The sequence below is a fragment of the Podarcis bocagei genome, assembly GCF_964188305.1.
Source record: "Podarcis bocagei genome assembly, chromosome: 1".
Lineage (NCBI taxonomy): Eukaryota > Metazoa > Chordata > Lepidosauria > Squamata > Lacertidae > Podarcis > Podarcis bocagei.
Window position 1 is genome coordinate 66,043,048 of NC_138125.1, and position 72,089 is coordinate 66,115,136.

The 72,089-nt window shown below is 42.1% G+C and overlaps 1 protein-coding gene across 1 annotated transcript; it reads right to left on the bottom strand.

Annotated features, from left to right (window-relative positions):
- Positions 1-18,540: 18,540 nt before the first annotated feature.
- Positions 18,541-28,387, bottom strand: KCNA4 (potassium voltage-gated channel subfamily A member 4). Its single transcript, XM_081207006.1, has one exon. It carries the CDS (start codon positions 27,896-27,898, stop codon positions 25,913-25,915), a length of 1,986 nt encoding a protein of 661 aa, XP_081063132.1. The 5' UTR covers positions 27,899-28,387; the 3' UTR covers positions 18,541-25,912.
- Between the last annotated feature and the right edge of the window lie 43,702 nt (positions 28,388-72,089).

The following is a 72,089-nucleotide window of genomic DNA, read 5'->3' on the forward strand; positions in this document are numbered from 1 at the left end:
TACAAACCACAAGAAGTCAAGGCATCAAGCCAGAATATGAATAAATAATCATAATAAATAATTTGAAAGCCTGTTATGAGCTGTATGGATTTTACTTTTCCATTCCTTGTTGCCTTGAATTGAAGCAGTATTTGTAGCCCTCCTCATGCATTACTCACCGTTAAAGGGCAAAGCACCTTGAAAGTGGCTGTGAGGTTTTAACATTAGTTTCTCTCCCCCCCCCCAATGTTGCCCAGTTCCTCCCAGCCCCTTCTAAATGCTGCCCATGTGTTGGGGAAATGTCTGAAGGGAAGAATCCAGGCTGTGCTTATTAAGTTGGCCTCACTCTTCCAACAGAGGGAGTAGGATTAGCATCTCACACAATGCCTGAATGGGGCTTGCTTATGTGTTTTGAAACAGTAATAATTAAACACTCAAACAAGCATAGGCCCAACACCAGCCTTTACTCAGATTGTATGCCTTATGCATGAGAAATCTAAAAAGGGAATAAAATCCCAATGTTAATAGCATTCAGATTTGTAATTAAGTCACATGGGGTTGTTGTTGAATAAGTCCTTGAACAAGAATTCTCTCAGTGCTGGACCATCTGGCTCATACTTTGCCCAACAATGCAAGGAGAAATGGCTTGAAAATGAGGTAAACACCGTCCTAAAGTCTTTCCATAGGCATCTCAAAAAAGCAGGAAGGAATTTGGCACCAGCGAAGTGAAGCAGACAATTTTTTCCCAAAACAGACAATTTTCTGGAACTTTCTCCAATGCTTTATTTTTCTGTTCTTTTTGTTAGTATGTTACTATTTATTAGTAACATTGAATAGATGCCAACTGCAGATGCAGTATGAGGCAAGGTTAGTGTTTACCTTTGTTAACTAAATAAAAGTAAAATAAGCATACTAAATTAGATCTTTGTCTAGAGCATCATATATATATATATATATCCCAGTGCGAATTAATTTGCATGGAACTTTTTCCTCCTTGGTAAATTTTCCAGAAAAATGTTCCAAATCAGTTCCCTCTCAACACTCTCCCCCCCCCAAAAAAAACCCCCACACATCACTGCCTGGCACATGGGGTTAATTACCAACAAACATTAGAAAACCAATTTCTCATGAAGGGTTCTTACGTTTTCCAAAAAAAGAAACTGGCAGCAGCAGCTTTTGTAATTAGGTGACAGAATTTTGCAAACCTATCAGATCATATTTACCATACAAAGCTATCATGGGACATCAAGCAATAATTAGGCATTTATTAGGTAGTGACACCATGAGACTTACTTCCTAGTAAGCATGCATGGGATTGTGTTGCCTGTCAATGATCCCAACCCAAATAACCACAGCTACAGTGGAAGGATGAATATGCATGTGGCTCCTCCAGTGGAATCATTTCATAGGAATTATTTAAAAAGTTTGCAAATGCTACTGGCATTTTCGAAGCTTGCCTGTCCGCCTGGATATGTATTCATGCAAAGCAGATGCTCTACCACTGAGCTGTGGCCTTCCTCCCTCAAAATACAAAGTAGCCTAGAAGGCAAAAGGAACCAAGGGCTGTTTCCATCAATGCAAAAGCAGGGTTCTGATTATGCACTGGGATCTTCCCTTCCTCTCCCTGAACACCCCAAAAATCTGCCCCAGTCCTGGTTTTTAGGGTGTGGGGGAACTGAGGAGGAAGAGTTCCCTTTGTGCAGGCAGAGGTCTGCTGTGCAGGAGGAACAGCAACACTGGATAAAAAAACCCAGCGCTGCAAAGCTTCCCAACCCAGGCAGCGTAAATAAAATCTACTAGCATATAAAATGCAATATATACCATCGAAACCTCAAAGCTGACATTGCTGCATGTGGTTTGGAAAGGGTAATTGCCACGTTTATTCAATTAAATGAAGCATCCACAGTGAAGCAATTAATATTATTAATTCATATTTCTGGGATCTCATGCAATCTGCTGCTCTTACTGAGGTTCTGCCCACATAACTGGCTTCTTTGCACGGCAGCTGCAAGAAGAAATCGTGTTTAGCACAAAACACGCATCAATATTTGTAGAATTAAACAAATGTCAAGAGAGTAAGATTCTTGGTGGGTCCTTTCCCCCCAAATTCTACAAAAGATTGCGACAAAACCCTGGGGAGGCAGAAATGTCACAATGCTACCAATATCCAGTAACTTTAGAAGCGTGCAATTAGGCACAGAAATTCCCTGTGAGCTGCAGGATATGTGTTCCTTCGTCTTGCTTTGCCAGGAGCAAGCATTAAATGCAGGTAAAAGCCGTTTTGTATAGAAACTTTCCCTTGAGCAAGAAAATGTAGCACTGACCCACTTGCCAAAGGCTTGGCTCATTTTAACAGAATGTTGTGTTTGCCATACGAACAGTCCTTTCCATGACTAAAATTACCTCCAAAAGAGAACACTTCCACGCAGCAAAGACTCATGAAACCAGAAATCTTTGTATTTTCCTCTGGTGATGCAGACCACTTATACTGTACGTGCTAATTGCAGACACCTACATTAGCTTACCAAATAGAACATGCCAGATAGCTCATTTCTTCAGCCTACAATGGAGCTACTGCCTATAGCCCCCACTTCTTTTATCAGACAAAAGGAGGGATGGCTCCCCATGACCCTGAAAATGTGCACTGGTGATATTGCTGGGAAAGCAATGAGACAGTTGCATAAAACTGTATCTGCAAAGAAACCTTCCCTTTTCAAGGTTTGTGCACAGCTCCACAGGCATGGAGACTTACAGCACACCCACAATGCACAGGGCCACCTCAATGGCAGGACCGATGGCCTCAGCAACTTCTGAAGCTGTGACGTGACAGATGTTAAGTGGCAATTGATCTTGTGTGCCACCATCAAGTTCTAGCCAAAGAAAATAAATACAGGGAAACTAACAAGTTCAGAAAGGCAGACTCTTCACAATACTAACCTGGGGTTGTAAATATGATGGTGGTGGTGGTGATGGTGGTGGTGGTGGTGATGGTGGTAGTAATAATAATAATAATAATAATAATAATAATAATAATAAATTTTATTTATACCCCCATCCTCCCCGGCCAAAACCGGACTCAGAGTGGCTAACATCAAATATATAACATATTAACATAAAGTCAGGGAAGCGGGTGGTGCTGTGGGTAAAACCTCAGCGCCTAGGACTTGCCGATCGCATGGTCGGCGGTTTGAAACCCACAGATTAGGATTGAGGACCTTAAATGCTCACCAGCCTGACTGTTTGTACAGTTCTTATATGAGACTGTGAGAAACGTTGGGGGCCAGTTTCATACAAGTTCTTATAAGGAGAGAAGGGGAGTCAGACTGGACCCTGACCAAAGGCCTGGTGGAACAACTCTGTCTTGCAGGCCCTGCAGAAAGATGTCAGATCCCGCAGGGCCCTGGCCCTTGGCTCTGGTCGAGGCCAGTCTAATCTCCTTGAGGCCCAGGACCCCCAATATGTTATTATTTGTGGGCTGTAAGGTCCTCCAGGGACGCGGGTGGCGCTGTGGGTAAAACCTCAGCGCCTAGGACTTGCCGATTGCATGGTCGGCGGTTCGAATCCCCGCGGCGGGGTGAGCTCCCGTTGTTTGGTCCCAGCTCCTGCCCACCTAGCAGTTCGAAAGCACTCTTAAGTGCAAGTAGATAAATAGGTACTGCTTTATAGCGGGAAGGTAAACGGCGTTTCCGTGTGCTGCGCTGGTGCCGGCTCGCCAGAGCAGCTTCGTCACGCTGGCCACGTGACCCGGAAGTGTCTTCGGACAGCGCTGGCCCCCGGCCTCTTAAGTGAGATGGGCGCACAACCCTAGAGTCGGACACGACTGGCCCATACGGGCAGGGGTACCTTTACCTTTACCTTAAGGTCCTCCATGGGGCAAACCACTATTAATGTTTATTAAAAAAAACATTTTGGTTAGTCTTGCTTCACAGTCTGAGCAAGAAGGAGGCATCAGTCCTGGTTCTCCTACACACTGTGACAAGGTCACCTTAGCATCTGTTTCACTGTCTCCACTGCCACTTGTCAGCAGCTCAGTCTGATAAGATCTATTCAGGTCCCTTAACCTTCCATATCCATGTGTCTTTCTGTCCTAGGCCTATTTGAGGGCCTAGAACGAAAGAGTAGCATGTTGTGGCACTAGATGGACCACACAGCTTTTTAACACTTCCCTCTGTTAAAAGCTCTGTGCAATTCGAAAACCAAAACATCAAGCAACCACTGTGCCAGAAGCTGCCTCCAGACATATTAGTTTTCTATTTGCAATGAGTTTTTCAGGGAGTTGTTTTTGGTGTTTTGCATATGAAACATTCTGATACAACATCCTTCCTGTAGATGGAAGTGGTCAATCCTACCACATCAGCATTCTATCTTATCTATTTGATAGTGTTGTGAGTTTTTGTATGATTCAAGAGTCTTTTATAATCCCCTAGATCCAGCGAGGGCTAAAATCTAATGGAGGATTGTTGAACTTGCCAGGCCAGCTAATTTGTAACGGCCCTAAGTATGGGGTCATAACTATAACAAAGGAAGTGGCCTTGTGCCAGAGAACAAATGAGGAGGGGGCTTCCCTCATCTGGTTGGTAGTGAGAAAGACAATGGCTAGAGTAGAGTTGTGTGAGAGAGTTGGTCTGGAAACAGGCTGAAACTAGAAAGATGCTTGATTTCTGCTTGAATCCAAGGCTGTGACAATGGGAAAAGCAAGACCTCTTAGGGTTTTAATGCTGTGAGCCCATCCATCTAAGACTCAGGTTGTACATATGTGTAAATAAACCATGTATCATAAAAACACCACAGTCTCTGCTGTCCCTCATTCCAAGAAAATAGGACCCTGGGTGATTTCCTGGGACCCCTGGAATCTCACACAGCTCAGAGATTGTGGTGGCATGCCACAATATATTTATACTAAATTGGGGGAGGGGGACCAATAGTTCAAAAACAATTTAAATACAAGACACTAAAACTGAGGGTGAGGGTGGCTAAACCCCAGTTCAGGGGCCTGGCCTACCCCCCACAAACAAATTTTTCTGGCCCCCAAAGACCCCCACTTGTTTTGCTGAGAGCAGCAAAAAGGGAAAGCAATATAGTCGTACCTTAGATCCCAAACACCTTGGTACTCAGACGTTTTGGCTCCCAAACACCGCAAACCCGGAAGTGAGTATTCTGGTTTGCAAACGTTCTTTGGAACCCCAACGTCCAATGGGGCTTCCGATTGGCTGCAAAAGCTTCCTGCAGCCAATCAGAAGCTGCACTTTGGATTCCGTTCGACTTCTGAGATACAACTGTATAAAGAAAAACATAATGCCAGGATGGGCAAGGCCCAGAGCCCTGATGAGGAAAAGCAAAGTGACCTTCTCCAGTCATCACTTCAATCATTTGATGAGTGAAGAAGTGATGATATCGCATCTTCTCGGCTGATTGGCATAGACAAGCTGAAGGTATGGAGACTTTGTGACTTAACATGTTTTATTAGTCCCATTCATCCTTGGAAAATCTTGAACTGCTTGCCAGGGGCCAAAAGTTAGTGTAGCCACCCCAGATTCTGGCACACAAGGCCACACAGGCCACTGGCATGCATCCCCTTAGGAGGGGTGGCCGAATGTGAATGCAGCCCTCAAGCAAAAGAAAAAGGTCCAGCCACCCCATTCTTTCACTCTCTCTCTCTCTCTCTCTCTCTCTCTCATACCCACACAGAGAGAGACACGGGATGCTGGCAGGCACAAAGTGTGTTTTTCTAAGGGAAAAAGCAGCTCAGATAGCTGTGACTGCTAAAAGATATTGTAGAGAATACCTCCTGCTGGCTGCAAACAGCTGCAAAGAGATCTAATCCACACTCTACTGAGCTCTACCCAGAACACAGGAAAACTCACTGCATGGGTGCTAATAGCCAGCATTCTGTCTGCCTACCTTTTCTGCTGTTCGCAACCAGAGATGTAAGGACTTGGTTTGCAGAGTTTGTGATTAGAGGAAAAGCCACAACGATCTATGATCAAAGGTCAACTTAAGTGGACACCATTCTGGCTGCAGGTCAGATGTGGCTACAAAGCTTGCAAAAGCAGAAGAGGCCTGAGGGTGCGAACAGCTTACATTTTTACTAATTCCTAAAAGCTACCCAAATTGCTAAAGCAGGTCACATCTTTCACACTCGCACAAATGCTTATCAAGGAGAACAAGGGAGTCTCAAAGCAGAGGAATGGTACACAGTTTAGTGAACATCATGACTTCAACCTTGACTCTGGAATTTAGTGGAAGAAACCATACTAGTAAGACTAAATAAATGTATCTTCTCTGAGACCACAGCACATTTTAGCCTACAGTGTCACCACTCGCTCCATTCAAATCTGTGGTCTTCCCAATTATATATACAGTATTCCTCTTGCTAAAATCCTCCTCCCCTTGCTCAGTTTTGTGCCTCAACTGAAAATCCCTTCAGTTCAGGGATGTGGTTTTTTTGTGGGGGCACAAATCTAGTTTCACAGCAGGTGCAGTAAGAAAGCTCTCAAGTTACCAAAAAAATTAACTTGCTGATGGATAAACAGATGATAGATAGAGAAGTCTAAAAGGTATAAAGGTATAATCAGAGGGTAATATCTTAGGAACAGTTTGGTTTTCATAATAGCACAATGCATTAGATGATGATGATGATGATGATGATGATGATGATGATGATGATATTTATACCTCGCCCACTCTGAACGGCATTGTCTCAGATATAGGGGTTCTTTGTTTTCTTCTGTTAAATAATTTTAGCCAGCATATTTTCAGGCCCAGTTCAAGGTGCTCACATTAGTGTTTAAAGTGCTAAACAACTTATGCCTCAAATATCTGAGACAGCCTCCTTCCCTACAGACCTTCCCAGGTGCTAAGATCAGCAGAGGAGCCCCTCTTGGTAGTTCCACCACCCTCAGAACTTTAGTGGGCGGTGGCTTCTCTGCGGTAGTCCCTAAGTTGTGGAATTCCCTTCTCGCAGAGCTGCATCCAGTGCTTTATGTGATTTTTATCATAAGCCAAAGATGCTCCTCTTTGCCTTTGACACCTGAGATATGTATTTTAGGACCCATCCTGTTTTATTGTAATCTGTTTTAGCTTTTTTAATATTGCATTTTTAAATTGCTACAACCTGCCTGGGATCTTATGGTAAAGGACAGGTAAGCAATCTACTAAACAACAACAATTTCTGCTAAGTAAAGTATGGAATATCACAAAAAGAGAGCTGGTTCTCTATATTTTATCTCTTATTTAACACCATGGAAATTGGTGTCATTAAAAAAGAGTTCCAGCATAATCCTTCCTTAACTCCCAGGTGTGTAAAACATAGCGGCAATAGCAGGCAGGTTGCCATTTGGCCTGATCTTGTGCAGCTACAGAAATCAAACCCAAGGTGTTCTCGACTGCCATTCACAAAATACCTGGCAGAAATTCCTAGCTAACAGATGTTGCATAGAGCTGAGCAATGCAACAGCCACAACCCTCTGCGATGTGTCTGAACTAGGCAATGGCATCTGCAAAAACAAGCTGCAAGCTGCGGACAGTATCAACAAGCTATACTCCTTTGCTGTATTGCATCCTTTGACTCTTAAATAGGACTGCAGGCATGTGTTTTTGAGCACCAATGCATCATGCAGTGTCGCATTAATGACAAGCAAACCCGTGAGCTGAGCCACCTCCTTGGTGAAAAGAAGTCTGAGTTCTTTATGTTATAAAAGATCAGCCCTTCGAAACGTAAAGTCCCAGGCTGTCACATTTCATGGAGTTCAGAAGAACAAGAGAACAATGTACACTTGAAAAGATGGAGGGGAAAGTTCTGATCCATGCCTTTGCTGACAGCCCCCTGGCCCAACCTGCTACTATGACAGACGCTAACACTTCCCCTCAAAATTCTCCATCTGCTTTCACGTTTTGGCTATTAGATTTGACATGGTCACACTTGCTAATATATGAGGCCTTAGGTTAAACACGTAGGGCAGGCCTCTTAACTTAAGTATTTAGGACTAAACTAAGTCAATGACGCAGTCAGAGAATGTGAGAGACCACTTCTGAAATTAAGTTGTCCCTAAAACCAATGAATTTTCTAAAACAAAATCATTTCCCCTCTAGAAGAAGAAGAAGAGTTTGGATTTGATATCACTACCCGAAGGAGTCTCAAAGCAGCTAACATTCTCCTTTTCCCTTCCTCCCCCCCCCCCCAACAAACACTCTGGGAGGTGAGTGGGGCTGAGAGACTTCAGAGAAGTGTGACTGGCCCAAGGTCACCCAGCAGCTGCATGTGGAGGAGTGGAGACGCGAACCCGGTTCCCCAGATTATGAGACTACCGTTATTAACCACCACACCACACTGGCTCTATAGGATAAATGTCACCTAGACAAAAGAACAAAAAAAATAATCTTCCAATGGAAACAGCTCCACATTTCCAAATCCCAATCATTGACAGAGGGCCAAACAAGATATGATAGCCACAGGCCTGAAGGTCAGAACCATAACTCAGCCAAATCCCTATAAAAGAAGAGGGGGCTGACAGCCCAGTCCAAACTCCAGATACACCAGAATGAGAGAGTTTGGATTTAATTTATCTTAGCCCTTCCCAGCTAAGCTAAGACTATGCCAGCCTAAATCCTTCATCCCAACTGAGACAGGGATGTGCTGCCATAACTTGTGTCAGTGTAATTTAAGCTGTGGTGTGACAGGGACAGGATAAGGGAAGGACCAACTTGGGACTATTTCAAACTTCCTTCACCTCAGTCTCATGACCTAGCAACCTGAGGAAGTTACACTGACTTTCTGTAGTTTGGGTCGCTGTGCTTAAGTGCATTCTGGGTAGGAAAGGCATTATCTATGCTTTGCCCTTGAGGTGGCCACCACACAACTGTCTTTCTTGTGGGGAATAAATGGAGGCAGGGAGAAGTGGTCACGGGGGTGAGGGAGCAAGAGCAGTTGAAGACTATCACTAATGTATTATAAATCCCCCATACATGGCACAGGAAACTCTCACCATCAGGTTGGTCACACTGCACTCAAGGCTAGCCTGGCCTTCAAATACACAGCTCAGCAACAACCTTCAAAAGCTATAGTTAATATATAGCAATTGCCATACAAATTCCTGGCTCATAAAAATTATCTTTGCACCACATGTTACTTTCTCACAACACTAATTCACACATTTTCAAAGAATAGCCTTGTTAATTGCTAGCATTCAAAAAACGGCACTTTGCAGACCATGGAGATTTATATTTATAAGAGTGACACTGCATTTCTCCCTGCAGCCTCTACTCGTTCTGTGTTTTGCATGCAAATAACAGCTGAATTAATGAGCAAATCAAATGCTAATTCAGCTGATTGTCTTTCCTCTCCTTCCCTCCCCTCCCCCCAGCACACTTGAGGTGGGCTGTTTGCCTTTTTATTTTTTAATTTGCTGCATGTATGCTTACATTCATTCATCCACTTAATTTATTTTTTAAAAAGCTCAATTAGGTTTCAAACAGTTGAAAAACTATTCTGGGGAAGGGGCAGATGGTTTCAAGCCCAGCAAATCTGTGCCTAGCCTGCTGTGCTGCCAACATTCAGAACTGGTTTCCCTGAGCCTGGTCTCGGAGAAAAGATGGTACATTTAGACTAAACACAGTGAGTGGATGCCAATTATGCGCATTCCCGTTTTCTGTAAGGCAACTACTGTGAGGAAAAAAATATCTGGAGGTAAACTACTATGGCAATCAATGAGATTATCTCTGAGTAAATATAATTAGGGTTGAGGTGCATAATGGATTTATTTCATAAGTAACAGCCTACTTCAATGGATGAATGAAGACGACTGGGAAAGTAGTGAATATATATATCCATATGGTCTGCAAATACAGTGCATGATCAACTACTGTAACCCAGCAGGGAGAGAACTGAACCTTGAGCAATTTGGTGGGATGTTCAAGATATTGTTCCTAATCACCTCTCTTCTTCCAGCCTTTTGTCATTCATTGTTTGCAAGATTTCCAAGTACAAATTGTAGCATTTGTGAATCATGATCTTAATCTCTAAGCAACAGAAACCTGTTTTGCCTTGTGGCATATCATTACAGTGTTCCAAACAAACTGCAACAAATCATGAAGAACTTTCATGACTACACAATCCTTGACACAAGCAGGCTTATCCAAAGATAAATGGGTACCACCAGGGGAACAAAGAAAGGCTCAAATAAAATATTATCCAGGAGCCACTGGCTGCAATCCCACCATACATTTAAAGCACTATGAAACTACTTTAAACAGTCATTGGCTTTCTTGCCCCCTGTAAAACATAGCTTGTTAAACGTGCTGAGAGTTGTTGGGATACCCCTGTTTCCCTCACAGAGCTACAATTTGCCAAATCAATTCCTCTTCGCAGGGAATTATAGATCTCTGAGAGGAATAGGGGTCACCCAGCACCCTTAACAAATGACATCTCCCAGAATTGTTTGGAAGAATTTGTTTAAAGTGGAATCACAGCACAAATGTATATTGTGAATGTCACCCTATAGACTCCCCAAAGCTTCATTCATAGAAAATATCAATGCAGTTTTTAAACATTAATCAAGGATAGACTTAACCTCATACATGTGAAAATTTTCATCAGAACTTTGGACAGGTACACAGAAATTTCAAAGCACTGCTAAGGAAGGCTCTGTCTAGCATTCCACAGTATTGGAATGTAGCAATAGTTTCAAAAGCATGTGGTATTCCACTTACACGTCCATAGGTGAAGGTCTGAATGGGGTTTCAGCTTAGAAACCCACTTCAGATCTTCATGTGGTCTGAAGCGAGACCTTACAGGACACAGGTGTCGGGGCTGGTGCAAATATCCCTGTACATAGAATCATAGAACCATAGAGTTAGAAGAGACCACAAGGGCCATCGAGTCCAACCCCCTGCCAAGCAGGAAACACCATCAGAGCACTCCTGACATATGGTTGTCAAGCCTCTGCTTAAATACCTCCAAAAAAGGAGACTCCACCACACTCCTTGGCAGCAAATTCCACTGTCAAACAGCTCTTACTGTCAGGAAGTTCTTCCTAATGTTTAGGTGGAATCTTCTTTCTTGTAGTTTGGATCCATTGCTCCATGTCTGCTTCTCTGGAGCAGCAGAAAACAACCTATCTCCCTCCTCTATATGACATCCTTTTATATATTTGAACATGGCTATCATATCACCCCTTAACCTCCTCTTCTCCAGGCTAAACATGCCCAGCTCCCTTAGCCGTTCCTCATAAGGCATCGTTTCCAGGCCTTTGACCATTTTGGTTGCCCTCCTCTGGACACGTTCCAGTTTGTCAGTGTCCTTCTTGAACTGTGGTGCCCAGAACTGGACACAGTACTCCAGGTGAGGTCTGACCAGAGCAGAATACAGTGGCACTATTACTTCCCTTGATCTAGATGCTATACTCCTATTGATGAGGCCCAGAATTGCATTGGCTTTTTTAGCTGCCGCGTCACACTGTTGGCTCATGCCAAGTTTGTGGTCAACCAAGACTCCTAGATCCTTTTCACATGTACTGCTCTCAAGCCAGGTGTCACCCATCTTGTATTTGTGCCTCTCATTGCATAATACGTGAATAGGGCTAACACATACAAGGCCAAGCAGTTCTCAGCTGGCCCAAGATGAAAGTTATTTAAGCCAGGCGTTAGAGAACAATGGGCACATTATACAGTGTTGGCATGCATTTTGTTCCCTTGTTTCCATTTGGGCCGTCTAGTCAACACTGTTAAATCCCATTATTTGAACATTAGGACAAAAGCCAAAGTTGCCAAGTAAGTTCCAAGAATGCTGAAAACTCAGACATGAGGCCAAGAACTGGAGTGCCTTCTTCAAGGTCTCTGAATCTGGCACCAAGGCCCAAAGACTATTTCTGTAGCCTTAAGGTTTTCAATCAGCAAGCATGGCTAATGGATATTACTGTAGTTCAGTAATATATTGCAGGCTGGCTCAGTTGGTTAGAGCATGGTGCTGACAACACCAAGGTCACGGGTTGAGCCTCATATGGGTACATATTTCTGCATTGCAGGAAGTTGGACTAGATGACCCATGGGGTCCCTTCCATCTCTAGGATTCTATCATTCAATCAAAGGTTCCCTCCACCTATGTAAGCTTCTGCAGTTAAAACGGCTTGGAGATTTCTGGTTTCGTTTTCTTTCTTTCTTTCTTTCTTTCTTTCTTTCTTTCTTTCTTTCTTTCTTTCTTCCAATAAGTTTTATTATTTTTTTCCAAATATCTTAAACACAATACAGCTTAACAATATTATTTTCCTTTTAATCTATATCTTATCCGAGTTAACTTCCCTCCACCCATCTTCTGGCTTCTCTGCATTGCTCTTACTTAAGCGTGATTACTATATATACATTCTACAAATGTCTATAATTCCTTAATAAATTTTTGTATTATACTTTAGACATGCATACCTTATTATATCACAGCATTACATATTGTGGTCTAACCAAATGTTTACAATAAACGTTATGAGTTTTATTTCAGTCCTGTGAGTGTCTTTCTTTACCGGTTTCGTTTTCTTATCTTACATTTTTTTCAACATATTTGCTCAGTTGTTTATTTTGGGGGAAAACAAATGCAGCACAGCTGCGTTTGATATTAATTGGACCTACAAAATGCTATAGTGTTAGCCACACCACAGGAAAAACAACCAAGAGTCCTGTGGCATCTCAAAGGCCAATCATTGTTCTATTTGTGTTATAAGCTTTTGTGGAGCACTTTTTCAATGCATTCCCATAGGCATCTGGTTGGCCACTGTGAGAACAGGATATTGGACTAGATGGGCCACTGGCCTGATCCAGCAGGCCCTTCTGAAGCATTCTTGTGTTCTTAGGATGAAGATCAACATAAAATGCTCACCTTCTGATGGGTGGCATTCTTTCACTTCCAATGTTCATTCATTCATTGGGCCTGGCATTCAATATTCTACAATGATCCTATGAATTTAAAAGATTAAGAGTGGGATTCATCGAAAGACTTCCATTTGCACCACAGGGCTTCCCCGCCTCTCCCTGCACACACCCCAGTGCACCCCAAAATTGCTCTGGGGTGTGTGGGTGAAACTCTGGAACAGCACATGGTAGGAAGAGGGGGGGCGTCATTCAGTCTGGCAACCTGGAATGCTGGCACAGACGGAACGTTCATCACAGCGCATTGTTGAAATCCACCCTAAGGCTGCAAGCTAGAGCGCTGCGATTAGGAGAAATAAAATCTGATTCTGCCATTTCTGCTCAGAGAACCAAAGCCCAAGATCCTAGCTATGTGCACAATCAGCAGTGCGGTCTGCCTTCCATGTTTTGATTTTCCGCAGGAAAGCCTCCTTTGACTGAGGTGACTGCATGGGGGAAATAGCTGTTCCACATACAGAAACTGTTTGTACATGCAGAAGAGGAATGCCGTGTCCCAGCCTTAAATCGTGAATGGCCTCTATTTAGTTGCAATTTTTGTGGCTTTTAGTCTTTAGTGGCCTCTGAGCCATATATCATAATAATGCCTAGAAACAGCTAATGGAAGTAAATGGATGCAGAATTAAATCTTAAATTGCTCCATAATACCTAAACCATACAACTTGAAATGAGACAGAAGGATTATTGCTATAATAATATTTGTCAGAAGCATCATATTTTCTTATTTGGGACATAATAAAATATGGCACACACTCCTTAAATAGGCTATCAGCCATCTTTTTCTGCATCAGTCCAGGTTATCCTGTACATTTTCTGACTATAGAGATGTGCAGTTCATATGTCATGAATGCAAAAAGAACAAATAGATTATACTTTCAGCTCATTTCAACCCTTAGCTATAAAATATGCAAAATTCAGCCTTCTTATGCAGAACAGATACAGTAATCTCAGAGAAGGCCCAGAACTTCTGCTGCAAAATTCTTATAATCTTAAACTCCTTTGCTTTTCAGTATGGAGCAAAATGTCACAGCACCATTCAGGATGAAGACCATAAAAAGCATAAAATGAAGCCCTGGTTCACTGAACTCACTAGAAACTCAGATCTCATTTCTAGAGCTTATTATTTAATCTGCAGCTACACATCTCTGAACCACGCTACCCTTCTGGAACCTTTCCTTCTGACAAGAATATCCTTTCTTTGACCAGCAAAATGAAAAGTACCTTGGTTCAAATCACTTGTCCTTTGTGGGTATCTTTAATGCATGCTTCTCTATATTGGTGGAGAACTGCCACTGGTTGACATTCTGATTTCATTAGAAGCTGTATTAACATGAAGAAAACAACAAATGGAGGGGATTAAACTTCATGCATGCTGGTCCTGCTATATCCCAAGGAAGAATCCCTCTGGCACCTATGGTAAATGCACACACAGCATCTTTCAAACGGGCTTCACAGCTGCCATTTTGATAATCTGAACATGCTACACTGCTTTCATAGAGATGTCACAGTTTATTGGTTTTTTGCTTATCACAGCAGGTAACTGCCTAACAATTGGAGGCACAACACAAAGTGATACGCATCTCACTTTTGACATTGGTGTAACTCTATGAATGCACTTACACTCTCACTTTTACATGCTCGCTCCCATATAGCTTTAATTTGAGGTGATGTTTCAGAACAGTGGCGTTTTCAGAATCCTTACCAATATGAATCATAATAAAACAGTTTCTTCCTCACATTCTGCAGTGTGGAATCTCAGCCTCTTGGAAGCTAATGAGGAGCTTGGCAGTTCAATCCACTTTCTTCCTCTTGGATCCAGAGAAACTGTGGCCAAAGAAAGGGCGACTTCTCATACTGGTTTTATCCAATGCAATGAATGCAAGGACTTCCACCTGCATAGTGAGACTCCCTCTCCCTCTCCTCTTCCCGCCTGCTCCCACACCTTCCCAAAATCTGCTCTGGAGGGTAGGGGGGGGGAATCCATTCATCTGGAGCTCCAGTTGGGGGTGGCATTTGCCGCACAGCAGCACAGCTGGTCCTGGGAGGCCATCATCTTCCTATGTGGCGGGGGGGGAGAGATGGCCACTGGTTGCCACCCACATCTGGCCGTACTGAACTTTCCATTTGGGGCTGGTCTTGCCCACAAGGCCAATCAGGGACAAGTGCATAGGGCTGCACCCTGCCCACCCAAATATGTTCTATAAGGGAGGAAGAAACCCAAAAGAGACTTTGGGGATGTTGGGGACATGGGAAGAGGAGAAAGAGAGAACGTACCACTGCACAGGCAGATGTCCTGGCACTAACAGGATCACTTCATTGAATACAAACCATTATATTTGAAATTCAAGAGTTCATTCCTAAGAAACCCACCTGTGTCTAAAATATAGTGAAGCTATAGGGTAACACCCACTGCTGTTTCTCCATTAACGGTAAGCACTTTGATCCAATGGAGGAGGGGAAAGGCCATTTTTGCACATTCCCCATTTTTTCTGCAGTGCCCTGCACACCACTTCTTTGCAAAACACCTAGTAGAGTTGAGGGCACAAGTAGCTGCAGGGTGGACTGGGTGAGAGAAATCATTGATGAAAACCTCCACTGGATCAAAAAGGCTTCCATGAACAGAAGACCATCCCTGTATATAAAGCTCAGTAGCAAAACTATAGCACACCTTCCTTTGAAAATACATGCACAACCTGAGAACACTCTTCTAGATTTTTAATCCTCCAAGTCAAATGAGTCCTCACAATTCATTTTAAACATGGAAGAAATTCCCAAGGCACCCACCTCATAAAACTAAAAGAAAGCAAGTCATAGTTACCATATTTTCTCTATTTGTAATGCTACAGAATAGCTTGTTCTGCAAATAATGCAGTCTAAATGGCTGAAAATATTGCAACCCTCTTACATCCGGTCATAGAATTATTCAGGTCTTCATAATATGTGCTGCTTTTCCATTGCTGCTGCTATGTCACCCTCATCATCCTCATCTCCTCTAGTCATCACTCACAACTTTCTAGCCACAACGCGATTGCTTATTTCTTACTGCAGCTGTTTGCTGGCTCTTAGAGCACACTCTGCCCTAAACATTACTAAGAGCATTCTGTTGGCACTGATATATCATCATAATATAATGGCAACAAGCAGTTATGACTGCCACATGACAATGTATTTCAATGTATTTATTGAAATTGTATCCCACCACTATGGGCAAACAGACACACACCACAGTCACAGCAAAATAAAAATGAATATACAAAAACAATCTAAACACTGTATATTTAAAAAATCCAATTAAAAAGCAAACTATTTCTAATCAGTATAGAATAGCATCCATTTTAATAAGTCAAATGCCAGGATCCAAGCGCCAAAAACAGCATGGTTAGGAAAATCAACATGCACAGATTTATCTTCATCCCAAACTTCATTTTGCCACTTTAAATACAAAATATTGTATAGATTCATTAATGATAAAATATTAGCTATTGGACATATTTTTTTAAAATTTCCAGCTCATTTCGCATTGTAACTTACAAATACAGGGCATTTCCATTCACTTTAATAGGGCTGTTCTCTTGCCTTGTGATAGAGATAAGAAGTCATTAAAAGCAAATCCCATTCAACATTCAGCAACACCCTAATCTGCAATAAATGAGTACAAGATAAAATAACTAAATTAAAATCTATGGGTGATCTCCACTGCTAGTCATACTCTCAGCATGACTAACATTGGCTATAGCCCAAAGGAACTATCCCACTAAGTATAAACTATTTAACTTCCCATTCATTTCACTTGGAGCTCTTAACCCTAATGTACCTTTGCAACTTTCAAGCATAAGTACAATGAGAAAGGGGGACAAAAGAAAAATCATACTTACCTACTTTTCTTCAACCAGAACGCTTTACCAGATTCTAAACAGAAACTCAACAGGTTTCTTTTCCAGTAAGTTTTATGTAGCAGTTTCTAGCCAAGAATCTGCAGATAAAGCCCCCGGGGTGTGTTCTAATTTCAGAAGAAAAGAGTTACAAATAATAGTTAATGCAAGCATCAAAATAAACAGCGCTTTAATTACCTTTAAAAAATAAAAAAGCAACGAACGTCTGATCAGAAAGCACAGTAAGCATAGCAAGGGAAATGTAAGACTTTGTATTTGCTCCTGATACCACAAAGACCGAACTACAAACATTTTAATTACCGTTCCCTGTAGTAGTAATAATGTAGTATCATTATCAGCTGATTTGTGTACATGAAGAAGTAGTCATTTTAGGCATATAGTCACAAGTAATGGCTGCGCAAGAGTGGAAAGTATTAAAGCTGCTCTCTAACCCAATAATCCTTAGAAACTACATGTTTCCTGTGATGGAGGATAAGGCTATCAATGGCCACTAAGCATGATGGCTATGTTCCACGTTCACTGTTGGAGGAAGTAGGCCTCTGAATGCTAGTTGCTGGGAATTGCAGGTGAGGAAAGTGCAGTTGTGCTCTGGTCATGCTTGCAGGCATCTGGTTGGCCCCGGGGAGAACAGGATTCTGGACTTTGTTTACATTCCCAATGTGAGTTCGAGTGCAATATTAACGGCCCGTTACTTCAATAGATCAAGAATAGCAAGAATGAGGTAAAAAATGGTATGGCTAGCAGGTTTGCTGGCTAAAATGTAATAGACATTCTTCTCCACAGAAGAATATAGATTGGAGACACCCTTTTCCCATTCTTTCTTTAAAACTTCAAATAAAAGCAAAGCACAAGTAATGCTTTTCTGCAGCTAGTAGGCTTTATGTGTTGAATCATTCAAAGGCAACAGATCTAAATGCAAGCTCTCATAAACACAACATTCATTTCAGTATAAAAAAATTGGGATGGGGGCGGGTTGTTGAGGGAAGGAAACTTAGATATTTATTTCCATAAACCAACAAATGTTGAATTTCAGGATAATTGTTACAAAGAAGGGGGGGGGGACTTTCTCAATAAGGAAATGGAGAACTTGTCCTTTCAGCCCATTTGTAAAACACTGGTAACCAAACGTACAGGAAACTATTGCCTTCCAAAGATACTATTTACTGAATGCACTTCTGTTGAAATCAAAAGATTGGTGCTCAAATTACCGTATGTGGAGGCAGATGTGGGACATTCTGGTTGTACATTTTGTATGGCCCCCTTTGCTTTTGTGTCATAAGGCTACTGAGATGGGCAATTTAGTGGGGAAATTGCTTGTGGGTTTCATTAAGGCTCCCAGTAGCTTTCCCCCATAAATCGAGCCCTGTAGGACCAGGTGGCCAATATGGTGCCAGTGGTCAGGGGCGGTGGGATTGTAATCTAACAATATATGGAGGGCACCATGTTGGCTATCCTGGCTGCAGAACATAAGAGGCAATCCAGCCAAAATTCAGTACTTTTCAACCCCTGGGATATCAGTGTCAAAGTTAAGCATGTGCTGAACTGTCATCCATTCAGGAGGTCTTTAAGAAGTGCTTAACTTTGACTAGAATGTTAACCAAAAAATAAATAAATGTCATTTTATATTGGCAGAGGATCACGCTTTTGTAGTGGAGCAACTCTCAGTTTACACCACCCGTTCATTAAACCATGACACTTTCTGTCCCCCATAGCAGGAATGCATGCCATCACCCGTGTTAAATAACATTGAGAAAGAATGTTTTAATAACAGCATAACAGTTTTAATGAAGATGACCTAAATCGGTATTTCTGAACAGTTTGGGCCAAGTGAAGCAAGGGAGGCTTCATCCGCTGTTACCCTGACAACCAAAATAATTCCACATAAAGTCATTTATTTGTATGCAGGAAATAGTCATAGGAAAAACACCTTGCTACTCAGCAGCTAAATGTATACTATTTTTGAGAGATAAAGAAAGCAATCTGGTGGTTGGCCAGATCGTAGCCCCACCCGTACTGGTTTTTGGTCACACATCATGAGTGAAGCATGTCATCATAGTTGTTGTACAGTCTTGGGCCAGCTGAGCATCAGAACTCCTTCCCATACCAATGAGTGACTTAGGAGTGGTTTACACCAGGGATAGAGAACCTATGGGCCCCCAGATGTTTAGGTTCCAATTCCTATCAGCTTCATCCAGACAGCCAACGCTGAAGGCTGATGGGAACAGTAGCCCAACTACATCTGAAGAGCCATAGGCTCCCCATCCCTGATTTGTATATCACTGAACAGCCCTTTTCAGACATTCAGACAGGACTCAGTGAATGTGGGCTTGAAGGAGTGGCATTAGAATAGCAGGCTCTTCTCACTCTCTATGCATGTTCATTCTAATGTTTGCTGGGAGCGACTCACATTCAGCTGCATATTCAGCTGATTCCCCCCCCCCCAAGTGTTAACTGACTCCTGATCAAATATCTAAATATGTGTGTGTATGGCAGTCCCTATCAAGGCCAATACTTAAAACACAATCTCTTATAATGATGTTAAAGCAGCTGAACACACCTATGATTGAAACAAAAAACCTTTTAGTAAAATTATATATAGGGGTCCAGTAATAAGATCATTAAAAAGACTGGTGGAATAGAGGTGCTTATGGGTTTCTTAAAGGCCACAAGAGAGGAGCCCCAAGGAGAGTTTTCAGGAAATAGAATTGCACAGGTGTAGGGTCACCACTGAAAAGGCCCTGTCCTGTTACCTAGCAAATCGATCAGCCTAAGTGGTGGACCAAAGAACAGGGCCTCTGAGAACAATCTTAGGTCCCAAGCAGATTTATATGGGTGATTGCAACATTTGTCTCTTTGAAACAGCTATCACAGATCAAACACTGTAGGCACAGCTTTCATATCACTTCACATCACCTCAAATCACAATACTTTTCAAAGAAAGCAACCCACACTTTCAGCTGCAAGTCAGTGAGAGCTGATGTACATACTCAGAAACAGTCCTGCCATCCTTGGGACGATGCCTCTTCAAAATGCAGATAGAGCTCACATATTTGGTAAAGTTTAGTTTATGTGCCCATTCTCTGCACTCAGGGGATTTTTAAAATAACTGAGTATTCAAACACGAAGTATCTCCCCTGTGTTCTGAAGTAGTGCTGACCCAGGAGGGTTTTACCTGATATTTTTTTTCTGGATGTGTAGCCAGCTCTCAGTTATAGTAAGTTAACTAGTGATGAGCTATCAAGTGGTACCACATGCAGGCATGAATCAGCTCCTGTGCTGTTTGCATCGGTGAGGGATGCTTAGTTCAGGAAACACATGTATGGTTCTTGATTATTTGTCAAACCAAAAGCATATTGTTTTGTTTTCCACTGAATTTTCAGTTGCAACACGCCAATTGAAGACTGTGTTTAGCTGAACTTGTCCTACAGGTACCCACAGCATGGTGCATTGCACTTGTTCTTCTTATGCCCCATAATCCATTCAGTTTTCTTTTTCAGGGAAGGGATATGGATGACTAGTTAAGCTTCACATCCCTTCTAGCCACACAACAGTTATATGAATCCAATTATCACACGTTCATTGACAACTTTTTAAATAAGTTCTCAGTCGTCTGCTTCCTTATCCTGAAAGGTTAACAGATTTCCGACTGCAAGTTGTATCTCAATGTTACTCATACTCAAGAGCAGACCCACTGAAATTAATGGACATTACTAACTCACCTCCTTCACCTTCAATAAGTCTACTCTGTGTGGAAATTAATTGGCTACAACTCTGTGTCCTTGGACATTATGAAGGTTGTGGGGATTTTTGATTATTTCCTCCTTTGGGGTTTTACATCCAAACTTTCAATTAGATCTCACACCCTACTTTTCACAATATAATTTCTTTCGACATTTATTTTCCACCTCTCTCTACATTCAACCTACAACATCCACTGACTGCAGAGGCCAATAAACTCTCTCAATGCCCTGCAAATGCTAAATCTAACTTTACTGATCACTCCTCAAAGTGTCTCCCTGTGTATGTTATCTTCCATGTACCCAGCATGCACTACTTGTGCCCAGATTGACACTTCCTTGATTGATTGTTTCATGATTTAGCACTAAAACTGCAAGCATGAGAAGCAATACCATTTTTTAAAAAACAAAAGTTACAAGATTGTATAGAATTTTCCACAACAATTCTGCAGCAGACTGTACTTCATTTGTACTACATCATCCATGACAGCCTTGCAAATCCCTCAGTTGGGCATTGTTGACAGGAATCAGTAAACCCTGAAACCCAAGAAAGTCTGCACATTAAAGAGCTATCATGCAGCATTTATCTATAAAAGCAATATAAAACATGGCATGGATAGTTTTAAAATTCTGTTTCCGAAAGCTACTAGAAAAATCAATCCATACACGCCTTTTATCCTCCCTATCTATACAACAATGCTCAAAATTATGACTGCCGCTTTAGTGGAATAATTGTCTGATTCAGAACTAGGGTGATGAAACTGAATTGGGTATAAGACTTCAACTAGAGAGTTGGATCCAGTCACCATCTCCCAGGCTAACCTGCCTCCAAGAGACTTTGTAAGGATAAAATTAAATGCTATCATAAGTGCCTCACCCGGGGGGGGGGGGAGCGACACATCACACTACCTTCTCAGCAGGTGGGTCACTGTCCCTTACTAGGAAGGAGAGGGAGGTGACAGGGAGGTCAGAGAGGTGCAAGTGGGTCGGCAGGAGTGGCAAATTGGCTATGCCAGCGCATTTGCACTACACTGACCTGCCTGTTGCCTTGACTCAGCAAGCCACTGCTAAATGTTATTATGTACACCACTCTGCATGAGCTCTTTCGAGGAAAGGTGGGGTCAAAATAGTATAAGCAAACGAGCCATCAAAAAGAAGAGCAACCTTGTTTTTTGCTTGCTTCAAGACATGGATGTCACAAAATCAGGACCGCAAGGACTAAAGCAACTTCAAAAAGGAGTACCACCTGAGTGCCCAGGAAATGCTTGCTGCTCTTTCTAATACTTGTTTCACATGGTGAAAACGTTGCATTGGGAGAAAGAGCTTAGCTTCACCAGCACATGCTGCAAAGCCAACTTACAGGTTATACCAGCTAACTGGATGCTTGCTGAAACAGTTTACTATATTTCATGATACAGGAACAATCTGGAAATACTTTGCATTGCAAAGGGAGTTTGCACAACATCCCCAGTAGTTGCCAGTGACACAGAAATTCTCAACACGATGCAGAGGGCAGTCTATGAGGTGAACGAACATTCAGTTGGCAACATGCAACACTCAGATGTTTCAGGCAGCATCCATGTGGCTGAAACAGGAAGTAGACCTATGGGTCGTAGCTAATGCTATCTTTCTGCTTAGGCGACAGATTTCTGCTTGCATCATGGAACTTCCTCCTTACCTGCAACCTGACTCCCACCCTAACAATCTCCTCTGAAGGGTTGTGGAACCCTGGAGCAGATTTTGCTGCGTGAGCAGAACTCTCGTGTTTTAATTTTGGGAGCACTGGCCACTCCGCTTGCTCCCACAATTTCTTCTCAGAATTCTCCTTGGTGAATGTTGAAGTAATGCATGTACAGTGCAATTCTAAGGTGGGGATGAAACAAATGGATATATCCTATACCCTCCTAAGCTGGAAGGTAAGAGGAATGCTATTCATTTCCTGCTTAATTTTTTTATATATAAAAAAAACTTTTCCAGATTTTTCAAAGGGGAAAGGAAAGGAGATGTTGTCAAGCTCAGAAGCATGTCTAGATTTCTTCCTTGTTTGGGGGCTTGACAGGGGACTGGGGTGGCTTTGGGTCCATTGAGCCCAATATGCTTCCTAATACTCCACTGCAACATTCCCCTTTTTATCATCTCAAAGTCAGAACTGCAAGATCAGCTGGACTAGAGTGGCTGAGGAGCTGATGGCAGCAAAAAGAAGGGGTGGTTTTTTCCCCTGCAAACTTATGCAGACACATAATTTAGTTAACTATCTTTGTTTTGAATGTTTAATATTTATTTTTAATTATGGTGGTTTTATGTATATATAGTGAATTTTATCTGCATTTGATTAACAATTTAATTTGTACAGCAATTGGACAGCTCCTCTAAACAAATAAATAAGTTCCAATGTCAGATCTCTGTCTCTGACATCAGAGGAATAGATCCAATCTACCATCTCTGAAGGACTACAGGTTTAAACCCTACCTGGATATTATTTTATATTTGCCAAACATTGATTATTTGATATTCATATTCAACATCTACTGCTATTTGATCTCGGCATTTGATATCTGACAGTACTGAACAGTGGACATGCAATAGTTTGTATCTGGCAGAATTTGATAGCTGGCATATACATGGCATTTCGTAGTTTGTAGTAAGTGATAGCTGACATGCAATGGCATTTAGTATTCGACAGTATCTGTTAGATGACATAAAGTGGTGATTAGTATCAGATATGATTTGATAGATAACATGCAATGATGTTTAGTAACTGATGAGTGGCAACTTATGGCATTCCACATTTGATATGGGCAAAAATATACTTGGACCAGAGATGCTGTATCTAGAGTACTCAAACTTTAAATTTTGCAGTAACATTTCATATTCAGAATATGAGTTCGAATTCTATGAATATTTATTTTAGTTCTTCATGCCACCGTGTCTTAGCATCAAACACAATGCACTAGTACTAAAAATTGTTCCAGATTTGCATAATGCAGAATGGGATATGGGGAAATGTAGTAAATCTTTATTTCAGTTCTTTTTAGGATTAATGAACAAATCTGCAAAGATTCAAAGCAGAGGATCTGTCCCAAGCTGAATGAAATTCATTATTATTATTATTATCATCATCATCATCTTGAATAAAGCTTACTTGATTAACTGCAGAGTTTGAAGTGATCGATTATAACTTACATATAACTAAAACAGTGGTTCCACAGAGAGGAGCACATGCTTTCAGACCATGACATTAGGCATCATCTTAAAAGATGCAATTCGCTCCTATATGAGGAAAAAAACAAATAATTTCACTTCTAAGGTGGCACCTGTACCCATGGTAAATGCTTGAATCAAAAAACCCCAATTAATTAACTAACTAACTAATTACAGGTTGAAACCTCAATTATAGAAAAAAGATCAGCCACTATGACAAAGTGTGACTGAGAATGTACAGTACCAGTTTGGGTAATCTATATTTTTTCTCGATCCCAAGAAAATATATTCTTTCAGTACTAGTATTTTCAAGCATTTCTTCTGTCTAAAGCACACATTTATTTTCTGCCCACAATTGCATTGGTATACATGCATGTTTTGTAAATGGATTTTGCTTTTTAGAATTCCGAGTCCTAGCCTCAACATTCTTTTTATAAATAGCATGAAGTCAACTGTATTAACAGTGGAAATGCCACAAGGCTTCTCCCAACTCATATAGTCCATCATCAGTAACTCTGGATTCATCATCCCTCCTGTTCTTTGCCTCTACAAGTATGGGTTAGGTTTATGAAGACCTTCTCAGCTCCTGAATGCAAAGTGAGTCTCGTGGTGGAACCACAGCAACACCACAGCTCCCACTGACTATATGAGTCATTTGGGTATGAAAAGGTTGTTGCATTGGCCCAGTCAGGAACCAGATGGGGTGAATATAGACTTAGCTGTTTTAATGCCTAGGCTTAATCAAGTTTATTACAAATCTCACACTTTTTTATCTTTAAAGCTGTTTCAAAACAGGGTGCATGCTGCACGTAAAGGTGGGTGGGAGGAGAAATTCTGACCCACTAATAGCACATTTGCAAGTTAAAGATTGCTGATCCCAATTTGCCAGTTCAACGGTATATTGCTATGTCTGGTCCACAGAAATATTTAACCAATATCAAAGTGCATTCTGTTACTCATAGACTTTGATTGTAGTAAAAAAAAAAAAACACCATACAACACATTGCAACCTCATTTACCTGATCCTGTGAAATCTTTTCTGCCCTGGATTTGCTTATCTATGGCTATTGCTATATTTGATTCCCATTCCCTGCTTCTCCAGTTCAAACACATGTACATACATGCATGCACGCACGCACACGCACACACACAACCCCTATTCAGAATACATTTTCTATCCTTTAAGCAACTTTTATGAGTGAGCTTGTTATTATTACTTGGTATGATGGTTTGAAGAAGATTGATTTAGGGGGGGGTGATTATAAAATTTTACTTCACAATCCTTTTTTGTTCAGATAACAGATATTCATAATTAAAAGACTATGGAATTCATGTAAAGTCAGCTGCTTAGCCAATCAGCATCGCGCAAAAAAATAATACAAGAAAATAAATATGCAGGATTCACCCTTCCAATGATTGTCATTGAACATTAGTAAACATTCACAGTATGAAGTCTCTGTCAGAATATCTCCAGCATATAAAGTAGTGCAAAAAAAGCAATCCAGTCACTTTTCCACTGCATCCAGACCTTGTTAAATCATTTTCTAACTTCAATTCTTCCATTCAACAAATGCCACAAGGTCTCCAAAAAAGCATTATAAAAATAAACATTTTCTGGGGGTTTGGTAGTATCTTCAACAATTACATATCCAGGTTGGTTGGTTTGTTGTTGTTTTTTTAAAAAACAATGATTCTTTAAATATTTTAGGATCAAATTTGAAGTTTCAATACAATAATTTTTTTCCCACAACCATCTTTAGCATTTTAAAATCAAAGATTATGGAATCCACTGAATCATGGTAGCTGTTCTTAAAGCGTTAACAAATGAATGCATGGCTACTGAACTTCATTGTTTCTTACATAGTAAATACCTTGAAATGCTAACTTTTACCACTGGGCAGTGAGTGAGGTGGATAAATACATCCTCCTTAAAAGTAAAATTGTTTCCCTCATGTGCAAAACACCTGCATTCTAGTAAAAATATAAACTTTGAAACTATTTCAGGTAAAACCCCCTCCACAAGGTATATCATTGACTTGATATGCAATACAAGTTTACTAATGCTTTGTAATTCATGTTTAACAAGTAAATGGCATATTTCTATATGCTTGTTTAAACTCCTGTTTGCATATTTCATTTTTTTAAAAACCAATGTGCATTTTAATGCATAAATGGGTTTGGAAACAGTCAAAGTTAAACATCCGTTTCCACAGATTTTGCATTAACACAGTTCTGTTTTGCTGTCTCACTGCCATTTCCTGTGACCTGACACTTTTTCTCCTTCACACAAAGAGACTCTTTAACCCCTTCCTCCATCTCCAAATACTCTGATTTCTCCTCCATGGACGAAGATGATGAACTTCTGATTTTCTTGAGTATCGTCGGAAGGTACGGACAGCTGACTGCGTTTTGTGTCAGCTGGGTATTTTCCTCATTTTCAGTCTCTCTGTGATAAAAATAGTTAAAGTTGGAGACAATCACTGGCACTGGTAAAGCAATGGTTAACACACCTGCAATGGCACATAGGGACCCGACTATTTTCCCACCAACAGTGATGGGCTTCATGTCCCCATAACCAACTGTAGTCATGGTCACAACAGCCCACCAAAAGGCATCTGGGATGCTGTGAAAATGAGTGAGAGATTCATCAGCTTCTGCAAAATAAACAGCACTGGAAAACAAAATGACGCCAATAAAAAGGAAGAAGATCAGGAGGCCCAGTTCCCTCATGCTGGCCCTGAGAGTGTGGCCCAGGATCTGCAAACCCTTGGAGTGTCTGGAGAGCTTGAAGATGCGAAACACCCGGACGAGGCGGATGATCCTCAGGATGGCAAAAGACATGGCCTGCTGGCCGTTGCTGCCCTGCTGCTGCGCCAAGTCTGTACCCAGGGTGATGAAGTAAGGCAAAATGGAAACAATGTCTATGATGTTCATTATGTTCTTGAAGAAGACTGCTTTGCTGGGACAAGCAAAGAAGCGCACTGTAAACTCAAACGAGAACCAAATGATGCAAACGGTCTCAACAATGAAGAAGGGGTCGTTGAAAATCGTGTGTCCCCCGCCCGGCATCTGCAACGTCTCATTCACATTCTCCACGTTGTAGGTCAAAATCAGCTCCTTCTCATCTCTGAACTCCGGCAGCGTCTCCAGGCAGAAAATGACGATGGAGATCAAAATGACCAAAACCGAGACGATGGCAATAATTCGGGCAGGGCTGGAGCTCTCAGGGTACTCAAAGAGCAGCCATACCTGCTTCTTGAATTCGTTTTCAGGCAGTACCTTGTCATCTTCTTCCTTGACGAAGCCTTCATCCTCTCTGAACTTCAGCATGGCCTCCTCCCCGAGTTCGTAGAATTTCACCTCCTCGCTGAAAATGTCAAAGGGGACATTGACTGGCCTTTTCAGACGCCCTCCGGACTGATAGTAATATAAAATTGCATCAAAGCTGGGGCGGTTCCTGTCAAAGAAATACTCATTCCGGAGAGGGTCAAAGTACCTGCCCCGCTTTGCTGGGTCACCCAGCAGTGTTTCGGGAAACTGAGCCAAGGTCTTCAGCTGAGTCTCAAACCGCAGGCCAGAAACATTGATGACAACTCGTTCACAGCATTCGTACTCGCTGTAGCGGACGGAAGTGTAGCCGCCAGGCCCAGCACCGTCATCAGGAAGCTGATCGGAAAACGAATACTCATCTTCACCTCCTTCATCACTGCAGTAGAACTTCCTTTCCTCGTCTTCTTCATCCTCCCCGTCATCTTCCTCCTCTTCTTCCTCTTCGTCCTCCTCACTCAAGTCCTTCAGGATCTTCTCCTCTGAGCCACTCAGGGGCAGCAACTCAGAGCAAGGGAAAGAGGCACCAAACTCCCTGCTGCCAAGACAGTAGGCTTTTTTCCTCCTTTGCTTCCTCCTCCTGCTCTGACAATAACTGCTACGTGATGTGTTCCCGCCACAGGAGGAAGAGGAGGCCCCACGACTCTGTTCCTGGTGATAGTGGTGCTGAGGTCCTCCTCCTCCAGAGACCCCCGTTTCTACGGCAGCCGTTGCAGCCGCTACAGCTGCCGCCGCCGCCGCCCTGGAGTGCGCCAGTCGCTCTCTTTCTCTGGCTCTTGCTTGGGCTGCATATCCATAGGGCATGTGGCTGTTGCACCCAGAGCTGTCTGCACTTACCATTGCAACCTCCATGTTGGATTTCTTTGTTTAGGACACTCAAGAGGGGAAGAAAATGTCCCGTTTCTCAATAGTCATCACTGGGTGTTTTGCGTGAGAAGAGCGTGACCACCGAGGTTTGGAGAACAGTATCTCGGAAGCATCGTCCCTCCTTGTTAGCATAACCTTGGTTTTCACTCTGCATTACTTCTCAAAGAGAAGTGTTCCACGTCTTACTGCCCAGAAGGTGCGATACAAATTATGGAGGTGTGTTTGTAAAAGTCCTCTGGTGTCATCAAGAGATAATCCTGGACCATGTCCTTTGACACTTGAGATCCCACTGCTTATGGTATTCTTCAGTGGGTCACACAAAATCCACAGGTCCAAGTTCATGATTTTCTGTGGACACTTTGAATCAAGCGAGGAGTGCACCTAAGCAAAGTAAGAACTCTTCGAGAACAAACACTGGTCTTGAGTTCCTCGGGACAATCAAGTGCAAAATAGCCAACATCCCCAGAATTGCCTCCAAATTGCTGGTGAACACAGCTGTTTAGAAAGTTGAAGGAACTTCCAGTCTTCACTTTGTTTACACAGTGCGGAGGTCTGAACACACTCTTGCTTTCGCCAATCTGTCAGCAACGTCTTAAGCTTGAGAAAGCATCGCCCAAGTCAGCAGCAGGAGGGACTGCGGCCAGAGAAGGACAACAACAAGAAGGCTGAAAAGCTGGCTCTGAGTTCCCCATCGGAGAGGAAGGAGTGGATCACCCTTTGGTTACTCTCATGCAGTAGAAATGTCTATCCTGAAACACATACATGCACACAGACCAAAAAAAAAAAGGTGGAGGGGGGGACAAAAGAAAAGGATGGGTCATATTCTATAGATGCACGTGATGGTATTTCATATTAAAGGGTTCAGATTTGCCTACTTTCACTCCTCATCATTCTCTACTATTGTACACCCACCCACACTGCATGCACAGTTTTTCTGGGTCTGTGTGCATCTGTCTATATATAGATATAGTTGAGGAATATGAAGGCATATACACACCCACATCTCACACAGTGTTCTTTTATCTCCAGAGAGAGGATTTCAAATGCAAATCTCTATTGCTACAGAGATGTAGCTCTGTATTGCATATATATGTAGAAATATACCTGTGCATAGCATAGGTATGAATGCAGACTAGGTATTTCTGCACACAACACAGCAAGGTGCATAGCTATGTATGGTTTGTGTCTCCATACACTATTTCACACAGAACATCTGACTGCAAATCTATATTGCAATGTGCATTTAGACTGACATTTTTAATCTATGGATAACAAAGGTATTCACTCTCTCTCATACACACACATCTATTGTCCATGCAATAGAGAAATTGTGGGTTACATAAATCTAGGTAGGAAATCTTTCCAGGTACCCACCATGGCTACAAATGCATGGATGCAGACGTATTATGAATAATTGGATCATGAGAGCACCACACATAAATTCCACCCAGCCTCTGTAACAATACCTATATAGCAGAATACATAATTAATCCAAGTCCGCCAGCTTGCATGCTACATCTTTGGAACTCATTAGATATATAGAACATCCCAGCTCTCGCTAAAAATCAAATTTCGTTCTTGGAAGTTGATGCTGGCAATTTTCACCCAAAAGGCGAGCGTTGGGAAATATTATAAGAGGGTGGCTGTGCTGCATGAGGAATAGTCAAACAGCAGGGGCAATGAAGCTCTAACACGCGTACGCGCGCGCGCACGCACACACTTAGCATTTAAAAACATGCTCCCGAGACAATCTTCTTAAAGATAGCGCATATAACCCCTAAGCATCATGCGGGGAGGGGGCCGTGGGGAGGCATTGCTGTCTACTTACCGCGACGGGCTGAGAAAAGGCAGCACTCGGGATCTGCAAAACGAGAAAGAGAGAGCAAGAGATCTTGGTCGGCGGGGGCGGGGAGGCTTTTCTGGGCAACCTGTTTTCGCAGGTGCCGCGCTCCGAAGGAGGAAGGTGCGCGGCGCGGGAGGGGTGGGGGTCGCATAAAGCGGAGGGGCGACGGCGAATCGCCTTCTCCTCTCTTCTGGGCGAGCCGAGGCAACAACAACAAAAAGACTCCTGGAGGCTTTGGGCGATGCAAAATTCCGGGCGCAAAAAAAAAAACCCCGGCTGCCACTCCTTTCAGCTTTGATCTTGACCAAATCGAGGAGGATGTGCAGAAACCCCAGAAGTTGACAAAAAGGAGGGGGCGCTTTGGGGACGAAGAATGGGGTGGGGGTGGGGGTGAGCGCCGGGGCTTGTCTGCAATGGTCTCGGATTATGGATGTTGCGTGTACAGCTCGCTGTTCTTTTCCAAGCGCAGCCTTCCCCCACCTCCCCGCTTTTCTCTCTTTTGGAGCTGAGCAATTGTTGTAAATCACCCGTTCCCAACAATCCCTCCTCGCGCCCAGACAGGTTGTTGCTCTCGCAAGGATTGACAAAGGAGATGCGCTGCTGCTGCTGCTGCTGCCTGGGGGCGCTTCCCCTCCCTCCTCCCGGCTTGCGCGCTCCAAGCTGCAGCCCCTTCGCCTTTCCCCACCACCACCTCCCAATTTCGGCGTGCAAAGTCAGTCGCTCGGCTGGCGGCGTCCACTTGTTGTTGTTGTTGTTGTTGCTCTTCCTGGGCACCGTTTCCTCCCCTCTCCCTAACCCCGACAGAAAACGATCTATATGCTAATCGATAGAGGGTGGTGTTTTTTTATCCCCTCCCGGAATTCTCCGACCCCATCCAAGCGCCCGCTGCGCATCAGTTTAGTTCAACATTCTTCTGGGAACAAGTCTGCTGCGGCGCGCGCGCGCTGCGCTCTCTTGCCCGGTCCCCCGTTGCAGAAGTCGCCTGCCCAATTCTCAATTGTGTTTACGTATCTATCCACTGACGGACAAACGGCGGGGCTAGGTCTGATTTGTTCCCCAGGTTTTCCAGCTCGCGATCGGCCCCTAGCGGTCGATACTCCCATTAACACCTTCTCCCCCATTTGTTTCCTTCTCCGGCCCCCATTCCCACCCCCCACCCCCATCTCTCCTTTCTTTTTCGCGTCCCCTTTCGGTGTTAAATCTATGGAAAGAAATATCCTCAAATTCAGTGATCTTAACTAATAATCAAACTTTCCACTCAAGGGAGGAACCCAAGGGGGTCAGGTTTTCTTTAAAGTGATGGTGATGATAAACTCTGCGCAGCTGATGTGGCTGCAGTATCCGGGTTTCAGGAAAGGGCAAGGAAACAAACAAAAAGTTTCAAAGGGGAAAAAGGTCGAAGTGAAACTGGATTAGTGGGTGAGACCACGTTGCGTGGGTGGAAGCAAAGGGAGTTCTCCAGATCTGGGGGCAGGAAGAAGGCACCAAGGAGAAGACGAGACACGGGAAGTTCTGTTATGCAAGCAGAGGGCTGTTGTGGTTGCGGCTGGGCACAACTGGGTGTCACCCACTCTGCACAGTTGGACAAGGAAAAGTCACTGGACTTTAGGGCATGGCCCCATTCAGCAGAATGAGCAGGATGCCCCCCACCCCAAGCAGTGGGGTTGGCTATTGGCTTACTACATTTTGTCATAAGTGAAGGAACAGCACGATATAACAGAGTGGCCTCACCATCCAGGCAGGCTGATGTGTGGTGCAGGGATTCCTTAAGCCACGCAGGACTTGAAAAGTCAGAATAAGCAGCTTGAACCAGCCTCAGAGATGAACCAGTGAAGCGTTTGTTCCAAGTCCTGATCCTTAAGTCGGGGGAGCAGGATGACTGCCACTCCCCCATGGGTACATGCCACAATGCTCCTGGGAACATAAGTGAATAGAGACCATACAGGAGGGACGAGATCACATGGGGAGAAGCATCTAATACTGCTGCCCCTTCGGCCACCTAGAGGCTGCTGCTGGGATGGTTCTTCCCTTTTGATCCTTCCCCTCCCATATGACCTCTATCTTCTTGCTTTACTGGGAGCAGGAATAATATACTATGGCCAGAATACACAGCTATGCACATGGATGCCCCATTAAAATCAATGGGAATCATGACAGATATAGAGCAATATGAATGCTTTATATTACTACGGATATATGTGTGTGCATTGCGTGTACGTGTGTGTGTGTGTGTGTGTGTGTGTGTGTGTGTACGTACACCATTGGCTATATGCTGTGTATACTGCATACTGCACAAAGGAGTGTGTATACTCAGTCGCTCTAGGTGCTGTACAAAAGCCCCCCCCCCCCCGGCCCATTTATCAGCATCATCCTTTCCTTGATGCTTCCCAGGAAACAGGTGTTGGAGATGAATTTCTATAAGCAGGCCCATAATTAGAAAGTCATTCCATTAAATCTTGGCCTCCCCCCAACAAGGTCCAATGCCAAAAGACAGAATACCTGACCATGCCTAATGTGCCTTAAAAATAATCGAGACTGTGACAAGTCCTGACTGATGGCAGCTGTAAAAACCAAGAATGGCATACAAATATTGCCGGGACTCTCCACTTTTGGCTTTTGCTATCCACAAATTACATTACAAATGGAAGGGGGGAAACAGCGGTTTTTACTTCTCGGAAACCCTCGTTCTCCTGATGCATCCATGTGGATGAGTGCCGAAATATCCCAGACAGGGTTAGTCATGCTGGGCCTGATCCAGCCATACTTCACTTTTAACTCCCATTGATTTCAGTAGAAGAGGGCATTTGACTGAAAGTGCTTAAGCCTGGGCTTGAAATGTCTGCAGTGAAACTCAGTTGCACTTTAATGTACTTAAATTTGGCTTTGAGTGTGCCCTAAATTTGTCACCATCATCTGCCTTATTGGCCACTGTTGTTGAAGATGACCGTGGCTTCACGTAGCAGGAAAGCATCCAAGCAGGAGCCTCCAAACCAACTGCTATATTTTCATGTGAAGAAAAGGTTGTATGCCTTGCCAGTACTTGCTCCTCCTGAGATTCTGTGACTGACTGCAAGGCATCAGTGGAGAACTGGATCTGAGCTGCAGACTGGATCCAAAACACCCCTGCCTTTGGCAGTTTGGTTGGGACTGCTCCACTTCAAAGAAAGAATCAGGAATGTAGCTCTGATTTCTTGCTTTGCAGCTTGAACCCAGAATCTTCTCTTTTACCATTCTTTAACTATTCATGGTTCTGTGAACAATAGGGTACAGTGGTACCTCAGGTTACATACGCTTCAGGTTACAGACTCCGCTAACCCAGAAATAGTGCTTCAGGTTAAGAACTTTGCTTCAGGATGAGAACAGAAATCGTGCTCCGGCGGGGCGGCAGCAGCAGGAGGCCCCATTAGCTAAAGTGGTGCTTCAGGTTAAGAACAGTTTCAGTGGTACCTCAGGTTACATACGCTTCAGGTTACAGACTCCGCTAACCCAGAAATAGTGCTTCAGGTTAAGAACTTTGCTTCAGGATGAGAACAGAAATCGTGCTCCGGCGGGGCGGCAGCAGCAGGAGGCCCCATTAGCTAAAGTGGTGCTTCAGGTTAAGAACAGTTTCAGGTTAAGAACGGACCTCCGGAACAAATTAAGTACTTAACCCGAGGTACCACTGTAATTCCATGGGCCTGGGATGGAGTGGCAGATCCTCCACCATCTTTTATTGATTTGTTTTTATTTAACAACTTTTATATACCACTCAGCTGCAATAAAGCCTCTAAGCATTGCACATGCTAGCTCCTCGGGAACAGGGAAAGACCGTCTGCGAGATCATCTGTTCTGTCTCAGGTTCAATCCCAGGCTAAGAAATACTTCTGCATGGAGCCCTGGAGAGCTACTGCTAGCCATTGTAGACAATACTGGGCTAAAGGGACCAATGATCTGACTGAGCATAAAGCAGTTTCAACTCAATATACAGCAGACTCCTCTGTTCCTCTCATCAATCTTTTGCATATAGCCAGCTTGTACCATGGATATGCTTATTCATTTATTTATAAGAACATTTATAAACCACCAACTGAGATAGATATAGATAACACAAGGCCATGTACAGTAAAAATTATTTACTTATCTATTTATTTAAATCATTTGTATGTTGTTTTATAATTTTTAAATTTAAACTCAAAGCAGTTTGCAACTCAAAGCATCAAATAGAGCACTGGAAGATATCGAAACAAAACATTACAGATTAAGGTCAAATTAAAAATACAGTGGTACCTCAGGTTAAGTACTTAATTCGTTCCGGAGGTCCATTCTTAACCTGAAACTGTTCTTAACCCGAAGCACCACTTTAGCTAATGGTGCCTCCTGCTGCTGCCGCGCCGCCGGAGCACGATTTCTGTTCTCATCCTGAAGCAAAGTTCTTAACCTGAAGCACTATTTCTGGGTTAGCGGAGTTTGTAACCGGAAGCGTATGTAACCTGAGGTACCACTGTACACATTTAAATCCTTGATACTTTGGAATCTGTGTTTTCAGTTGGGAGTTCACATTGTGTGCCAACAGTATTGTAAAGCATTGTGATACGGCATCAGGGCTGGCTTCAAGTTGAGAGCAGAGTCTGGTGGGGGCTCCTGACATCATTGCCCCACCCCCTGCCCCAGGGAGTGACAGGCAGCTGTGTTATGACCTGCGTTGGGCAGATTCAAACCACCCACTGTTTTAATTATGCACCACGTCCCAAAGTAGCATCACTCTAGGGCATCGTGCACAAATCTAAAACAGTGGGCATTTTATTTTTGGACAGTGAACTATGTTGCTAAAAACTGATTCTAAAGTTTTGCATGGTTCCAGCCGGACAGAAAAATCAGTACAGGCTGTCTCCATTCGGTTATGTGTTCATAAAAGTCTTTTAAACCCCTTTTATGTCAAAGAGATTGCCATGCAGCCTTGCAGGTGTACAAATGCCAAGCCTAATAGCAAAAATGTCCCCGACTTCAACAGAACAGCAAAATTAGCCGTCCTCAGCCATGGCACGGCAAATGGTTCTTTCCACAGGAGATGTGGAAAATAAAACACCAAGGCCAGCAAGCATGAATAACCTGTAAGGTGATAATTTTCTGCTTCTTGTCCATCACAATTCAGCATTATTTGGCCACCATCAGGGGCAACTCAGATGGGGAGTGGGCTTTCTTGAAAAGTAGCTGGAGCGAGAACAGACCGCAGGCAGACACTGAGTATCTGTCTACTGCTGCCACTATGTGGCAATCACTGATAAAACAATAAAAACAAGAAGTCTTTCTTCCTCCTCCTCCTCCTGCATTCTTTGCTATGTATGGCGCACACCTCCAATGCAGAAGATGAGAGGTTTTATTTCCCTTATCCCAATCCCTTCACCAGTCCCCACTGAGCCATTTAATTAAAAGGAGCCAAGATAGAGGCAGTGCTTAGTCCTGTCCCTGACACAGAACACCCCCTTGGCCCCACTAGCAAAGTCGAAATGTGCACCATAGAGAATGCATATGAAAGAACAGAGCAGTGGTAGGTGGGCAGTCATTCCCATTTGCAGTGCAGAACCCAGGAGAAGTCTATCTTGTTAAATGACCACCTCTACATGGTATTGATCTACATTTACCATCATGAGTAGCCTAGGCATGTAATCATCCGTTTTTGAGGTCATCTGTTCCATTGGGAATGGTCATAAGAACATAATTCTGAGTTATCCGAAGCTTGCAAGCATAATATTTCTTTTAAAAAATGACTTTGGTGACTTTGCTCTTATGTCTGACGTTCACTGTTAATGAACAAAAAACAGCAGTGTACAATCAGAATGTAACATTAATCAGCTTATATAAGATGCAGTGGTTGAGAGTGGCATGTTTGCGTTGAAAGTTGGAGAATCAGTTATAAAGTGCAGCCATGACATTCAGTCTCTCATGGGCTTCTTAATCTTATTAGAAGCAACAGGTAAGATGAACTACAGTACAATGCTTTGGGGGGGGGGTTAAAGTTAGAGCTACAGAAAGACACCAATCCATCACTGGTGTAGCACCTGAAGATATCACCCATAGCATGCAAAAGCTGCCTGGAATATATTAATATATTCAATCTCTTCTCCACCCCACCAGTTCTTCCCTATGCATTTTCTAGGCTGCAAGAGTTTAACTGCAAGATCAAGTCTGTGTTCACTCAGAAGTAAATCCTGTTGAATGGATGGGGCTTATTCCCAGAGAAGTGTGGTTTGGATTACATCCTCAATGGGATTTCACTTTTTGATGGAGGTCTATGTCAAGGACTTTGACTGCATTCACACAGCAATTCATTTTCATGACTTCTCTAGAACTGTTACATTCGGCTTTATATCTGACCTTTCATATGAGGCAAAAACCACTTCTGAAACAACAGTGGAATTTAGTGCAGGTTTAGTGCTCATTTCAGTGTTATTTGTTTCCAGGAAAAAATCCATTTGCAAAGAATGTGGAAATGAGTGCTAAACCTGTGCTATAGTCCAATATAGTTCTGCTATACTCTACTATACCTCTGGAAGTGACTTTTACATCATGTGAAAGCTCAAATGTAATGTGGGCAATATCTGAAAGACCACCTCCTTTCCTATTGACCGTCTTGGGTGTTAAGAGCAGCAGAGGGAGACCACATGATCCTTATGCTTCCCTCAGAAGTCTGCCTGGTGGTACCTTAATTATGTAGCTTTCATCGCATGCTGAAGCTGCACCAATTTACCCAAGATACATATTTCTGGACCCATTCCATTCTCTTGACTGTAACTCATTTTAAACTGATTTGAATGTTGTATTTTTAAATGGTTATAACCTGCTTTGGGACACATGGTGAAGGATGGATAAGAACTCAAATTAACAACAGCAGCAACAATCAACATCTGCATGAGCTAAACTAATCCCAATATATAAGCCCTATTATTTACAGTTTGTGTATATTCATAATTCTGCAATGCAAAAGTTCCCATGCTAAGGGTGTTACCAGGGAACAGATGAACAAATAAGTCCTTTCTTGAACCATATTTGTGCAATGTCTTGTGCAACAATGGAAAAGCAAAGGGATGTGAAACTAAGGCTTGAAGCTACATGAGACCTTCATAATGCTGGAATTGTGATTTACAAAAAAACCTCTGTAACAATTCCTGTAATTAATTGCTTTAGGGCTGGACAGCTCAGCTTATGTGCATTCATTTAATCATCTTTTCCTTCACGCTTTTACTCTTCCTTCCTACACTTTTTCCAGTAGCTCATTCTTTTTAATTAAGATAGCTGTGTCTTGTAGGCAGAAACATTTAGCTGACTGCTGCCAGATGCCAGCCTTGGTAAGGGAGATGTTTAAACTGACCCATGTGTTGACTGAGTCAGCAGCAGGTGAGAGCAAAGCACCTTCTTCCAAGCAACAGAGGGTGTAAGCTAAGGGCCAAACTGCACTTTACATTGCAGCTCTGTGTTTGGATCACTCAATGACATGTTACGTTTTGTAGAGGTAGCTGTAGGGGACCCCCCCCCCATTTGGACTGGGGATGCTGTGTGTGGACTGGGGCTCTTTCTTCCATATCCATTTTGTCTGTCCCAGAGCAGCAACTAGTCACAGAAGGGGGGAACTTGCAAACTGAAGAATTTAGGCCTCCTCCATGGCTCAGACTAGTTTGAGAGGAACAACCGGAACTGGAACTGCAGCATGGGGAAAGGGTTAGAGTTCCCCATGCCAAGACATGACAGCCCAATTGCAGATTGGGGGTCTCTGCAGCAACTGTTACAGAAAGTAAATTATACTAAATATGTAGAATCATAGAATCATAGAGTTGGAAGAGACCACAAGGGCCATCAAGTCCAACCCCCTGCCAAGCAGGAAACACCATCAGAGCACTCCTGACATATGGTTGTCAAGCCTCTGCTTAAAGAACTCCAAGGAAGGAGACTCCACCACACTCCTTGGCAGCAAATTCCACGGTCGAACAGCTCTTACTGTCAGGAAGTTCTTCCTAATGTTTAGGTGGAATCTTCTTTCTTGTAGTTTGGATCCTTTGCTCCGTGTCCGCTTCTCTGGAGCAGCAGAAAACAACCTTTCTCCCTCCTCTATGTGACATCCTTTTATATATTTGAACATGGCTATCATATCACCCCTTAACCTCCTCTTCTCCAGGCTAAACATGCCCAGCTCCCTTAGCCGTTTCTCATAAGGCATCGTTTCCAGGCCTTTGACCATTTTGGTTGCCCTCCTCTGGACACGTTCCAGTTTGTCAGTGTCCTTCTTGAACTGTGGTGCCCAGAACTGGACACAGTACTCCAGGTGAGGTCTGACCAGAGCAGAATACAGTGGCACTATTACTTCCCTTGATCTAGATGCTATACTCCTATTGATGCAGCCCAGAATTGCATTGGCTTTTTTAGCTGCCGCGTCACACTGTTGGCTCATGTCAAGTTTGTGGTCAACCAAGACTCCTAGATCCTTTTCACATGTACTGCTCTCAAGCCAGGTGTCCCCCATCTTGTATTTGTGCCTCTCATTTTTTTTTTGCCCAAGTGCAATACTTTACATTTCTCCCTGTTAAAGTTCATCTTGTTTGTTTTGGCCCAGTTCTCTAATCTGTGAAGGTCGTTTTGAAGTGTGATCCTGTCCTCTGGGGTGTTAGCCACCCCTCCCAGTTTAGTCTGGTCCTGAGTAGTCTGGTCCTGAGATCCCCTTTGTTGCTATCAGAGGCTGGGGAAAGAGAGAAACAGGCGTGTTTTGCCAATGATTCCTGCAGGACTAAATGTGAGCAGCCAGTTTGTGCCAGGACAGAATTCCATTTCAAGAGGCTGGTCACATATGCAGTGCTTTAGATCATGTGCGATTATTATTCCCCAGGAACATCACCTGGCAACTCACTGCAGATTAAACAGCTATTGAGTAATCTGTGTCTCCGTGCATATGTCTACTGAAGGCATATTCAAATCATCTGATCAAACAAATCACAGCCAGGACATGCAATTCATTCCTCTCTCAATACTGTTTCGTTCAGAGAATGGGGTGCAGGTAGCGATATGTTGTTTGCATCATAGGACATTGTGGGGTGTACATACCTCATACCTGTGTGTGCAGCGTTTCTCAGTTTGGGTTCTTCACATTTGTAGGTTCAATATCCCATTACTGCATCGTTCATCATCAGCAAAATGAGAAGATGCTGATAAGCAAGATCTTTTGCCCAGGGTTGATGGGAATAAGAGCACAGATATTTCATTGCCTAAACTTGACAACCTTGCTCAGTCTAAACTGAATTCCTGTTCTCTTTGAATGTTTTGACATTTTAGTTATAGCTGACATTTACTTATTTACTGCAGACAAAACGTACAGGGGTGGCCAATTATCATAATTTCTTCCCCTCTCCCACATCATCACTTGCTACTGAATGTGCAATTGAGTTTGGACAACAGTTTGGAAATGAAGTGTAAGGTGCCCTCACAGCTCCATTCTTGCTTGCAGGGAAAGCATGTCTTTTGGGGGGTGGGGTGGAAGCCAGAAGTTCCATATTCTTTTGTACAGAATTGTTTTGTTTTGTTTTTTAAATAGAAGGAAGTCAGAAAATCAACACTGCAAACAGTTTTGAAATACAGTGGTTTCAGAAATGGTTATTTAGAGGCCTTTCAAAAGTGCAAAGTGAAGACCAATAATTGGAGGGAGATTGGGAGAAAGAGCCTGAGATGTGGATGTTGTCACTGTGGTGGAGGAGATTCTTGTTTCTATTTATCTTCCTCGAGGATATTCTGTATTGGAGACACTGAGCGGCAATCAAGGTTGCCCTAGGAACATAGGAACTTAGAAAGCTGCCTAATACCAAATCAAACCATTGATCTATCTAGCTCCGCATTGTCTATACTGAATGCCAGTGGCTCTCCAGGATTTCAGCCAGGGAGTCAGCTCCCAGGGAAGCACATTGGCAGAGATTTCATGGTAGTCACCCCGGAGGAGATGTTTCTTCAGCTGAACAAGGCAGCTTGGCAATGATTGCACTTTCAGACCACCATCCAGGAGCAAATCATTGACTTGATCACCCTAGACAGTTCCTCAATGCCTGCCTTTGGGAACACAGACTTGGGTAAGAGCAAAGAAGCCACACACTAAGAAGGAGGGAGCTCAGCTGGCTGAGGTCTAGTGGAGGCAATTGTTGCCTGCTGAAAAGGTGCCTGTGGCTCCCAATGAGATGTCTATGATTTTCAAGGATGTGTTTGTGAATTCCTTTCATGAGTGGGCTGCCTCAGGACCTGTGGGAAAGGCCTTTTACTATGATCACATGACAAAGAATTTTGAAATAGTGCCTTCAGTAGACTGTTATGTACTGGTGAAAGAAGATTTAGAGCTAAAATTCCAACAAGAAGGTTTTGGTGAGGTTTTCCAAAGGAATTGTAACCTAGAATCCTGTGCAAAAAGATTACAGTGAGAGTTAGCATGAGACAGAGAATTGGCCTGAGCAAATCATCCAAGGGACCTTCATTTGTGATGCTGAAGGAAGTTTGATTCATGATAGTGATAGGAAAAATATTGAACCAGGATATGTCTTCTGTATGTGCATCCAATGTGGACAATTCTTTGCATCTTCTTCTTTGCTTACTGCTCATCAAACAAGCCATACACAAAAGTCCTAGCGAATGCTAGATGGTAGTTCCCTATATAATGCATTTTCCTTTGGCTTTTTTATTGTTATTTCCACTAAGATAAACGCCGGCCAGCTAGAACTTCCACTGTTGGAAGCAGAATCAGCATGGCCTTGAAAAATCATGATGGCAGTCCAACATGGCACACCCTGCGCCATTGACCCTCCAAGGGCTAGTGGTCGTTATTTTCTGTAACATTCACCCTCAAACTAATCTTAAAATTTCTCAAATAGCATAATAATGTAGGAGAATGACTACCCATTCAGACTATATTCATTTGGAAGAGGGCAGGAAGGAGAAGGAGAAGGAGAAGGAGGAGGAGGAGGAGGAGGAGGAGGAGGAGGAGGAGGAGAAGAAGAAGAAGAAGAAGAAGAAGAAGAAGAAGAAGAAGAAGAAGAAGAAACTTGCCTAAACTTAAAATATTGTAAAAAAAAAATTATATAGAAAGCAAAAGGTATTGTAGCAAATTTGTACTTTAATCCTAATCCTGTTAAACAATGTAATTATGTCAATGAGACTGATGGCTAAGATTATGTGTGCCAAATCCATTTTATACACAGTGGTTCTCAATTATGGGTGCTAAGCTGATAAAAAGGCTAAAATAATGCAGATACACAAGGCTGGCCCTCATTCTGAGCTGGTAAATATTAATTTTGGCAACGGGGTATGAAAATCCAGGCGTACTATGTTGGCTTCAATCACATTTCTATCTGCGTGATGCTAAACAAAACTAAGGTGTGTAGTCAAAGAGCATAATGACAAAGTGACAAGTATTTAGAAGCAGTTTTACCTGGGATCATTTCACAGCTATTCTGGCTCCAGTTCAAAATGTGCCATTCATGAACATCTCAACTAGCTGCTAAAATAGGTAGCAAAAAGAGAGACAAAGGCACAGGCAGCCTACACACCGTCCATTATTACAACACATTTGCCTCCTTCATTTCCTCCAAAGACCTTAGGGCAGTGTATACAGGGGTTATCTCATATTATATTCAGAACAGCCCTTGCTATGTACACATTGCTGTCTTAAAATGCAGCTAGGTTGTCATTTTTCTAAATTCACATCAAAGCTAGTTCTGTAGGAAATGTATGTGAAAATGCAGTATTTCATAAGAAACAACAGGATAGATATGGATGGTGTCTAACATCCAGGGTACACCGATTCCCAAACCAGCAGTGGGAGTGTAGTGGATGCAGAAAATTTTCCTGTTTTTACTCTCCTATCATCTACTTTCAAAGTCTCTTCCTTGATTTATAATCTGTTGGTTCAGAAAAGCTTAGCAAACCAATTGGAGGTGTTCTATAGCATAGAATATAGGAGTGTGTCTATTCCCCGTTCTGTCTCCTTTTGCAGTAAAGGTCATTGTTGTTTTGTTGTTGTTTTGTTTTGTTTTTTAATATTTGATGTTTTATTGTGTTTTTATATATGTTGTAAGCCGCCCAGAGTGGCTGGGGAAACCCAGCCAGATGAGCAGGATATAACATTTTTAAAATACCATTATTATTATTAAACACAATTGTATACACAAGGCCTGAGAGGTAAGATAGGTTGAGAAGTAGGGAATGGCCCAAGGTCAATGGGCCAGAGAATCTGATCCCTCCCACAGTGGCAGCCATGAAGCAGATAAAAAAGAATTCTTACCAAGCCTTATATTCAAGATTCACAGTGAGAGACACAGCAATGCTGCAGCTCTTAGATAATGGTGTTGCTCCGAGTAAAGTCCCACCCCCTCTGTCTCTCCTATCAAACATCACCCCTGCGCTGGCTGATCTGTGTTTTCTGCCTCTGAGCTTTCTGTTCTACTACAGTGGTACCTCGAGTTACAGACACTTCAGGTTACAGACTCTGCTAACCCAGAAATTGTACCTCCTCGGGTTAAGAACTGTGCTTCAGGATGAGAACAGAAATCGTGTGGCGGCAACGCGGTGGCAGCTGGGGGCCCCATTAGCGAGCATTGAGAGTACAGTGGTACCTCAGGTTAAGAACAGTTTCAAGTTAAGAAAGGACCTCCGGAACGAATTAAGTTCTTAACCTGAGGTACCACTGTACTCTCAATGCTCGCCAGGGCCTGGGATTGGGGGCATGCTTTCCAAAGACACAGAGTCTGTCAGCTGTCTCTCCCCTGGTGCATCTTCTTCCTCCCCCAATATTTCCCAGCTTCTCCCCTCTGCAGCCTCTGAACTTTGCCCTTCTGCAAACCACTGTTCTAAATCTATACTGTCTCGCTCTTCTCTGGGAAATGCAGTGGGGGCAGCCCCCACCATTCTTCCTCAGGCCAGTCCCTGACAATGGGTAATTGGGGGTGGGATGATCAGCTATGATAAAAGCAATGGTCCCAAACTACTATCCAATCAAATCACAGTGTCCACCTTGCAGTCCCAACCAGTCCCTGATGTCCTGTTACAGGAGATGGAAATTGTTAGCAAGAAGTACATTTGACTCTACTGCAGGAACGAGGAGGTGAAGAGTCCCAGCTGTCCAGGGTAAAGAGGCATTAAGGCTTAGGCAAGCGTAAAAGGTTATGTGGAATGCTATAATGAATGAGGATCAAGAGACCCTATTAGAATAGTCTATGGATAGTGTGTGTGTGTGTGTGTGTGTGTGTGTGCGCGCGCGCGCATGTACACAGCACATACTAAGAAAAGAAAGCAGTGGTGTAAGCTGATAGGACAACAAGGAAAAATGCTTGAAGCCAGCTCTGGTAGAAGACAGGATGGGTCACTGATCAGACCTGTTGATATCCATCTCGCGTTTCTGTGAGTCCTTTGAGGATTCACACCACAACTTCAAAGGGAATGACATGGAATCTCAGATGTCTAGAAGGCCTTTGCATTTAGCGAGGGCCCGGGCATCTATGGGGCAAGCCTGCACAAACACAACTGGCATTCATGTAGCTGAACATGATAGGCCATTAGCTAGATACTGGCCAGTCCCAAAAAAGCAAGGATATCAGGAATATCAAGCCACTCTCAGGCTACCACACATGACTGCTAGGTGGTAATGACTCTCTCCATGCCAGTCTCCCCTTGTGGGCTGTGATTAGCTTAATGGGTCTCAAGTTCTGCAGCCCCCTTAATAGTTTGTTCCTTTGTAACATTTATCACTGTTCACCCAAAGGGACCACTTAATGTAAAATTGAAATTTATGCATATAAACTCAAACTTCACAATGCTATATTATTCAGTACATGGATCTACTGCTGAGCAGAGACTATTTCATCTTTTTTTCTCCTCCCTTGTTTGGAATTTATTATCATAATGGGACATAATGGTTTAATTCTCTTTTTTAAAAAATGAGGCTAAGGTCATGCATGCCTTGCACTAGAAAGGAAGGTAGTGGATTACAGCAAGCCTTAGATCGAGCAAACTGACATTTCAGCATCCTCATCCAACTCCTGAGAAAGCTCTCTCTTACATAAACTCTACTTCCACGACACCAATAGACTCTATATTATCCAGCATGTTGATCTACTGCAGTGCTGGGTAGAGATTATTTAATCCTTTTTTCCCTCCCTAGTTTGAGCACTGTGCTTCTACAAACCAATAAGCTGAATGCCAAGCAACCAATAAGCTGGCTGTACACAAAGATACCTGCTTTCTATTTTTACCTGCAGCATGGAAAATGCTAGGGATTCAGCAGCTCTTAGTTCTTTCTCTGTCACTTCTGCAAATGTATAGCTTTTTGAGAAATGTGTTGTGCTTTGCCCTCAGGTCGGTATAAAACAGACGTCTTGATCCGGTGGAGCCGTTGTACCATCAAATAAGTGTGCAGGGTCTGTGAAAGGAACGGTTTGCTGCTGCTACATCATCATTTGCCCTGTTTCACACAGCATTATGAGCCAACCATGTACGTTGCATCAGCACAGCAACATGGAAACTGCTATTCCAGCAACAACTGCTGCCACCAAATGATACTCAGAATTGTTATGCAGCAAAGGAAACGTAGAGAGGGAGATTGGCAAATTTTGGACAGACTCTTCCATGCATTTTCTCCACATGTTTATGCTTGTTGAATATTTGACATGTTTTTAGCAAATTCTTAATGAATTGGTAATGTATTCAAGTTGGTCAATCTTCTGTGAACTGCTCTAAGCACATTGTAATGTTGGGAAATGCAATGGACAATCACACACACCCAAACATCCATATGCATATACATGCAAAGAATCATAGAATTGCAGAGTTGGAAGGGACCAGAAGGGCCATCTAGTCCAAACCTCTGCAACCCAAGAATCCTTTGCCCAACATGGGGTTTGAATCCCCGACCCTGATGCAACTGAGGTACAGTGAACCACAGGGAAACCAGGAAAGCAGTGTCAAGCAACATGATGATGATGATGAGCAACTTTCAGTGCTCAAGGTGCTGAACACACATTATATCAATAATACAATAACAACGTAAGGTCGGTCAGTCTCATTATCCCCATGCTATTAAAGTGGTGATTGAGGCTGAGAAAGTAGCTTGGAAGTTGCTGACTGAAATAAAATTTGAACCAGGTGCTTAGCATCACAAAGCTGAAGGAAGAGGAGGCAAAGAGAAGGTAAAAAAGAATATACTGAAGGTGTTCATCACAGCTATTCAGATTCAAGAAACTGCATAAAAGAGAAAATTAAAATTCCCTAGAGTGAGGAGCCTGTCTGTTGTTCCATCACTTATGCCGTACGTGCTGATCTCTCAGAGGCAATACATTAAAAGTCTCACATTCCTTTCTGAAAAAAGAAAAAAAGAAAATAATGATTTTCATGCTCCCCAAATGTGCCTGATTTTCAGGGACTTCTTTCTTTTTGCATCCAAAATGTTGCCTCTTGTATTGTCAGGCTGTTGTTTTTCTCCTTGGGAGCAAGTAAACAAAATGAAGAGCTGCAGAATATTGCATTCTGGAGTCATATAAAATAGGATGAAGCTCTCAGGCTTATCATTGCAGTTCAAAGAATGTAGAGGATTTCCATTAATATCATCCCCAGCAGACTTTAGAGGCATGTGAAGCTGACAGATTTCAAAGTACCTGCCTGCCAGTGGTTTATTACAAATATAGAAGATCACATCCAGTTATAGGTTTTGTATAAATGTGAGTAGCGGTATAGGTAGCTTTTCTTCATGCACAGGAAGGAAGGAAGGAAGGAAGGAAGGAAGGAAGGAAGGAAGGAAGGAAGGAAGGAAGGAAGGAAGGGAAACATCTTCCTGTTAAAGAAAATAGTTCGTTTAGATAGATAGATAGATAGATACAGAGAGAGAGAGAGAGAGAGAGAGAGAGAGAGAGAGAGAGAGAGAGAGAATGTTATTAGAAAATTATCAAAGTCTATCTAACAATAACACAAAACAGTTCCCATTCAACTTTATGTTCACGTACTTGTTTCTTAAAGCAATGTTAGGAATCTCAGGCCTAGGTGCCAGGCCTTTCTATTTAACCCAGACTTTTGCCTCTCAGATTTCAGCAACGCCCCGTGTAACACTAAAATCCCCATCCCCACTCCCACCCCACCCCCACCCCACACACACTACCTCTCGCTCTCTGTTCTACAGCACTCTTGGGCCACTCTGTGCAGTTGCACTACCCTAAAACCACCTCTGCCCTTGGCATTCTCCTCAGGCCACAGCCACTCTCCAGCCACACTAACTCTTTCTGAGCCACATATCTCAATGGCCTTGCCTCATACGCTCCTTGTGAGGTTTTTTTGCCTGGCTAAAATGTATCATAGAACTCTGATAATGACCTTTGCTTGCCTGGGTGGAGCATAGAGAGAGGAGTGTGAATGTGTTGGAAACTAGCCTACCCCGCAAATGTAACATTTGCACCCATTGCTCACTTTTGCTTCTCACCATGCCTGTCACTAGTATGTGGCTCCTGGAAGGTTGCATAGTAACACATATAGCCCTCAGACTGGAAAAGGTAGACACCGTTGCCTTATATGGAGAACTCAGGTAGATGGGTAATCCTTCCAGAAGGAAGTTTGCATATCAGGTGGCCTAAGTGCAGGCAACCCCCAACATTTTTAAAGGGCAATACAGGTCACAATAAAAAGAACTACCTTCCCCCCTCAAACAGCTTCCAATTGTGCATAATCCATTTTCCATCTAAAGGGATCGGCAGTGGTGAATCTCATTTCCATTTTCAAAGCGTTATGGTCGGAGCAGGTCTTTGGGCAGATTTCCACTCTTATAGTCTTAGGTGCCAGCCCTCTGGTTGTCCAAATTTGGTCGATTCTTGTCCATGACAGGTGAGCCTCAGAAAAGAAAGTTCCTTCTTTACCTAAGGGGTTTCTCGTCCTCCATAAATCAATCAAGTCCATATTGTCAGTTAGTTCAAAAAAGGTTTTTGGTAGTCTTCCATCCTTGGTCAAGTTCTGGTTCTGTGACTTATCCATATAAGTAGAGACCACCCCATTCATATCTCCCATCATAATGATGTTAGAATAGTCCAGATAGTCCAGTAATGTCTCATGTAGCTTCTTGTAAAATTCTGATTTCCCCTCATTAGGTGCATAGATTCCTAATATCAAAACTTTTTCTCCTTGGGTTTGTATTTCAATTGCCAGGATTCTTCCTTGTTCATCTTTAAACAAAAATTTTGGTAGTAGATTCTCTTTTGCGTAGATCACCACGCCTCTCTTTTTCACTCTGTCTGATGAAATAAATTCTTGGCCTAATCTTTTGTTTACTAACACTTTCCTGTGGAGCCTAGTCACATGAGTTTCTTGCAGACAGATTATATCCAAATGTTCTTTTTTCAAAATATGAAAAATCCTTTTGCGTTTTTCCGGGGAATTTGCGCCATTAATATTCCAACTGTACAGCTGCAGAGACATCCTGTATCAATCTGTTGTTACTCTTTATGGGGTGTCTTCTTTTTTGTCCGAACCCGAGGGTGCTGGTTCTTTTCCAGATTCTGGTGGAGGCCAAGGAACTGCTATTCCCTTCTGCAGGTCTTCTCCGTGGTCGTGCAGGAACTTCTGGCTGTCCTCTTTCGTTTTGATTTTAACCTTCTTTCCTTTGTAGTTGAATGATAGACCTTGTGGAAACTCCCACCTGTAAGGTATCCCGTTGCTTCTCAGAAGTCCAGCTAGATCAGTGTAGTTGGATCTGAGATCCAGTAATTGCTTAGGGATATCCTTATAAATTTCCGCCCTTTTGTCCTGGATCTCAAGTGCTTTGTTAAAATGGAGGTCAAGTAATTTGTCTCTCTCCTGTTTGGTCCTTAGAATAATCAAGCAGTCTCTGGGTCTGTCTTTCCTGGCGACTCTTCCCAATCTAAATGCAGTTGTTATTTTAAAGTCTGTATCTTCCTTTATACCCCAGAATTTAGAGAATTCTGTTGTCAAAAAACCAGTCAGATCTTCTTTCTCAATCTCTGGGATAGAGCGTAATCTTAAATTATTTTCCCGGTTTTTCAGTTCCACCATAGACAGATAGGCCTGTTGGTCACTGATATGTTTGTGTAGTGGCCTTACCTCTCCTTTCAATTCGTCCACTTTCTGAATTGCTTGATCAGCTTTTTCATTTGCGGCCTCGGCCGATTTCCGGTTGAATGACAACCTGTTAAGAGATCAAGAGATTGTAAAGAAGGCCCAAAAAGCTTTAAAGGACTATTTTGAAATCAACTTGAACACCTCGGTGGAAAAAAGAATAATCTGGGACGCAAGTAAAGCTGTTATGAGAGGGTTTCTGATACAACAGAATACGATTAAGAAAAAACTTTGGAATGGGAAAAAGGATAAGATACTAGAGAAGATAAGAGATGGAGAGAAAAAATTAAGACTGAATCCAAAATCAAAAGAGACTTTAAGAGAAATTAAATTCCACCAGTCACAATATACGAAATTGATTAACCAAGAAGTGGAATGGAAAATTAAACAAATGAAACAAAGATCTTTTGAATCTGCGAACAAATGTGGGAAACTGCTAGCTTGGCAGTTGAAAAAGAGACAAAAGTTAAATTACGTTACCAACCTAGAAGTTGAAGGGAAAAACATCCAGAAACCGGGAGAAATTAGAAAGTGTTTCCAGAAATACTTTAAAAAATTATATACCCAAGGGTCCGAGGAAGTGACTGAGATAGAACAATTTTTGAAAGACAATGGCCTACCAGAACTATCTCAAGAGAAGAGAGCAATCTTGAATTGCAAAATAACACAACAGGAAATTGAGGATGCCATTCAGAACATGCAGCTAGGCAAATCTCCAGGCCCTGATGGACTTACCTCCAAGTATTACAGGACGTTAAAAGACTACTTGATACAACCATTAATGGAGGTTTGCAACCAGATTATGGGGGGAGGGAGGGCACCAGAAACGTGGAAAGAAGCATTCATCACACTGATACCCAAAGTGGAAACTGAAAAGACTCAACTTAAGAACTACCGTCCCATCTCACTCCTAAACGTGGATTACAAAATATTTGCAGACATTTTGGCAAATAGATTTAAAAAAGTACTTAATGAAGTAATTCATAAGGACCAAGCAGGCTTTCTTCCAGGCAGGCATTTGTTTGACAATACCAGGAATATTATTGACATTTTGGAACTGTTGCAAACAAATATTAACACTAAAGCAGTCCTGATATTTATTGATGCAGAGAAGGCCTTTGATAATATTTCTTGGAAGTTTATGAAGAAAAACTTGGAAGGGATGGGAGTGGGACGGGGGTTTGAGAATGGAATAGAAGCAATTTATTCAGAACAAAAGGCTAAGTTGATAGTGAACAATGTGGTGACAGAAGAGTTTTATATTGAAAAAGGAACACGACAGGGGTGCCCCCTATCCCCTCTATTATTTATCTCGGTCCTGGAGGTGTTGCTGAATATGATTAGGAAGGATCGGCAGGTACAAGGAATACGGGTCGGAGCGAAACAATATAAATTGAAAGCATTTGCAGATGACTTGGTTTTAACATTACAGGAGCCAGAATCTAGTACAAAAAGAGTTTTAGAACTGATTCAGAAATTTGGTCGGGTGGCGGGTTTTAAGCTGAATAAACAAAAAACTAAGGTATTAGGGAAAAATTTGACAGCTACTGAAACAGAGGAGTTTCAGAAGGAAACAGAACTAAACATTGTCAAAAAAGTGAAATACCTGGGGGTCAATCTGTCTTCTAAGAACTTGAACTTATTTAAAGACAACTATGAGAAATGTTGGTCAGAAGTTAAAAAAGATCTAGAAATCTGGTCAAGACTGAAACTATCCTTGTTAGGCCGAATTGCAGCTATAAAAATGAACGTTTTGCCAAAAATGTTGTTTCTGTTTCAAGCCTTGCAGATCGTGGACAGAGTGGAATGTTTTGGAAAGTGGCAGAAGGATATATCGAAATTTGTTTGGCAGGGCAAAAAGCCCCGAATAAAGTTTAAAATATTAACTGATGCAAAGGAGAGAGGGGGGTTTGCCCTGCCAGACTTAAGGTTATATTACGAAGCTGCAGCCTTCTGCTGGATGAAAGATTGGATTTTGTTAGAAAACACTGATGTCCTAGATCTGGAAGGCTTTAATAATTTGTTAGGTTGGCATGCGTATTTGTGGTATGACAAGGCAAAAACATATGGAATGTTCAAAAACCATATTGTCAGAAAAGCAATATTTATGGTCTGGAAAAAATACAAAGACTTATTGGAAAGCAAAACTCCGAGGTGGGTGTCACCAATAGAGGCCAAGGCTCGGAAAAAACCCAATATGGAGGCCGGCTGGCCGAAATATTGGGAAATAATAGAAAACATTGGTGATAATTGGAGGTTGCAGAGCTTTGAAAAATTAAAGGGTAAGGTGCAAGATTGGTTTCATTATGCCCAAATTAACGAGATTTTTAAGTTAGACAAAAAAACAGGATTTCAGGTGGAAAAATCGAAACTTGAGACAGAGTTGTTAGAACCAAAGACCAAGTTATTATCGAGAATGTATAACTTGCTGCTTAAATGGAATACTCAGGATGAGACAGTCAAATCAGCCATGATAAAATGGGCTCAGGACATTGGTCATAATATCATGTCGGAGGACTGGGAAAGGTTATGGACCACCGGTATGAAGTTTACTGCATGTAATGCTTTGAAAGAAAACATTATGAAAATGGTATACAGGTGGTACATGACCCCAGTCAAGCTTGCTAAGATATATCATTTGTCTGATAATAAATGTTGGAAATGTAAGGAGGCTGAGGGGACATTCTTTCACCTTTGGTGGACCTGTCCAAGAGTGAAGGCCTTCTGGGAAATGATCTATAATGAGTTAAAAAAGGTGTTTAAGTACACCTTCCCTAAGAAACCGGAGGCCTTCCTTCTGGGCATTGTCAGCCAGAAGGTGTTAAAGAAGGATAGAACCTTTTTTATGTATGCCACCACAGCAGCAAGAATTCTTATCGCTAAGCACTGGAAGACTCAAGATTTGCCCACACTGGAAGATTGGCAGACGCAACTGATGAACTACATGGAACTAGCTGAGATGACTGCCAGGATCCGAGATATGGGAGAAGAAACAATGGAGGAGGACTGGAAAAAATTTAAAGACTATTTACAAAAGTATTACAAGTTATATGAACTATAAGATGTCGCATGATTTGGAAGGTTAGCCCCAGCAATGAGAGTGGATTATATATGAAATTGGACAATATTTTTGAAAGAATCAAAGTTTAAATGGTTAAAAATGATAATACGCTATGTTTTTAGAGTAATTGGAAAACAAGGGATTTAAACTTAAATTGTAACTGAAGGTATAAAGAAACACATGAAACAAGGTTACAACTTGCTGATAAATTTATTGTTAAGAATGCACTGTGCGGGGGATGTGGGGAAGTCCGATAGAAGATTGAAATAAGTTGTTGAAATGGTTCGATTTTCTTTTCTTTTCTTTTTTATCTTTTCTGTTTTTTCTTTTTTCTGTTCTATCTGAAATTGGAAAAATGCAATAAAAATTATTATAAAAAAAAAAACAATTGTGCATAATCCACTCACTGATTGTGGGGAGATGTTTTTGTTTTTTTATCTGTGTCAGGACAAAATCTGAATGCTGTTTATTCCCAGTCGTGGCAACAGGCTATGAAGCTATTTTCAATAAGTATTACTAAAACAAGTATCACTAGTATTTTTAGTTAGGATGTGGGAAATGCATATTATACCTAGGGATCAGTTACAGGTAGGTAACCGTGTTGGTCTGCCATAGTCAAAATAAAAAAAATCCTTCCAGTAGCACCTTAAAGACCAACTAAGTTAGTTCTTGGTATGAGCTTTCGTGTGCATGCACACTTCTTCAGATACATATATCTCACTATATAGAAGGATCTGGCAACTTCTGTTTCAGTGTATCTGAAGAAGTGTGCATGCACACAAAAGCTCATACCAAGAGATGTCAGAGAATGTCAACAGAAGCCAGGGGGGAAATTGCTGGTGGAAATTCACTTATTTGTCCCATGTCTGGAACAATATGTAATTGATGGCTCCCTCCCCCCCCCCAATTTGCTTTGCATTTGCTTTGCACTAAAGCTGAGGAGCTGTGTTATACCAATGGGCCATCTAAACTAGCACTGATAGCAGCTTTCCAATGCTTTAGATGAATTCTTACATAATGCACATAGGCAGCAGGTCTCTATTCCTTTATACCCATCTCTGCATTTTCACCTCCTCTGCACCAGCTACATCCCTGCTGTGGTCACGTCTTACATTCTGCCACTTCCTACAAGGTGCCGCGATGTGGGAGGCTCTGCTGTATTGATTAATTACTCTCTGAATGGTACCTGGCAATATTGCACCTGATGGATGGTGTTGCGTTGTGTAATATCAAAGGATGTAAGCCTGTGAGACTCAGGGTCAGAGCATCATTCAAGGTGTGCAAGTCTTCTCCCTGAGCAGAATATCAATTAGGTGTCGTCTCAAGGCTGGATCATCATCTGTCTCAAGTAATTTAGTCCTGATAAAATCTGATTTACACATTGCATTAGTGAGGTTGCAAGAAGGTCAACAGTTAGGGGCGTGTATCACTTACAGTATTTATTTTCTATCACAGTTTATCACTGGGATGGAAGCAGTCCTTCCCAGTCACCAAACAACCATCATGCAAACCATGTCATTTCTAGGGGTAATAATCAGTATGCTACTTCAATGGCTGTTCCTAGCTCTTAAATTATTCCCTTCCCTTTATTGAGGGAATTAAGCAATCACCTTTGCACTCCAATAGAGACATAGCTGCTAATGGCTGCTGATGAACCAGTACTTAAGCTAGAGATATGCCCATGTGTCACTTGCCTGTCCATCATCCTCTCAAAGCTACTACTGAATCAAACAAATGATTTCTAATTGCACGGATATAAAGATATTCAAGATATTTTTCCTACATAGCTTAGCTTAGTTTACATAAAATCATAGAATCGTAGAGTTGAAAGAGACCCTGAGGATCATCTAGTCCAGTCCCCTGAAATGCAGGAATATGCTGCTGTCCCCTACGAGGATTGAACCTGCAACCTTGGCATTATCAGCACCACGCTCTGACTGACTGAGCTATGCATACCATGAATATGGATATGAATTCATCTAGATAACCTAGATTCAAGCTAATGGGTTCAGATTATGGACTGTAGCTGTAGCTGGAGTCCAATGACCAATTTTATTCACAGCAAAGCAACTTTTAAAAAGCTACAACACTCATTGCATGCTGAAACCACCAAGATAAGTGATGGCTTAACAGAAATACAATCATCTGTCTGCTTCCAAGTTCTGTTCAAATGTGTCCCTCCATTGATAGGAGTTTGATCCAGTGGCACCTTCTGTGAGCAGAAAGGACACCTTCTGTGGATAAGGACACCTTTCTCCTGTTGTGCCTTGCACCACCTCCCATGCTGTTGGTTCAAATTGTTCCCCAATTCTCTGGAGCAGATTTGGAGGGTACAGTGGGCTTCAAAGGGAAGAACTGAAAGAAACACCTCCCCCCACCCTTTCTACGAACAAGCGTCCATTGGAACAAAGAGCTTTCCATCATCAGGTGGACAGAACTGGATACCAGCTCCATTTTTTTTTACAAATATTAAACAATACTGCTTGCTTAACTGCTTAGTGACTTTGGACCCAATGATATATTTGATTCTTTCAGTTAACTAGCTCTTTGTGAGTCTTACTGTATGGTGATCACAAAGGTTATCAGATAGTAAAATGACGCATTATCCATACCCAGCTCAAGAGTGATCACTTCAGTGCAAAGTATTTGTGAATTCAAGAATGCGCCCTTTGTTTTTGCACCATCTGGCTGATTAAGTTTGCATCAGTCCTCAAATCATCTAAATGAAATCAAAACCGACAACACAATTTCATTAAAGTCTGAGTTACTCATGTGAACGATTCAAAGTCCAAAGTGCTCAAAGGGTGCTCATGTAAACGTGGGCGCTCGTCAAAGGAAACAAATCCTCTTGTTTTACCTACAAATTAGAAAACTGCTTTTGCTTTCAGCTCAGTTTACAACCCATTTAAAAATGGCAAATCACTTAATTGGTAAAGTAAAGATCACACCTGGAGCCCAAAGGCAGAAAAATGCACTGAGCTCATTCTATTTTTGTGGCTTTATAGCAGTTGGTTCAACTTCTGCAGTCAGTCTAGGTAACTGGTCCAATTCTTCATACTTCCCACCACCTTTTGTGCCTTATATATAAAGTGTGTCTGCTAAGGGTTGCTACAGTCTTACAGTGAAATATGCCAGGACTTAACTCCAAGGAGAGAGAGAGAGAGAGAGAGAGAGAGAGAGAGAGAGAGAGAGAGACTGGCCCAAGTTCACCCAGTGACCTTATTTCTGAGTACTGATTTGAACCTGAATCTCTGTTATTTGTTCTTCTTACAAACTGCTATACCACACCAGCTTTCATTTAACTTGATTATGAATTGGAGTTTATAAATTTCAGGCCTCCCCTTTCCCTTCCAAATCATCATTTAACAAAAAGATTTTAAGTGTTAAACAGGCTCAACTAAACAACTAGTTAAAAGAACCGGGTTCGTGTCTCCGCTCCTCCACATGCAGCTGCTGGGTGACCTTGGGCCAGTCACACTTCTCTGAAGTCTCTCAGCCCCACTCACCTCACAGAGTGTTTGTTGTGGGGGAGGAAGGGAAAGGAGAATGTTAGCCGCTTTGAGACTCCTGAAGGGGAGTGAAAGGCGGGATATCAAATCCAAACTCTTCTTCTTCCAAAGAAAAACTGCAGCAGGAGATGCTGAATATGGCAATAGAATTCTGTTTCCAGGTGAGCAGTGTAGTTCAGAGCGCATCAGTATCTTCCTAAGGATATGCCCCTCCAAGGAAAATACCTATAGAGCTATAGGTAGCCAACATGGTGGTCTTCAGATGTTGTTGGATTACAGCTCCCACCTTCCCCAACCACTGGCGCTGCTGGTTGGGGCTGATGGAGCTGGAGTCCATAGCAACTTGATAGCATCTGCTATAGCACTAGTAAAGTCAATTCAAAGCCATCAAGAAATATTTGCATGTATATTTCAAATGCAGCCACATTCCAGCAGTTGCAGCTACATTGCTGCACCAACAGCAGCATTCAGTATGCTTTGCTGGAAAGCACTGGCTTCATTACCTATGCTGATAACAATTTTATTTCCTTAGCGAGCTTGGTTTTTTTAAAGCCTTTTTTTCTCCCAGATCCTTTAGCTTTTGTTTCATTAAAATGCAACACATGTCCCTTATAAAATGATCTCTGAAGTGTACAGCTTAAGTGTGTTTCGTGTATAATCATATGTGCCCCATTAAGCTCAGCAAAATATGTCCTGTAAGTATATGCTATTAAGAGCCTGACTTGCTCATTCTGTTTCTCTGTTGAAAAATGAAGTGTTCTTCAATAAGCCATGAGTGATTCTGCTAATGCTGCAGTCATTAATTCCTCAACTATCTACTTCTGCCCCTGGATCTGAAGTCAAACTTTGATAATGACGCCCAGGTGTCTTGGGCCTTATGGATGCGGGGGACTTGAAATCAAATAAATTAATCAATGTCAGCATACTGATGCAAGACCATGGTTGACTAAACAGAAGAAATTAATTACGGTTGAAGATAAATATTGTTGGAAGGTAAATAGGGGGAGAAAGAGTGTCGACCATTGGGCCATTAAGCTCAGAATTTCCGACACTGACTGACAGCAATTCTCAAGGATTACAGCAGTTCTCAAGGAATCCAGACAGCGATCTCTCCCAGGCCTACAAGGAGATGTAAGGAATTAAACATGGGAACTTCTGCAGCCAAAACTGATACTTTACCACTGAGCTTTGGCCTTTCCCCAAATAATAGGTAGAACTGCAAAGAGGGTAATAGCAGCTATAACTAGAATGTCAAAATCGTTTGGTGCGCATTCTGTAGAAAGATCATATTAATGGTAAATATCATAAAACAGCAGTGCTGGTGATCAAGGAGAAATACAAAATGAAATAATGAACAAAAAGAATGAAAAAGGGCTATGATCCTTCCGGGGGAAAATGGCTAAAAGGTTTTGTTAGTGTCCTATCGGGATGGTAAAATTCTAGTAATTGGGAATAATTAGATATCAGTTTTAATACTATGACACAGCTGTTACAACGTATTTCATCATCACCATTGTCCTCGTGAGTGACAGCGTTTGTTGTTTTTGGTGCAACAAACTGGCATGGCAACCTTTCTAGAAAGCATTTAATGCTCCTGGAGAAAGGGTTGAGCCAACCCTTAATGTGACATACAGGGAGACTTCCCAAGACCTTTTTTGAAATGACGGAAAACATGGACTTGATAGATATATGGAGAACAAGGAACCCTCTGGAGAGAGAGGGAACCTTTTTCTCCCAAGCAATGATGACCTGGACCAGAATCGATCAAATTTGGATTACTAGTGGTATGGCTCCAAAGATCAAGAAGGTAGAAATCTGCCCAAAAACTTGCTCCGACCACAACGCTGTGAAGATGGAAATGAAACTTACAACAACTGGTCAATTTAGATGGAGAATGAATGACACCCTCTTTCGAGATAAGGAGATCCTTATGAAGGCCCAAAAAACTTTAAAAGACTACTTTGAAATAAATTTGAGGGCTGATGTGGAAAAAAGAGTGATCTGGGACGCAAGCAAAGCTGTGATGCGAGGTTTCTTGATTCAACAAAACTCAATAAAGAGGAAAAAACAAAATGAGAAAAAAGAAAAGATTTTGGAAAAGATAAAAGAAGGAGAGAAAAAATTAAGAGTAAAACCAAAGTCCCAGGAGATCCTAAGAGAGATTAAGTTATATCAAACACAATATATGGAATTGATGAACCAAGAGATCGAATGGAAGATAAAGCAAATGAAACAAAAGACATTTGAATTGGCAAATAAATGTGGCAAACTTCTGGCATGGCAATTGAAGAAAAGGCAGAAATTAAATACAGTTACAAGCCTAGAAGTGGATGGAAAGAATATATCTAAACCTAATGAAATTAGAAATTGCTTCCTGAGTTATTTTAAAAAACTTTATACTCAAGGCCCGCAAAATGAAGAAGATATAGATAAATTCCTTGATAAATATGGACTACAAAAAATCTCTCATCAAAGTAAGATGGATCTGAACCAGAGAATAACAGAACAAGAGATAGAGGCTGCCATTCAGAATATGCAATTGGGCAAATCTCCAGGACCAGATGGACTGACTTCTAGATACTACAAATCATTGAAGGAATGGCTGATTCAACCATTAAAAGAAGTCTGTAATGAGATCCTAGAGGGAAAAAAGGCACCTGAATCGTGGAAAGAAGCATATATTTCACTCATACCAAAGACAGAGACTGAAAAGACTCAACTGAAGAACTACCGCCCAATATCACTACTTAATGTGGATTACAAAATTTTTGCAGACATTTTGGCAAATAGATTTTAAAAAGTGTTGATGGAAAAGATTCATAAGAACCAAGCAGGCTTTCTCCCAAAAAGACACCTAGCAGATAATGTAAGGAATATAATAGACATTTTGGAAAAGCTAGAGGTGAACATAAATACTAAAGCAGTACTGATTTTTGTGGACGCGGAGAAAGCCTTTGACAATATCTCTTGGAGCTTTATGATAAAGAATCTTCATGGGATGGGGGTAGGCCAAGGTTTTGAGAATGGTATGGCTGCAATATATTCTGAACAAAAAGCTAAATTGATTGTAAATAACGTAATAACTGAGGAACTTAAGATAGAAAAAGGAACACGACAGGGGTGCCCAATTTCCCCATTGCTCTTTATTTCAGTTCTGGAGGTGTTGCTGAATATGATTAGGAATGACCAGCAGGTAAAAGGAGTGCAGGTCGGAGCTAAACATTATAAGTTAAGAGCATTCGCAGATGACCTAGTATTGACTTTGCAAGAGCCAAACACTAGTACGAAAAAGGTCCTGGAAATAATCCAACAGTTTGGCCAGGTAGCTGGATTTAGGTTGAATAAACAAAAAACTAAAGTTTTAGGAAAAAATTTAACAGATATGGAAAAGGAGAAATTCCAAGAGGAGACAGGGCTGACGGTGGTCAAGAAGGTGAAATACCTAGGGGTTTATTTGACATCTAAAAATGTGAATTTGTATAAGGATAATTATGAAAAATGTTGGTCAGAAATCAAAAAAGATCTAGAAATATGGTCAAATCTGAAATTGTCAATGTTAGGCCGAATTGCAGTGATTAAAATGAATGTATTGCCTAGAATGTTATTCTTGTTTCAGACCTTGCAGATTCTTGACAAGATGGAATGTTTTAAGAGGTGGCAGAAAGATATCTCGAAATTTGTCTGGCAGGGCAAAAAGCCCAGAATTAAATTTAAAATATTGACAGATGCCAAAGAAAGAGGGGGTTTTGCCCTGCCGGACTTAAAATTGTACTATGAGGCAGCAGCTTTTTGCTGGCTGAAAGAGTGGATGCTCCTCGAGAACACTGACATTCTGGATCTGGAAGGTTTCAATAATGCATTTGGTTGGCATGCATATCTATGGTATGATAAAATCAAGCTGCATAGCGCCTTTAAAAATCATATTGTTAGAAAAGCATTGTTTAATGTTTGGATAAGATATAAAGATCTGTTGGAAAACAAAACCCCCAGATGGGTGTCACCAGTGGAGGCTAAGGCAGTGAAGAAACTCAATATGGAGGCCGGATGGCCGAAGTATTGGGAAATTTTGGAACAGGAGGGAGATAAATTGAAACTACAAAGTCATGAGAAAATGAAACATAAAGTACAAAATTGGTTTCAATGTCATCAAATAATGGAGTTTTTCAAACAGGATAGGAAAATTGGCTTTCAGGTGGAAAAATCAAAATTGGAGACTGAACTGTTAGAGCCCAATACTAAGAATCTATCAAGAATGTATAACTTGCTGCTGAAGTGGAACACACAGGACGAAACAGTTAAATCGGCTATGATTAAGTGGGCACAGGACATTGGTCATAACATTATGTCTGCTGACTGGGAATGGTTGTGGAACACCGGTATTAAATTCACGGCATGTAATGCCTTAAAGGAAAACATTATGAAAATGGTTTACAGGTGGTACATGACCCCAGTCAAGCTGGCAAAAATTTATCATTTGCCTGATAATAAGTGTTGGAAATGTAAAGAGACTGAAGGTACCTTCTATCACCTTTGGTGGACATGCCCGAAGATTAAGGCCTTCTGGGAAATGATTTATAATGAAATGAAAAAGGTACTTAAATGTACTTTCCCTAAAAAACCAGAGGCCTTTCTCTTGGGCATTGTCGGCCAATTGGTGTCAAAGAGGGATAGAACTTTCTTTATGTATGCTACAACAGCAGCAAGAATACTCATCGCAAAGTATTGGAAGACACAAGATCTACCTACTCTGGAGGAATGGCAGATGAAAATGATGGACTATATGACACAGGCCGAGATGACAGGCAGAATCCGTGATCAAGGAAAAGAGACGGCGGAAGAAGAATGGAGAAAATTTAAGAGATACCTTAAGGACTATTATAAACTTGACGAATGTTAGAATGTTGAGGTTTGCAGGGGAAAAAAGGGATACAGTGACATAAGAACAGATTATAGAAAAGATCAAGATGACAGAGGTTGGAAAGGAATGTTTAGAAGTTGCTAAAAAATTATGGACATTGGAATGCAGAAAGGGGGGGTATGGGGGAGTCCCGGAAAAGAGGTTTATGAAAAAATGTTATGAAATTATACGTGTTTGTATGTTTTTTTAGGTGTTTGTTTGTCTTTAAAAATTTTGTAAAACCAATAAAAATTTTATAAAAAAAAAATTAATGTGACATACAGATATATTTCTTTACCAAGATTGGATTCACATGTACATGATTTGATTTCTCTATATGTGATCACTGTATACTTTGGTCTAGTTTGCACATGCAGCAGCAGAATGTGGTGGAGTGGACTGCAACACTTCTGACTACAGGTGAGAGATGTCATATTTTATGTATCCCTAATGTTGCAAGTCCCCTTCGTGGATCACTGCCTTGCCATGGCAAAGGGGCTTGAATAACTCAGAGAAGCTATGAGCTATGCCGTGCAGGGCCACCTAAGATGGACAGGTCATAGTCGAGAGTTTAGACTAAATGTGATCCACCTGGAGAAGGAACTGGCAAACCACTCCAGTATTTTGCCAAGAAAACTCAATGGACATAAAAAGGAGAAGCTTTGAGAAGAAAGTGAGAGTTTCCAAGGCATGCTCTGGTTCATGGAGTCACGGAGAGTCAAGCACGACTAAGACGACTAAACAACAACAAATTCTGCAAGTAATTTTAATAAAATTATGCAAGTAAAAGACTAGCAAATGGGAGAGGAAGGTTCTAGACCAGCCTGCTTCTTGCTGTGTTAGTTTTTGAACTGCATAGGAGTGAATGGAACCAAGGAGCGGAGGGGAAAGACTGGATAGGGACTAAATCTGCTCCTGTTTTGTTGGTGATGCTAATGACCAGGTGAGGATGAATATGTTGGTTTCAGTTTCACTCCATTTCTCATTTTTCTGACTTAAGCTAAACTCGCCACATGTTCATATCATTTTGCAGTTTTTAAAGCAAAAGACCAGCAGCATTTTGGTATGCGTTTATTTTAAATTTAGGTTTTTTTTAAAAAAAAAAACCTTTTTTATATTTGCAATTGCTTTATGTATGTCTTGTATTGTGAAATCACTTTGAGATGTTTCATAGGAAGTGAGGCACACATAGAAATAATAATAAGAAAATTTACATATACAGTTTTGCCTAATATTCACATTTTTGCAAGCAATTTTTCCTGAATATAATGTCTTTTGCATGCTATTATCATGAATATATGCATTTTAGGCATACACATTTAGAGGACTGCATTGTAGAATGTGGAGAAGTGCAAACTTTGAAGGATAGTGAATATGTATGTATGTACTGAAACTCTGGAAAAATATAATAAATAAATAACAATTAATATTTTTTTGGAAGGATAGCTGTATTTTGATTTATGCATAGTTTTGGAAAGTGAAAATTAGGTAGGTTTGCATTAAAATATGAAGCAAAAGTAATTTCTTCCCCATTCCTAGTAGTGATCTACGCCATTAAGAAATCTGCTTCTGCTTATAACTTCCTAGCCCCATTCTAACGGAATGCTGGAGAATTGATAGAATATTGGACATTGGCTTTTTACAGAGACTTATGAGGTTTATTCAGGGTTGAAAAAGCAATGAGTACCTTTTGGTTCTTTTGCATTACTTTTGCACTTCTCAAATGCCGAGGGGGGGGATCCTTATTCTTCAGACTTGATGAATCACTCCAGGAAGTATGATGCTTAAGTTGCTTTAAGAAGCCCTGCATATAATTTCACATAACGATGTGACATAATTTGCTTAACTGAAGCAATCCGAAGTGATTCATTCTAAAACGATGCATTATTCAGACCTTTTTATATTAAAAAAAATAAAGGAAATGAAAAGCTTGTCATAGACATGTGACTTGAGAAACAATGTTTGAGAATAGATAATTGGGCAGGGGGTGTTCCTGTAATGAGGGAAAGGCATGCAATTAAGTGGCCATATTTCAATTATTTGTTGACATTATCTGGGGGAAATGAATTTGAAAAGATTTCTGTACAGTGGTACCTCAGGTTACATACACTTCAGGTTACAGATTCCGCTAACCCAGAAATAGTACCTCGGGTTAAGAACTTTTATAGAGGTATAAATAACTGTAAATATGAAAAGAGGCAAAGTATTCTCTAATTGTTTTCTTTGGTTATATGTATTTTCTTTTCCCTTTGTATTTTCTTTTGTTGTAAATATGTCTGTTTTCTAATTTGTACTTAATAAAAAATATTAAAATTAAATATTTAATTTTTTAAAAAAGAACTTTGCTTCAGGATGAGAACAGAAATCGTGCTCCGGCGGCGCGGCAGCAGCAGGAAGCCCCATTAGCTAAAGTGGTGCTTCAGGTTAAGAACAGTTTCAGGTTAAGAACGGACCTCCGGAACGAATTAAGTACTTAACCCGAGGTACCACTGTACCTTGTCTCATCCATACTAGGGGAAAAACACTTCAATTACTCTTGCTGACCTTGATCAGTAGAGTAAAGGGAACAATGTTGCCACTGGTGACAATAGTAGCACCATGGTTGGCAGCCATTCTTACAGGAAGCATTGGGGAGGAACACTTGGATGAGCAAATAGAATTGCAAATAGAGGCGCTGCCTGGCCCATCTAACCACCCAGATGTCTTGCCATTTTTAATCCGAGCCAGAGAAAAGTTTGACAGCTTGTAAAGCTGTCCTTTGAGTCTTCAGGCCAGGTGTTTGGTCTTTGAAGAGGCTGTAATCCTCCAAAATGTGCAGAGCATAGAGGTGGCGTGGTGATAAGGCTCAAAAGGCTTCTGCTTACTTCCAGACCTTGTCAAGCAAGTTGCTCATTAGGAGCTCTCCATGGTGCTATGACAACCTACCAACCTTGCCCTCTTGCCCTGTCGGCTTTTTCCAGGATAATTGCATAGCCATGGCTGACAGGCTATAAGGTGCTATGATGTCACCAAGTTTGCTCCATGATCTCTGATTGTCTAGGATCGTGCAGAGAGGAAGCTTTTTTTGCAAAAACGAAATGTTGCAGAGGCTGAAGAAAGGCATCAAAATGTGCAAAAAAGATTTCATTCTCCAAAACAGAAAATTTTACAGTAAAAAATGGGACAACTGTACAGGTGATTAAAAGGAACGAGAGGAAGGAATCAGTGAACACATTGTTATTGTGGCAAATTTCCCACTGGATTTAGATACATAATGAGCCAGTTCCCACAGCCACTTTCTTCCTTCCATGAGGTAATAATGTCACTCTCACCCTATTATCAGGCAGTCATTTTATACATGAAGAAGGCAGGGGATGCCATTTCAAGTTTCAATGTGTGTGCCTGTATCAAGAGGGTCAAAGGCCTGCTCCAATGTGGTTCTCCCAACCAGTAATATCAAGTTCAGGCCAAGAACCCATTCTGGATCCATGTCCCAATGACACTATATAGTCCAACTCAGCATCCTGGTCACTGCTGGACTCCAATGTTATGACAGTAATGATGTCACTCAGGCCAAGGCAAGCCTTCCCACTGTTATCATTCTGAGTACTTAGAAGAAGTGCTTCTCTATTGCTCAAGCAGTCAGACCAAGGGTAACCAGAATGGGAGGGGGGATCATTGTCCCAGTTGTATGCCCCCCCAAAAAAAATCACCATTTGGCAGGGGCTCAGATATTCCGAAAAATGCACCCATTTTGTGTATTTCAGCTTAGCACTAATCATAAATATTCCAGAAATCTTTGAAGCATTTCACAACATAGGCAATTACATCTCCATTTTCCTATCGTTTTCTTTGGCTGTTTTGTTTTTGAGCAAAACATTCTCGGAGTGCATTGTACAGCCCCCAAGCAAACCAGCACTGGATTTAGAAAGTGTCATTGCTTTGCCTAAGGTCTGATCATTTAGGAGCAGTTAAATAATTAAAAGGTAGCAGCAGCAGTTTGTTATGGCTTTTGTCAATGCCTGGGAATTTGTTTCCATGTCACAAACATTAATCAGAAGCAACCTACCTTCCAATTGTCCCTTGAAGCCTAAATATTACTTCTAAAGTTCAAACACTGCCTAGAGGAAAAGGCAAAGGCAGCACACAATTAATGCAAAGTTTTTGCTCCAGAGTTCAATATTTTTTGTCTAATTTTCATAACACCTTTTGATCTGTTTTCCCGCTGGAACGAAAGTGACTTCTCAAGTTACGTTGAATGTTGACAGATATTTTCAACATTCTCCTCCTCATGCAGATAAGCAAATTGGGTGCAACTAACTTCTACTCAGAGTAAACCCATTGAAATTGGACCTGAGTGAGCCATGTCATTTCAGTGGGTTTACTCCAGTGGTACCTGGTGCCCATTGAGGCTGATGGGATGGGAGGCATGGAGCTCAACAGTGGGGGGAGCCACAGCCAATGACAAGCAGAGCCAGTTTACTCTAGTTTTGCCATCATCCTCGCCCACACTGAGTTCCACAAGAGAAACATTGAAACTAAGGAGGAGAAAGAAGCTGACAGGCTGTGCCACTTCCTGGACCAGTTGCAACTGGGAAAGCTGAGGGCAGACTGAGGTTGGTGGAGCAGTAGCCCTTTTGTCTAATGGAACTACCACCACTGGTCTACTCAGAGTATACAACCATATAATTCTTAGTCCTTTTCCGATAATTTCTTTTCTTTTTTTAATATTTTTTATTGATTTTCTTTTCTATCATGACAAACATTGCATATCAATAACATGCATATTACACATCATCACCCCCTCCCTCCCTTTGGACTTCCTTCAGCTTCCGTTTCTGATTTGTTGTCCTTCGTATTATATACTGCTGTTTTTTACAGTCCACTATATCATTCCTTCATCACATTAATTGTTCTCTGTCAATAAAGGTGTGAATGTTTATTTAAATCCTATCATCGAGTCAATGTTCTTTTTTTGTTTCTGAAAATATAATATAAAAGGTTCCCACTCTTTTTCAAAGTCACTGTTGTCCTTTTCTCGCAGTCTATCCATCAGTTTTGCCAATTCTGCATAATTCATCAGTTTTTCTTGCCATTATTCTTTTGTTGGAATTTCTCCAGGCTTGCAGTTTTGTGCTATCAAAATTTTCGCCGCTGTAGTAGCATACGTAAAAAGTGTCCTCTCCTCTTTTGGCAGATCTTGACCTAAGAGCAACAAAAAAGGCTTTTATGGGTATGTCCGTAGCAAAAGGAAGAACAAAGAAACAGTGGGGTCACTTAGAGGAGAAGATGGTGAAATGCAAACAGGGGACACAGAAAGGGCTGAACTCCTCAATGCCTTCTTTGCCTCAGTCTTCTCCGATAAAGAAAACAATGCCCGACCTGAATAATTTGGAGCAAATGATTCAGCAGAGGAAACAAAGCCCAGAATAACTAAGGAGATAGTACAAGAATACTTGGCTAGTTTAGATGTATTCAAGTCCCCAGGACCAGATGAACTGCATCCAAGAGTATTAAAAGAACTGGCAGATGTGATCTCAGAACCACTGGCAGTCATCTTTGAGAATTCCTGGAGGACAGGCGAAGTCCCGGCAGACTGGAGGAGGGCAAATGTTGTCCCTATTTTCAAAAAGGGGAAAAGAGAGGACCCAAATAATTATCGCTCATTCAGTCTGACATCAATACCAGGGAAGATTCTGGAGCAGATCATTAAGCAAACAGTCTGTGAGCACCTAGAAAGGAATGCTGTGATCACCAATAGTCAGCATGGATTTCTGAAAAATAAGTCATGTCAGACTAACCTGATCTCGTTTTTTGACAGAATTACAAGCCTGGTAGATGAAGGGAACGCAGTAGATGTAGCCTACCTTGATTTCAGCAAGGCATTCAACAAGGTGCCCCATGATATTCTTGTAAAGAAGCTGGTAAAATGCGGTCTTGACTATGCTATCACTCAGTGGATTTGTAAGTGGCTGACTGACCAAACCCAAAGGGTGCTCATCAATGGTTCCTCTTCATCCTGGAGAAGAGTGACTAGTGGGGTGCCACAGGGTTCTGTCTTGGGCCCGGTCTTATTCAACATCTTTATCAACGACTTGGATGATGGACTCAAGAGCATCCTGATCAAATTTGCAGATGACACCAAACTGGGAGGTGTGGCTAACACCCCAGAGGACAGGATCACACTTCAAAACGACCTTGACAGATTAGAGAACTGGGCCAAAACAAACAAGATGAACTTTAACAGGGAGAAATGTAAAGTATTGCACTTGGGCAAAAAAAAAAATGAGAGGGACAAATACAAGATGGGTGACACCTGGCTTGAGAGCAGTACATGTGAAAAGGATCTAGGAGTCTTGGTTGACCACAAACTTGACATGAGCCAACAGTGTGATGCGGCAGCTAAAAAAGCCAATGCAATTCTGGGCTGCATCAATAAGAGTATAGCATCTAGATCAAGGGAAGTAATAGTGCCACTGTATTCTGCTCTGGTCAGACCTCACCTGGAGTACTGTGTCCAGTTCTGGGCACCACAGTTCAAGAAGGACACTGACAAACTGGAACGTGTCCAGAGGAGGGCAACCAAAATGGTCAAAGGCCTGGAAACGATGCCTTATGAGGAATGGTTAAGGGAGCTGGGCATGTTTAGCCTGGAGAAGAGGAGGTTAAGGGGTGATATGATAGCCATGTTCAAATATATAAAAGGATGTCATATAGAGGAGGGAGAAAGGTTGTTTTCTGCTGCTCCAGAGAAGCGGACATGGAGCAATGGATCCAAACTACAAGAAAGAAGATTCCACCTAAACATTAGGAAGAACTTCCTGACAGTAAGAGCTGTTCGACAGTGGAATTTGCTGGCAAGGAGTGTGGTGGAGTCTCCTACTTTGGAGGTCTTTAAGCAGAGGCTTGACAACCATATGTCAGGAGTGCTCGGATGGTGTTTCCTTTGAAATAGGCAGCCCTGGGTTTACATTCACATCTCAAAGGTTCATGTGGTATACATCCATGTGTACATGCATAGGTTCCCAGCTAAATGTTTGCAAAATAGTCCTCTCCTTACCAGTCTGGGCTAGGTGACATAGCCCATGCAAGCGGAGTAAGGGCAGAAACTAGCAAGTAATAGAGGGAATTTGGCAGGTCAAGCCACATCAGAAGCCAAATTTGGCTGGGGTCAGTGCAGCCAATCTGCTATTAGAGCATCCCAGATTGGTGGACATCCAGCACCGACTTAAAAATGTATATGATAACAATGGAAACATAAACTGGAAGTGTGTGCCTCAACACTACAACATGAGTAGGATCCTCTATGCATGCAACATCTCTGCTCAGATATCTATACTGGTTAACCATTTGCTACCGAGTCAAATTCAAAGTGTCACTACAGTGGTACCTCGGGTTAAGAACTTCATTCGTTCTGGAGGTCTGTTCTTAACCTGAAACTGTTCTTAACCTGAAGCACCACTTTAGCTAATGGGGCCTCCTGCTGCTGCTGTGCCGCCGCTGCACGAATTCTGTTCTCATCCTGAAGCAAAGTTCTTAACCCAAGGTAATATTTCTGGGTTAGCAGAGTCTGTAACCTGAAGTGTATGTAAGGTACCACTGTATTACTTTAGGAAGCTGTTAACGGTTTACTTGCAGGATCACCTCGCCCCCAATATACCCACCTGACTGCTTTTCTCTGCATTGTTACAGGTGCCGCATATTATTCATTCTGCACTTGTATGAAATTGACCTTTTGGTGTGGCAGCAGCAATACTTTGGAACTCCCTGCCGATTGACATCAGGCAGGCGCCATGACTGTTTCTTTCGGTGCCTGCTTAAAGCATTTTTTGTTTAGGCAATCCTCTCCAGAAATGTGATGTCACGTATAGGTCCGTATAGTTAAAGCCATGGTTTTCCCAGTAGTGATGTATGGAAGTGAGAGCTGGACCATAAAGAAGGCTAATCGCCGAAGAATTGATGCTTTTGAATTATGGTGCTGGAGGAGACTCTTGAGAGTCCCATGGACTGCAAGAAGATCAAACCTATCCATTCTTAAGGAAATCAGCCCTGAGTGCACACTGGAAGGACAGATCGTGAAGCTGAGGCTCCAATACTTTGGCCACCTCATGAGAAGAGAAGACTCCCTGGAGAAGACCCTGATGTTGGGAAAGATTGAGGGCACAAGGAGAAGGGGACGACAGAGGACGAGATGGTTGGATAGTGTTCTTGAAGCTACCAGCATGAGTTTGACCAAACTGCGGGAGGCAGTGGAAGACAGAAGTGCCTGGCGTGCTCTGGTCCATGGGGTCACGAAGAGTCGGACACGACTAAACGACTAAACAACAACAACAACACAATCCAGAAATGTAGAAGCTGCAGGCATTTTATTCCTCCTTGGCTGTTGTTGGTTTTAATAATCTTCTGATTATTTTTAAATATTTGCTTTTAGCAGTTTTTATCAATAATTTCAGCATCCTACCTTATATTTTTGTAAGCTACATAGAGAGTTTTTTACAATCAAGGGATAGAGCAGACAGTTCAGTGCAGACAGCAACACTGAGCTTTATGGACCAATGGTCTGGTTTAGTAGGAGGCAGATTCTTGGGTTCTTAGACATGTTTGCCTGCAAGTATTGATAAAGGTTTTTTCTTTCAAGCGCCATTTGATATTTATTTTCCTTAAAGCTGCTGACTAAAAGCAAAACAAAACCTAATACCAAGCTGATTTGAGCAACCTGTTATTCCAACACTGGGAGGTTCTGTTAATTGAAATAGTAAATACTGACTTCAGCATATATCACCTGGAGCACCTAAACACCCAAGTGAAACTCAGCATTTTTGCAGCATGTGGAGAAGAGAGCAATGGGGGGGGTGAGAGAGAGAAACTTTCCTTCAACATTGCTGTATATGCATTTTTATTTTTTGGATATTTTACTGCAGCTTTGCAATTTGATGGTATGCAAAGTCTCCATGGGATAATGTACAACTATTATCACTATCTATTTAGGACGTTACCTGAACAAAGTGCTTTCCGAATTCTTATCATATTGGCCACATTGCCATATTCATATATTCATTTTTTCCATTACTGTAACTAGAATTCTTCTTTTAAATGAAGGCCCCGGTTAATTATTTGATGCTCTCATCAGACCAAAGGTGGAAACAGCCTCTCGATGTGGGCAGAACCTAACATACAAATGAGAATTAGTATTTGGCTTCAGGTTTCTTTTGCATAAATGTGTCGAGCTAAATAGTGCACATCGTTCCCACGCAGAGTTCCACCACAATGTGAAGTTAAAGGAGTGTTGGCACATGAAAGCTCCTTGTGATTCGAGGACCCGATCCCCGCTTGGGGAATAAAGACACGTGGACGCAGTATATTAGGTTAATGGGCAAGAAAAGGCCACAACTTTATTGATTACAGCATGTGAGAAGGTATTGGCTTAGGCAAGATGTCCTGACTCACAGCAAAATGTGATCGCAATGGCACAAAATGGCTGGCGCGGCTGCATTTGAGCGGCAAACCACGCCCCCTCTGCGCCTCCCGATTGGGTGCCCAGCTGGGGGGCGTGGCGCACCAGCCATGGGGATGGGGCAGGGGGCAGAACGCCCCCTGTGTGACGCGGGAATCGTCTCCTTCTCACAACACCTCCCCTCCGGAAGGAGGAAAAGCCTTCTCTGCACCTGGCATCTCCCATCAGGAGCGCATGTGGCATTGACACTCCTGACTTTTGGTTGGTTGGTGAAAAACAAACCTCTTTGGATGGGACCCTGAGGGTCATCTAGTCCAGCCCCCTACAATGCTGAGATTCCTGCAGTGTAGGGGTTGGACTAGATGGCCCTTGGGGTAATGAGCCACTCAGTTTGAAGCTATTTATCACCTGCTGCTAGTTGATCAAGACTGTTTGAACATATTTCACCAATCCTGGTCTGACTGCACTGACTACCAATTTGTTTCTGAGCCCAATTCAAAGCACTGGTTTTGACCTATAAAGCCTTAAATGCCTCAGGACCGCAATACCTCAAGGACCGCCTCTTTCCATATGAACCTACCAAGAGCCTGAGATCATCTTCCGAGGCCCTTCTTTGTGTGCCTCCTCCTCGAGAGGTCCAGAGGGTGACAACACGAGAAGGGGCTTTCTCTGCAGTGACTCCCCATCTATGGAATGCTCTCCCCAGGGAAGTTCACCTGGCGCCTTCATTATACACCTTTAGGTGCCAGGCAAAAACTTTTCTTTTTAACCAGGCCTTTGGTTGATCTGATTTACATCCTATGCCCTTTTAAAATGTGGTTTGGGGAGGGGAGCTATTGGTTTTTGTATTTTGTGGTTTTATATCTTGATTTTATTCTGTGAACTGCCCTGAGACCCCCAGGTATAGGGCAGTATATAAATTCCAATAATGATGATGATGATAATGATAATAATAATAATAATAATAATAATAATAATAATAATAATAATAATTTGCATTTTAAGGATCAGCTTCTACCTTCTATATCACATAACTCAACTCTTAACTTTGCCTTTTTTCTTTCTAACTACCATCACGCTCCCTTTGTGCGACCCTGGAGAGCCTCTTCCAATCAAAGGAGAGCGTACTGGAAGAGATGGGCCAATCATCTGACCCGGTATAATGCAGCTTCCCGCATTGCTAGAGCTGATAGAGTGGCTAAGAATGTGTGAGCTCTGAGTCAGGAAGCCATCAGTTTAAATATCAACACAAATATGAATGCACTAGGAAACCTGAGACATGAAACCCATCAAACTCTCAAAATATGTCTGAGTATTATATATTAATAGAAATATGATTCACCAACAGCACGACACACAGGTAGCTGTGTTTCCATGAGCCCAACGATGGGACATTATTAGCACAGAGACTCAGAAGGGTGGGAGCAGCTATGACTTTCCTGGAAATGAAGAATCCAAAGAGTTTACTTGCATAAGGGGATGTGTCACGAACCCCAAGCAAAAAAAAAGTTTACTTCCACAAGGGAGAAATTATATTTGCAGACTGAGTCAGTCTACCTGGCTTCCTCTGGAATCCCAGTCGCATCGTTCCTATTTATATCGAAAGGGAAACCCCAGTGTCCTCGACACTGTCAGGGACAGGAAGGTGTCTGAAGGGTGGGCAGAAGAGCAAGAGGGTGATCCAGGGGAAGGGGCCAGTAATCTGTGGGGTTCTGTGCCCCCCATGAGGCAGGGGGAGGAGGAAGAGGCTGGGCAGCCAAAGATAGAAGAAGAGGAGGCGGGGGGAAGCTGTAGGGAGGCAGAAAGGTGGAACAGACAGTTCTAGAGAGTATTGGGCCTGTAGAACAGGCATAGGCAAACTCCGGACCTCCAGATGTTTGGGACTACAATTCCCATCGTCCCTGACCACTGGTCCTGTTAGCTAGGGATGATAGGAATTGTAGTCCCAAACATCTGGAGGGCCGGAGTTTGCCTATGCCTGCTGTGGAATCTACTTTGTCCTCTCCCCCATTGTTTCCAAGGTCGAGGAGGAGCTTAAAATGACAGGAGCAGCTGGAGATGCTGCGCAGGAGAAGTTGTTGGTTGCTTGCATGTACCATGTCAGAAGAGGGGTTTAAGTGTGCTGGAGGAGGCATGGTACACTGTTGCTCCAACTATTAGACTGGAGCACAGGCCTGAAGAAGGAGGTGCTCAGGGGCATTTAGCAGGAGCAGAGCATATGATTGTTGCACCATAGGAGCTGATGTAACCGAGTGCTTTGTCAATACAGAACTAAACTTCCAAATCTGTGTTCTCCTCTGCTGAGGCTGGGTGTGCTCAGGAGATGAAGCTGCAGCACCACCTGCAACCCCTCCTAAATGGATCAGAGTGATCCATTCATCCACTTGGGCACTGAGGGGAAAACAGGGTACTGAACTAGACAGTTCCCCCAGAGATTGGTGTGGGGACCTGTGCTTTTTAACTTGTTTATAAATGATCTGGAGTTAGGGGTCAGCAGTGAGGCGGCCAAGTTTGCTGATGACACCAAACTGTTCAGGGTGGTAAAAACAAAAAGAGGTTGCCAGGTGGTCCAGAGGCATCTCTCCAAACCAGGTGAATGAGCATTAAAATGGCAAGTGTGGTTCGATGTAGCAAGCAAATTTAAGGGAAGGAGAGTGGAAAGTTCTGCTGTGCAAGTGCAAAACCTTGCACTTACAGAACAAGTTATTTGGATGCCGTCCCTTGGCTGAATATTTATTTATTCATTTATTTCTTTAATGTATTTTACCTTGTTCTTCAGCCAAGGGGCAGCATCAGAGCTAAATAAAGTATTATTTATTATGCTAATATATACAGCAAGTCTCTATATCAGTAAATGAGGGAAACCAGCAATTGGCGTGAAATGCTGGCCTTCTTTCTCACCTTCCTTTGCACTGTAATGTAAAGAAACAGAAATAGCATAAGGGAATAACCTCTTGGCCCCTTGCTCTTTACAAATTTCAGTAAGATCAGAATACTTCACCATTATGTGTGCTGCTAAATTAAGGCCATCTGTATCCAGGACATCTTGTCACAGGTCAGAGAGTGTAGGCTCTGCTGTGACAAAGTTCAAGATGTCTTTAAGTGCTGGGTTCCAAATTAAGAAACCCACAGCACCACAAGATGAACGCTAAAGCAGTTCACCAGCATCACCAAGGAGGTTCATCAATTCTTCAGCACCGTAAAACTGGCTGATCTTTTAGTTTATGCTTCCACTATTAAATGACATTCCTTCCAGTAGCACCTTAAAGACCAACTAAGGTGCTACTGGAAGGAATTCTTTTTATCTTGACTATGGCAGACCAACACGGCT

Coding starts and splice junctions, on each gene's coding strand:
- KCNA4 (XM_081207006.1), bottom strand. CDS start 27,898: ATGGAGGTTGCAATGGTAAGTGCAGACAGCTCTGGGTGCAACAGCCAC.